Below are 72,089 nucleotides of genomic sequence, written 5' to 3' on the forward strand. Positions count from 1 at the left end.
ATCTCAGTCGCCCATCAGGCTCTTTTGGGTATACGTCTCCATATGCAGGTGGGAGCCTTGGAGGAAAAGGACCTTCATCTTCTAGTAACAATGGTCTCTCCCATTCCTCTATCTTCTTGCACACTTTCTCTAGACTTAGAGTAAGATGGTTCACATGCTCCATGAGGGCTGCCACTACATCTGTGACTGGAGCTTGGGTGGCCTGACTGACCCCTGCAGACCCCACATTCACAGTCTTGGGCTGACAAGCCTGGGGTTCATAGGAGGCTGTTGGCCCTGGAGCAGGGTTCTGGCCTAATATACTGATGGCCAATTCCTTAAAGTCCAGAAATGCACAGTGGGGGTGTTGAGCTGACAACATGCGTAGCTGGCCCTTTAAATGCTCATTACTTACGCCCACAATGAATTGTTCTCTAAGAGTCCGATCCTGGTCCTCAGCTTCTTTAGGATCCACTTGGACTACAGCTCTCAGTGTCTCTTGTAAGGACAGGGCAAAATCGCGGAGCGACTCTCCAGGCTGCTGCTTTCTGCTGAAGAAACGCATTTTAACTTCTGACACCGTTCTGGCCTCAAATGTGGTGCCCAAGATCAAAAATCTGTTCCAGGCTACTTTTCTCAGAGCGAGGCCACGACATGACTTCCCTGCGGGCGGCCCCTTCCAACTGAGCTAGGAGGATCTCCATTTGCTGTTCGGCAGTTATGGGATAAAGCCGGAACAAGGCCAGTATCTGCTCCCTAAAGTCCTTTAACTTGTGGGCTTCTCCTGAATAACGTGGGAACCAGGGGGCCCCAAAATAGTACGGCATAGTTAGCGGCATCAGGCTTGGCGGTGCCGAGGCGGCAGGGGCCCTAGGGTCGGCTGTGGATACTCCAGAAGGCACAACTGGGGCCACCTGTCCGATTTCCTCAGGTGTGGACATGGCGTTGCTAGGTGGGTATGGCCCTTTAAATGTAGCAGAGCGGACCGGAGCGGCAATGATAATAACTTTTTTTTTTTCCACAGAAAAGTCTTTTGTCACTAACGGGGCTCCCTCCGGTGCACTGGCAGGGGTCGGGAATGTTCCGGTAAGGTAAACAGAAGAGCCGGCAACAGTTCAAAGTCTGTACTTACTCCGGTGGTGCTCGCTCCAGGTCTCGCGAAATGCGTGGCTACAGGCGTTGAGCGTCCTGCGTACAGCGTCAGCAGGTGGGCGCGGCCTCTCGTAGCTCTGGGACTCAGGTAGGCGGCACCTTTTCCTCCAGACAGGGAGGCGTTCTTCCTCCTCGCCGGCTGGGTGATGGCTCCGCCTGGTTCTTTTCGCGCCAAAGTCCTCTTTTTCGCGCCAAACGGTTCACCAGGCGCACTTGTACTCCACCTCAGGTTTAAGTGGCAAAATGGCTGTCTATTCACTGACAGCAAGCGGTGGCTCAAATAAGCAGCAAACAGTCCAGAAAACACTATCTTCACACCGCTAATTCTTTTCAGTTCTTTGGCCCAGCAATTTTGAATAAAACAATAGGGCTTGGTCACTTTAAGGCACTTTTTAGCACACAGTTGTATATCCGCAATGGCGCAGGAATGTTCCGTAAATCCTGTTCGTGACGCCAATTTATGCAGCACGCCAGACCTGCAGGGTATTGCGATGTGAGGTCACGGTTATGGGCAATCGAGGGTTGCTCACTGTATTGGAGAACCCTGGGCAGGCATGCGGCAGTGAAGGAGAGGTAGACACAGTTCCTCTGGGGCGCACTCTGTATGTAGGGACCAGGCCTGATGGTGTGTGAGGTGCCCTGGATGTTACCGGTATTTTGAGTGCCTGGGGCAAGTCCCTTTTGGATTCGTGACGCCAGTGCCTGTAACGGTGGCACACCGATTTATAGTTGGAATAAGTGAGGTACACAGGTGGTATAGTGAACCAAACGTTGCTTTACTTAACAATCCAACTTTGTACATACAGATGGTAATACAGTCCTTTAGATCAAGTACTTCACAAGCAGGCTTTATTCCACAAGATGGCAGGTATTGATTATGCAAGATACTCAGAGGGTAAATCCACAACACACTCAGAATCAGGTTGTACCTTTCCTCAGTTTCAATCCCAAGGCCCGGATGCCTAAATGGTGGCTTAAATCCTTGGTATATATATATCTTCCTCTCGTATAAATCCTTGCTTTGCTTCCTACAGCATCTGCCTATCAGTGTTACTTATCTTTGCTTGTAATATCCTTGCTTGAATGATGAAGGACTGTGGGTTTCTCCCAGGAGGTTCTGTCCTGCAACTGGGGTGTCTCTACTGAGCTATCCTAGCCTCAGGAGCTACAGGTGGACGAAGTAACTCCTCTAGTCCCCTGGAATGAACTAACTTCCCCTGCCTGGGCCTACCTATATATAACTAGGGCTCTCTGGCTCCCTCTAACGCCCGGGAGGCTAAACTACACCCTGACAGGCCTGACACCAGTTAACACAGGGAAAATGCATACATATGACATTAAATGCAATTAAGACACATTAACCCCTTTTGTGCAGTGCCCACCTTTACCTAGTGGGACACTACAGCAGCGTTCGGGTGTCCGGCCGCCTGCTGAGCGGAGGCTGAACGCTGCCAGACTGATGCATTCTGAGCAGATCCGCGTCCACTGAGAATGCATTGGGGCAGTACGGATGCGTTCGGGGCCGCTTGTGAGAGCCTTCAAACTGAGCTCTCAAGCGGAGCCCCGAACGCTAGTGTGAAAGTAGCCTAAGTCCTTTCCACTGAGAAGTAACCCTGCTGTTATGCTAGAGGAAAAAAAGACAATGCAGCAGCACCCTACAAATCAGATAAAGTACAACAATGCCATAGTCACAAAAATAATGATTACTAAATTTATGGTGCTAATGCTACGCTTATTTATATAGTGAGATGCTTGGCCAATGCATTTTGTACAAAACCATCTGAGCCCGTCTGCCGAACGTCAAGGCGATCTCTGTTAGACGGGTCCTAACACTAAATACTACCTGTTATGCACCATAATGACCGCCATAAAATTCAGGGAGTGTTGGACCCACATGCATGTTGGATCCACTCTGCCTTTTTCCATTTTTTGGGCCATAATGGCCTCCATTACAAGGGATGCAGGTACCAACATGCATGCTGAGCCCACTCTATACCCTTCCTGGTGCTAGACAGCTTCCAATGAATGTAGTGAGAGCAGGCTACAGCTTTATACTGAAAGTAATTAAACTCAGCCTATGGGGCAGACAGGCTAATGATTATTTTTGTGACTATGGCATTGTTGTACTTTATCTGATTTGCAGAGTGCTGCTGCATTGTCTTTTTTTCCTCTAGGTTTTTGCCATGGCAGCGTGCACCTGCGCACTGGGAGGTGCTGACTAACCCCCTTTTTTTTGCAGACCTGCTGTTATGCTAGCCGTGGCTGTGGACCACCCTCACAAAAGCAAACATGATCACTGTACGGAAGTGTGGGGTTTTATTGTCTTGTTCTCAGGTAAAGTCCCTTCTTGATGCCCGTCACATGCCTACCTATTGTTCCTTACCCTATTAACATCTGGGCACCGCCAACCCACATCATCTTGCCTCACTGCCACCATTTTGTTAGTTTCCTAACCCAACCACAACTGACGTACTGTGACTATATGGTTCGTCATGGGCATTAACTCCACGGTCTAGAAACAATTGACAACGACATAAACTCTAAAGACTAGCCCTTGAAATAACTGTACATGTTAACCATTGTACACACTAGTTGACAGCGCCGATAAAAATACATCCATAAATATTCTCAGGAATTCGCTGGCTACAATAAATAAGGAGTGGTAAGTGAGTGACGCGGCTGTGAACCAAATCCCTGACAAGCTCGTTTCTAAAAGACGAAAAACAAGAAGTCGGAGACTCCCTGTGACATTCAAGTCACTACGTCATCACTAGGTCACATGACCCCAGAAGAGCCACGCAGCCGAACCACTCGTAATCTTCAGGCTTGCACTTCTTGCCTGCTTCGTCGGTGACACGCATACCTATAGCTACTGCGCATGCCCAGTCGGCACTGTGGCGTTAGCCAAACCCTTTACGCATGCGTAGTGCGCCCTGAAGAAGCCGCTCTCCCTCCTGCTGTCAGTCCGGGCTGCCCTTTTTGCTACGTATTTCCGGTGTCTCTTCTCTTTTACAAGCTAGTGTCCAAGGCCCCGGACCGGGAGAAGAGGAGGAGTCGTCGCCACAGCCGCTGCCACCGGGTACGAAAGGGGAGAAGCGGAGAGACGGAAGGAGGTAATGTGGTCTGTGGAGGCAGATGTTGGTGGCGGAACATGATCGGGGAGACAAGTGCTGGGGAGGCCGCATACAGCAGGGCCGGGTCTAATAAGACGTGGCCACACTGGGATCCAGCCATAGTCCTATCAGGCAGATGTATGGAGATGAGGCCACCACATCCTGCTACAGGGCAGGGGACCTTACAATGGCTGTAGACCCATACTGGTGATCAATGTGTGTGTGCTCAGAAGACCATCGCCTGTGACCAGTGGGGAAATTTGGAAGCTATAAGACCTTTGCTAATATTTTCTGGTGTGTTATCTGTTGGCACCGTGGTTGTGTAGGACTATGTAGGGCATTGTAGATCTTAAGCCCGGCCGACGTTCCACCATCAGAATAATTTGCTATGGTACACTTGTCTTGATCGTAGGTAAATATACATTTCCAAGGGAATGTTCCACATTCTGGGGTCTGATCATAGTCCCGTCTTGAGGTCCACAGTTGCCGTAGTCCTAGTGAACCTATCGACGGGACAGAACCATCTGGATGAGGCATTTTCTTGATGTCCTCAAAGTGCCGAAGTGTCATACTTTAGAAGCCACCATATTTCCGGACCACCAGATTGTAGTGGGTGAATAGTGTCTAGTAGTTGTGCCTCTGTAAAATGGCCAAATCTAAAGAGTATTGTCCTAATGACGGGTAGTAGTCCTCAGTGGTGTATAAACGTCTTCTACAAAGTCAGTCTGGATTACGTTAATTGTTGACCCATATCCAGGTGATACTTGACATAGCTCAGCAGAAGATACTGTTGGCATCACTTGGGCGTTATTTCTTTGTAGGCATATGGTAAATGTATTCTGGAAGTAATTTTTCATGTTCAGTCATAGTAATTATGATTGATCTGAATTGGAATATGAAAGCTGCTTTGGCATGTTCAGCAGAAATTATTTCTTGAAGATCTGGAATGCCACACAGGGATTGAAGCAAGGATTCATAGGCTGAGCTCCTACTTGTCACCATTGTACTTGTGGGTGTTGACTTGGGTCAAAACCTCTACCCCACAGCATGGTTCACGTTCTGGCTTCCCCCCTTAGATGATTTTTGGAAGGGTTGTTCAGCGCTGGATTGCTTCTCATCAGGACACAGTAGTGAGCAGAACTATCTAAAAGACAGATTGGATCTTCAAGAGATGATGTTTGGTTAATACTCGTACACACTCGGTGAAGAGGACAAAGCCTGTTGAGATGCTTCTTTTGGGGGTTTTCCTGTAACAAGATGTTTTGGGATCAAACCTTGCGTTTTGAATAAGGTGTGGACATGCCTCTTTTTGAGCCAAAGGCAGAAGTGGATTTAGACGGTATGGGAAATATAAAGGAAGGTCCCTCTAGATCCAACACTCATGGATCAAAAGTGGCTTCTTTTTTCCAACGCAGTGTTTTTTTTTTTTGTTTGTTTTTCTGTTTTGTTTTTTTCCCCAGCTTCAAAATCTGAGCTAGAAAGCCTCAGGTTTCTGCCGTGGTTGTACATTTTAAATGAGGCAGAACTGCCTTGGCTTTAGCCCCATTCAGTGGGACTTGTCCGTGGGTTGTGGTCTTCTTAATGTCCATGCGAAGGAAAACAGATCCTTGGCGCAGTTTGGAAAACTGTGGAAATAATCCAGGCCCCCATGGAAAGCATTGCAGACTCCCCTTGAAATGGGAAATCTGCAGACAAATCCGCCGTGTGAACAAAGCCTAAGGTTGTACAGAGCTGTAAGACAAGTAATGTGCGTGAGATGTAAGATGAGTACTTTGGCTCATATCGGGTCAGAATCACAGGAACAAATCTAAGCCGGCCCTACACTATAATTGTGATGCAAATAATTATGGACTACTAATGTGGTAGCTTGAACACGTCGAGCTGTATGTGCGAGTGCTTGGTGTAACGTTATATCTATTGCTCCTTAAGCTCAAGCACATGATGTCTTATTTATCAAGCCAAGGTTTTAGGGCGGTATTGTGAGACAGTGCTGGACAAACCCCAGGATCCACAAAGCCACTGTGCTTAAAATCTGCTATTAATCCCTAACGTTTTGGAGTATTTTCTGGTGTAGGTTCTTATTCTTGGACCTGCCAATAATCGGGGCACATGTTCATAGGAACGTTCATTAAGCCAATTGGCGGCCCATCTAAACGGCCCACCAACCAGCCAACAAAGGGGGCAAACGGTCTTTAGTAAAGTTGGGATTTTTATTGACATCCACTTTCTTAGTGGTTCTTCTTTTTTTGGACAGTCCCTACTTTTTAGAAGGGCCATTTGATTACGATTAAGTGTCTGCATGCAGGAACCCCCAGTGATCAGCTGTAATTTGTAGGCAAATGTGGCAGCAAATCCAGTTTCTCTACAGCGCCTCTGCTGGGGATATGCAGCATTACAGAATGCTAGTTCAAATCAATGAGTTGGTAATGCAGGAGAGGACAAGTCCTCCAGACTGAGAGACACTCTTTGTAACGCTCTTGCCCAAAGGGTTCCGAAATGGGGATCCCCCTCTGTTATCTCAGAATTCCCTAAAAGGGTATAGGAAAATTGGGTTTTCTAAATTAGGCAACCTCCTTTAAGGGGGTTATCCAGGCTGCACAGCGATCCCATACGGCGGCCACTTCTGGAATGGTGTACCGAACATCGGGTTACAACCCGCAGTGCGTGCTCGAGTCTGAATCTCTTACCACAGTGCTAGCGAGAGTTTCAGACATGCGCTGCAGGTTCTGATGCCAGGCTAGGATGTATGGCACATGATCCCGGAAGTGGTTTTTGCAGGCACAAACCAGATAACCCCTTTAAGAGAATCATAGTTTCCATTTTTCGTGTGTCGCTACTCGGGTTTGCCATCTTTCCGTTGGGTAGACCAAGGATGTGCAGGTTTCATGTCAAGTGGAGGGTGGTGTAATTTGGTCTGGGGACTGCAGGTGTGTTAGGCAGACAGCAATTGACCACAGAAAAACTGGTCAGCAGACTGAGGGCCACCACAGAAACTTTTTCTGGGCGGGCAAGTGGCTGTATTCAGGTAAGGGCCACGCTTTTTTTTAAGCAAATACAAGTGTCTGCTCCTTGCAGTCACTGTAGTGCAGGTTGGCGATAGCAGTGGTGCGGCGGGGAACACGAATATGCCAAGTCCTGCAGACACTCAGCATGTACTGAGACCAAATCCTGCCTAATGCCTTATTCTGCCATCAGTGAATCACGGACAGGGGCTGTCTGTGTTCTCCATGTACAGCACACATACGATTTTATTGTGTTCACACATCCGTGCTCTACCACGGTCCGTGGTTACACCATGAAAACATGTCCTATTTTTTGTTTGTGTTTATGGATCCATCACGCTCATTATAGTCTATGGTTCTGTGAAAAATAGTCACAACACAAATGGCATCCGTGTTTCACGGATGGTTGCTAGATGGTGGTCTGCAAATAAATTTTCAATTCTGTGGAATACGGAGGGCAAAAAAACAGACACCAGATTTTTCACGGATGAACCACAGACCATGTCGCGAATGTCATCACGGACATGTCAATAGGGCGTAAAAGAGAAGTAGTTGGCTCAACAGCATGGGTGCCCAACCGGGCTTCAGCAAGTAATGAAATATGCACGTCTTTAATGTGTAATACATATTAGTGATAAATAATGAGATTTTATTGGTTTCGTTTTTTTTTTCCCATCACAGGATAAGGGCTCATGCACATGAACATATATTCTTTCCGTGTGCGTTCCGTTTTTTTTTTTTTTTGCGGATTATATAAGGAACCATGCATTTCGATGGGTCCGCAAATAAAACGGAGGTTACTCTGTGTGCATTCTGTGTCCGTATTTCTGTTCCGCAAAAAAATAGAACATGTCCGCATTACGGACAAGGATAGTACTGTTTTATCAGGGGCCAGCTGCTCCGTTCCACAAAATACGGAATGCACACGGATGTCGTCCATGTTTTTTGCGGACCGCAGAACGCATACGGTTGTGTGCATGAGCCCTAACTCCTTCAAAGATTAACTATAAATGTACTTGTCCAATCTGCATACACATGACCTTTTAAAAGGGTTATCCAGGAAAATATATTACTGACATCATCAATATCGGATAGATCGGCAGTGGTCCAACACCTCCATCAGCGCCTCTTCCTCAGCCAGTGACATCACTGTACATCGGTCACATGGCAGAGTCGCAGCTCGGCCCCATTCAAGTCGATGAGGCTGAGCTGCAATACCAAGCACTGCCACTATACGATGTACGGCGCTGTGCTTGAAAAGCTGCCGGGAGTCCGTAGTACTCGCCAGAGATCCGGTAAGCGCAGCGGCTCCCTAAAACAGCTGATTGGCGGGGGTACCGGGACTTGGACCCCCGCTGATGTGATAATGATGACCTATCCTGTGGATAAGTCTTTAATTTTGTTTTCTAGGATAAACCCCCTTTAAGGGTACGATCACACAGTCAGGATTCCTGATGCAGTTTTGGAAACCAAAATCCGGGCGTGGATCATTAAGTATAAAGGACAGCTATGACCCCTCCTTTTTTGAATCCACTCCTGGTTTTGGCTTTCATCACTGCATGCAGAAACCTGACCGTGTGGCCGTCCCCTAAGGCACAGTACATCCATTTCCATAGCCCTCATTGTGCAGATGGGTCCTGTGCTGTAATTGTGGCTGGTCTGCAATGTCTCTCACCAGTGTAAATGGACCGGGGCGAAGGAAATGTTAACCTTTCTGCGTGTATCTCAGTGAATTCATACAAGAAATGTAACCGGATACTAATCCTGGTGAATGCGCCACATCAGATTTCAGCTCCGGGTTATCAGCTACTGTATACAGTTCTACAATGTGTCCCATTCATCAGCTGCTAGACATCCGCATACACAGTCTTGTGCAGGTGTCCATCTGTAATGTAAAGAGCGGTTATGATAACGTCCTGGTATTGGACCCTGTTCACACTTGCACTAGTTCCTTCCCATCAGGTTTCCACTGCTCTTTGAGTGAATAGTGTAGCATGCTGGACAAAAAATAGAACTCGATGGACAAATTAAATGTCATTGGGGTTAATGAAAAAGGTCAGGGATCCTATAAAAAATGAAGCAATACGCTAATGTGAATGAGCCTAAATATACACCTATTGCCAAACTGAAGCGTTGTGTAATTGTATGATGGGATGCACATGGTATGGAGATGAAATCCAAGACTGTTAGGGCTCGTACAGACGAGCAAGTGTGGAACGAAAGGCACCCGGACTGAACACTGCTCCATTATAGTCAATGGGCCAATTCACATGTCCAGAAAATGGCGGCCCGCACCATTTTGGTCTAATTTTCATGCAAGACTCGCCCATTTGCGTGAATGGGTCCGTGAGGAAAAAGAGGAATTCCGCCATGTCTAGTCTGTTAAATAAAAAATGTTTGTTTTATGCATCTAGGACACCGATGAGTTTTATATCGTTCGTGTGAATTAAAGGGGTTGTCTCACTTCAGCAAGTGGCATTTATTATGTAGAGGAAGTTAATACAGGGCACTTACTAATGTATTGTTATTATCCATATTGCTTCCTTTGCTGACTTCATTCATTTTTCCATCACATTATACACTGCTCGTTATATGCACATTATACACCCTGCAATCCATCAGCGGTGGTCATGCTTGCACACTATAGGAAAAAGAACTAGCCTATGTGTGCTCCCATGGTCCCGGGCCACCAGAGGCTGCCGCTTTTTCTGACCACTGATGGTTTTGAGGGTGGTCTGTAACCATGGAAACGAGTAGTATATAATGTGATGGAAAAATGAATCCGGACAGCAAAGCAGGCAATATGGACAATCTCTATACATTAGTAAGTGCCATGTATTAACTGCATCCACCTGATAAATGCCACTTGCAGAAGTGAGACAACCCCTTTAATCTGTATGGAGGAGCAGTTAAAAAGGGGTCGTCAGCAGTTTTGACACTTTAAAACAGGCATGCTCAACCTGCGGCCCTCCAGCTGTTACAAAACTACAACTCCCAGCATGCCTGGACAGTCCTTCTGCAACCACAAGGGCTCTGGAGGGGTTCTTGTTATGTCTTGTGTCCCGGGCTCTGCGCTGAACGCTTCCAATTCCCTTACCTCTGCTTTGGCAGCTCCAGCATCCAGTCAGGAGACCACTAGAGCCAATCGGAGGGGTTGAGGAGCGTTTAGCGCAGACAAGAGAGCTCAGGGCACTGACCCTCGGCACTTGCCATGGAACCTGCATATGACAGTGCACATAGCTTCAGCTGCTCTTCTAGTCGCCTCTGTAGAGCTGTCAGCAGTTGAGGGGTCAGAACTGCTGTCAGACTCTGTGATGGTATGCTCACACGTGGCATAAACACTGCAGATTTACACGCAGCAAATCCACAGCAATGGGGATGAGATTTTAAGAAATCTGCAAGACTTGACCCACAGTGCGGTTCTTTGCCCGTCTGCTTCAACTATACTGCCAAAATCTGCATTACAAACACTATTTAGTTTTAAGGTCCCCCCCCCCTGTATTTCAAAAACACAAAGTGCAAAAAAAAAGTATGTTATTTTTATGTGAACACGGTCTAAAGTAATAAACACTAGCGGCGTGACTGATCTTATACGGGACTCTTCACTTCACGTTCCACATGCAGAACACGTATAAGACATTGTAAATTCTTTGCTTTAGGCCTCTTGCACGCGAATGTTGTGTGCCCGTGGCCGTATCGCGGCCCGTGTGCACTCCTCATCACGGATGTGGACCCATTCACGGATATGCGGAACAGAAGCACGGATCAGAACCCCACAGAAGCACTATGGAGTGCTTCCGTGGTGTTTCTGTCCGTGCCTCCGCACCGCAAAAAATAGAACTTGTTCTATTTTTTTTTTTTTTTTGCGGTGCGGACGGATACTGGACCCATTCAAGTTGAATGAGCCTTGATGTGTCCCGGCTGCCACATGGATGTTGCCTATGCATTGGGGGCCGCAAATTGCGGTCCCCAATGCACGGAACGGATGCACAACGTTCGTGTGCAAGAGGCCTTATTTGCCTTGTACCGAGCTCAAGTTCCAGAATGTGGTTTTTTGTCTTAGGCTACTTTCACACTCGCTTTTGGTGCGGATCCGTCATGGATCTGCACAGACGGATCCGTTCAGATAATACAACCGTCTGCATCCGTTCAGAACGGATCCGTTTGTATTATCTTTAACATAGCCAAAACTATTGTCAGTGAAAACGGATCCGTCCCCATTGACTTACATTTTGTGCCAGGACGGATCCATTTGGCTCAGTTTCGTCAGACGGACACCAAAACTCTGCAAGCAGCGTTTTGGTGTCCGCCCCCAAAGCAGAATGGAGATGGAACGGAGCCAAACTGATTCATTCTGAGCGGATAATTTTCCATTCAGAATGCATTAAGGGCAAAACTGATCCGTTTTGGACCGCCTGTGAGATCCCTGAACGGATCTCTCAAACGGAAACCAAAACACCAGTGTGAAAGTAGCCTTATCCGTTTATATGACAAAGGTGAATTCTGACTTTTGCTGGTCTCCCGTTTCAGGAGAACAGGACATAGCGAGAATACATATGAGTGATTAGATGACGTCTGACAGATTTCTGAAAGTAGCTATGTGTATGAATGGACAAAACTACATCTATTCGAAAAGAATAAGGTGGGGGGGGGGACAATTTTAAAAGTCGCAGCCCCTGTGTTTGCTACTTTTTAAGCAGCACTGCGACACCATCTCCACTTTCAGACTAAGGGGCAGGGCCATCGGGCCCCGCACATTTATCTCCATTCACGCCAGTTTACTGGAATGAAGACAAAAAATGTACGACAGCCAGGAGCGGGAAAGTGTGTCCGTCCAGGGCGGACCTACCCTAAAGTCCTTGTAACATCACATAACTTTTTGTAGACGTTTTTTGTGGAATTCTGCCTGGATCCTGCACTGGTTTTGGCCGTCCGACACATCAGCCGTATCATGCTTGCTTAGAGCCGTTCATGCGAGTTCAACCATTTCAGTAATGTTTTCTGGATTTGTTGAGTCATTGTGCAATAAAGGTCCTGTGTGGAGTTAAACTGTGGCAAATGCCAAAAGCACAGGGATTGCTTGCTTATCCCTCAGTGTAGAGTCAGACGCTGCATGAAGTGTTTTTTCTTTTCTTGTATGGTAATAGAAATCCCCTCTGTGGAGAAAGCAGCAGTCTGATGGGAGCGTGTTGCAGAAGCAATGCAAGAGGGGCTCAGAAAGGGTTAAGGCAGTGAGACTCCTCTGACAGATCCCTCACCGCTCCTGTTCCCCTCTCAACACCGGCAGTGGTGGCATATCTAGTGTGATGACCCCAAAGGAATGGGAGCGGTGGACAGTCAGGGAGTTGAGTATTGGTTCTTTTATTTTCTTGACCACCCCCACGAGCCCTTTCACACGAGCCCGTTTTCCACGCGGGTGCAATGCGTGATGCGAACGCATTGCACCCGCACTGAATCCGGACCCATTCATTTCAATGGGGCTGTGTACATGAGCGTTGTTTTTCACGCATCACTTGTGCGTTGTGTGAAAATCGCAGCACGTTCTATATTCTGTGTTTTTCATGCAACGCTGGCCCCGTAGAAGTGAATGGGGCTGCATGAAAATCGCATCCGCAAGCAAGTGCAGATGTGATGCGTTTTTCACGGATGGTTGCTAAGAGCTGTTGTTTGTATACCTTCAGTTTTTTTAATCACGCGCGTGCAAAACACATTATATCGCATTGCACCCGCGCGATAAAAACTGAACAACTGAATGCGATCGCATACAAAACTGAATGAACTTGCTTGCGAAATCACGCATTTTTCACTAAACGCATCCGGACCTAATCCGCTCACACTCAGTGTTAGAGATGATTGCTGGGCTGCACCTATGTTTGCTGGCAGGGTCAGGTGCGGCCGGCAGTTTGTGGTAACCTCAGTGCAGAACTCGTGACTCAAGCCACATGTGTAATAATACCCTAAAATGATAAGCCAAATCCATCATTTCACTTAAAGGGATTGTCCAGCCTTGTAGCTGGCAACCCTGGGTTCTTCCCCTGGACATATAATAAAGCAGCACATTCCTGCCGCTGCTCTACTGCATTTGCGGCCGCTTCTGGTTCCCTTCTGTGAGCACAGTGGCCAATCACAACCCTCACTAGTCACAGCGACTCCGGCAGTACACCACTGATGAGGCCTTTGATTGGGACCAAGCCGTCTCCTGGTCCTGCAGCGGTTGGGACCGCAGACAGGAAGGTGTGTGTGTGTGTGTTCAGGGGGATGGAGGAGTACCCTAGGTGTTGTCGGGTGCAAGGCTGGATTACCCCTTTTGACTATATCGTCAGCTTAGTGATTGGATGAAAAGTCCCCAAACACTAGCAGGTGTCCGTGACTTAAAGAGGACCTTTAATGGGTCCAGACATTATGAAATAACTAGCAGGCTATGTAGGGCACTGTGCAGGGATGTAATATTGCTTACTAGTTTGTCTGGGCGCCGCTCCGTTCGCCCGCTGTGCCCCCCCCCGTTCATGTTTCCCGCCTGGTATGCTAATAGGGAGGAGGAGACTCCAGGGTTTCTCAATGGGCGTCTCCTTCTCCCTGTCTGTAGCGCGATCCAATCACAGCCAGGGAGAGAAAAAACTCCCCTCCCTGGCTATGGCGCTCTCCGCTGTGATTGGATCGCGCTACAGACAGGGAGAAGGAGACGCCCATTGAGAAACCCTGGAGTCTCCTCCTCCCTATTAGCATACCAGGCGGGAAACATGAACGGGGGGGGCACAGCGGGCGAACGGAGCGGCGCCCAGACAAACTAGTAAGCAATATTACATCCCTGCACAGTGCCCTACATAGCCTGCTAGTTATTTCATAATGTCTGGACCCATTAAAGGTCCTCTTTAAAGGGGTTGTCCCACAAAAAATATTCTACATTTTTCAAACCAGCGCCTGAACTTTTTGTAACTGCACAAAATGAAAACATTTTAGTATAGCCGCTGAGCGATTCACTGACATGTATCTATGTAGCGCCCTTTTTCTAAATTCTCTGTCCAGCTCGCTGAGGTTGACACGCATGCTCATTTCCATCCTTCAACTGCCCCCAGCTGCAGCAGAAAGGACACACCTCCTGAGCTGAGATCTCCAGATCCATGTGAGGTACAGGGGTGGTTCTAAGTTTGTTAGATATTGTCATGTACTATATGATTTTTGATGTCCATTTTTTCTTTTTTTTTCTTTTACATTTTTTCTTTTTATGGGATAACCCCTTTAAAATGAAAGAGGGATGGGTAGGTAGGTTCTGCTCAGTGAGGTAATTTCTAAACCGCTCCTTTGTCCACAGCTGCTGCAGCATATAGTTTTAACTTGTGACACCAGGTCTAACTGTCCTCTTTCAAACGTCCGTGATGACATCCGGGTCAAGATGGTCAGTGGTTCTTCTGTTAAGGATCCGTGTTTGGTCCATGTGTCATCCGTGTTCCAAAGACACTGCTAGGCTGGAAATTAATTTCCAAATCGTATTCTACCAACCATCCGTGGAAACCACAGACCAAACATGGATAGCGTCCATGTTGTGTCCTTGGTTTATACGGACTCGTAGACTATGATGTACTTGAGGGATGCGTAATCACAGGCCAAAATAGGGCATGCTTCCAAGGGGCGACCACGAACCCACGATCCATGGAAAACCGCTGATGTGTGAAGACACGCATTAAAGGGTTTCTATCACTTCGTATGCCATAATTAGCTCTCAGACACTAGCGATCCGCTAGTGTCTGCTCTGGCCAACCATCCTAATATAAGAGCTTTTTGGGCAGCCGTTTTGCTAAAAAAATAACTTTTATAAATATGCTAATGAGCCTCTAGGTGCTATGTGGGCGTCATTAGCACCTAGAGGCTCCGTCTACCTTCATACACAGCCACCGCCCAGCGCGTCCCTCCAGCCCGCCCATCTCCTGATGAATGCGATCCTCCGTGTGACGCAACGGACGAATTCTCGCGCATGCGCCGTGCGTGGCTGTATTCGGCGCATGCGCAGAGAATGTCTGACCGCTTCCCTGCTCAGACATCTCCACTGCGCCTGCGCCGATGATGTCATAGTGCTCCAAGGAACAGGCGCAGTGGAGATGTCTGAGCAGGGAAGCGGTCAGACATTCTCTGCGCATGCGCCGAATACAGCCGCGCACGGCGCATGCGCGAGAATTCGTCCGTTGCGTCACACGGAGGATCGCATTCATCAGGAGATGGGCGGGCTGGAGGGACGCGCTGGGCGGTGGCTGTGTATGAAGGTAGACGGAGCCTCTAGGTGCTAATGACGCCCACATAGCACCTAGAGGCTCATTAGCATATTTATAAAAGTTATTTTTTTAGCAAAACGGCTGCCCAAAAAGCTCTTATATTAGGATGGTTGGCCAGAGCAGACACTAGCGGATCGCTAGTGTCTGAGAGCTAATTATGGCATACGAAGTGATAGAAACCCTTTAAAGTCATTAAAGACCATGGATGTCCATGATTCACTCAAGTCAGCGGGTGACCATGGATCCCATCTACATTCACCGACCAGTCCTGTAGTAGGATATGGCATGGAAATTGTCCCAGCCCGATACAGCGCATCATGATTGGTATTGCTGATTTGGCTTATAATTTGAACTTCATCGGAGGGTGTGGGGCGGGAGCCGGTAGGACAAGGTAAAGTGTTTAATGCTGCCGCCATGTGAATGAAGCGGTGGCAATTGTGTGCTCTCTGATGTGCGCAGAGATTCAGCATGAGTCATTTCACAAGTACACGCGGGTGTCACATAACAGTCAGCAGTATCTGCACATGCTAATTTTACGCCGGCCTTGTTTGTGTCTCTGATGCAGCAGGTGACTAGAAACCAGTGCTGTCAGCATCCCAGTACTCGCCATATGGAGGACCATGAGCAAAACATTGACTTTACAGCTGATCCCTTAGGTTCCCCTGAGGGGGAATCGCAACGACAGGTCGTCTTCACTCCTTCAGGATTTAACTTTGCACTTACCATTCATTTTTTATTTTTTTTGCAGCAAACCACATTTCTATAAATTTATGCCGCCATATCGGAACTTATTTCATGTGTGATATCGCTAGATCTCCAGTGATATCCAGAAAAGATTCTAAAACCTCCATCAAAGCTACTTCTAAGGGGCTGTTCACATCACATTGTAGCCTTCCGCTGAGCTTTCCACCAGAAAACGAAATTCAGACTTATCCCTCTGTGGATCCATTCACTTTAGTGAGGCCAATGGAGCCCAAAAGATTAAAGTTTGCTCTCTTTTAAAAGGGCACAATAGTGCGGTTTTATTTATTGTATAAGAAAATGTTCTGCAACTTTATTGCATACTTTTTTTTTTTTCCTTTTTGTACCATTTCCACAATCCGTTCTCATTCTTGCCATTTTCATTCAGAGGCTGAAACTAAGTTGATCTAGTGCTGTCCACAGCGGCAGTTTGCTACAGTGTAGGAGAGTAGACCGCCCTCCTGTGAGCTAACATGGCAGCAATCACTTGGTAGCTCCCACCTACAATTATATTGTATCATACAGCTGCTGTGTGAAGGCACTAAGGACAGGTTTTCAGTAGCAGAGTTTTTTTTTTTCTGATCACTTACAGCAAGCAGTGATCTTGAAAAAGACTTAAGGGTGTATTAGACACCCCAATCACACAGACTGTTGTCGGGAGGGTAGCGTTCCTCCCGGAAATCGCCTGCTTGCTTGTTTTGGAGACCTCTGCTATTACATGCATCTCCTCAGCGACATGGGGAGGAGCAATCGCTATGCCATTGCTTGTCCACATGCTCTACAGTGGTTTGCCGGCAGCAGATCATAATTAGCATATTCTGCTGCCAGCAAATCCTGATCTTTCCGCGTGATCATCATGCAATCGGCGACAATATTAGACTGCCAGATGATCGCCGACGAGCGATACTACAAACAGTACAAAGTGCGTTAGAAAGTTGCAGAACTTTTCTTCATATGGGTACGTCCACACGAGGCATAACAAGGCGTAAAAACACCCCCCCACAGTTTGGGCTGTGGATCTGCAGGAAAATCTGTATGTCGATTTTGATTTTGCTGCAGAATTGCCACAGATTTCACCCTCTACATTGCAAAGGGTGAAATCCAGAGGGTAAACTGCATATCCGCGCTCCAGGTCACTTTCTCCATGCAGGTGGAGGACAGCTGTTTAAAGGGGTTCTTCAGGAGTGATTTAAAATGGCCGCCCGCAAACCTGTCCTAGAATGTGAGGAGGACTGGTTGCCACCACTTGCAGATCTGTCTAGGGTCTGGGCCTCACTGCACCTCTCTACAGTAGATGGTAATGATGTTATCCTGCCTATGATATGCCATCATGGCTCAGCAGCCTGACAGGAAAGCGCGCCAATATGTATTATATGCGGCTGCTCGAGCGCATTGTGTAATGAGGCCACACACCCTCACCCTTCTAGGCAGCTCTGCAAGTCGTAGCAACCAGTTCTGCCCACGTTCTGGGACATATTGCTGGCGGCCATTTTAAATCCCAGAGAATCCCTTTAAATTTGATCCACTTTGCTGCTACTGTAAAATATTTCACATTTTCAGACAACAATTTTGTGATGGAAAATCCATACCATAAATCCCCACGTGGAACTTTACATTTGATGTCTCTGAGGTCTCAAAACAGGCAGGATGCATCACGGGTGTTGCATGGCATGCTTGGGGGCAACTAGAAAGCATCTTGTAACTGCATAGCCTCCAGACTGCTTCATTACGGCTATGTTCACTTGACCGTGGGGGGGGGTAGGGATACACCATTGTTTTTTTTGTTTTTTTAATGTATTAACTCTGCAGTGCCCTCGCTGTATACATAACGCCCCCCCATAGTGTCCCCCAGTATGAATAATGGCCCTTATAGTGCCCCATCTAGTATAATAAATTCCACCCATTATTGCCTCCCCCCGAAAGGCACTTTTACCAGTTTTTAACGGCCGTTTAAAAATGTGCCCATTGATTTCAGTGGGGTCTGTCTAGCCATGGAAACGGCCAAAAATAGGACATGTCCTATTTTTTGACGACAGCTATTCGTTAACTCTTTTAAAAAAAATAAAAATGGCAGTGTGTATAGCGCCATAGACCTCTTAGTTCTGACAATGGCCATCCATGGTGGGAAGACCCCCTTATATACCCTGTCTGGGCTGAGCTTTCTTCCCCTCTGATTCTTTCTTTTTCTGCTTTCCCTCAGGACACAGATTCAGAAATGTCTTTCATACTTGAGTGGTTATATAACGGCTTCAGCAGTGTCCTGCAGTTTTTAGGTAAGTATTTAGGGGTCATCTTTTATGTTCTCTGTGGGCATTGATTGCCCGTTCTGTATCGGCATTTTCTTACACTCTCTCTTGTTCATTTTCTTGCAGGATTATACAAGAAGTGTGGGAAACTAGTATTTTTAGGCTTGGACAATGCTGGTAAAACCACGCTGCTACACATGCTGAAGGATGACCGGCTTGGCCAGCACGTCCCCACACTACATCCAAGTATGCATTCTAGAATTCTTCCGCTGTGCAGATGTCCTTCATAAATTGCTGGTTGTTCCGTATGAAGCATTTGATGCATCATATTAGAGTAAGGCCTCAGGCACATGCCCCTTAGTGTTTACCGCAAAACACAGATCCCAGCCGTCTGCATGCCGACATTTTCTTTTTCATTTCAGTAGAAGTGTCCTATCCTTGTCCGCATAACGGAGAAGGATAGGACAAGCTCTATCTTTTTTTGCGGGGCCGCAGAACGAATGTGTGGATGCAGACGGCACACGGTGTGCTGTCCACATCTTTTGCGGCCCCATTGAAATGAATGAGCCTGCATCCGATCCGCAGAACAGATGCGGTCGTGGGCATGAGGCCCTAATGGGGAGCACACAGACATGGAAAGCAATGATTACAAAAGGGCAGCTACTGTGACCCCTGTGTAGATGCACAGTCATCGCCCTCTGGACAGGTGCAATGTTGGAAGGATTTCAGTTTTATGGTATTGTGAAATTGTCTTGCAGAAATACAGAATATCATGTTTCTAGAAAAGTGAGAGCAGCTTGCTCACTTAAAGGGGTTGTACACCATGGGGGACCTTCCCCCAGCATAGCCCGATCTGTGGAAGGGTTCATACTTGCCATATCCCTGCCACTGGGTTCCAGCTCCTTTGCTGCAACTGCAGCTTTCAGGTCTCCCTACGTCAACATTTAGTTTGACACAGGTCCTCCCTCACCTCCCCTGACATGTCTGGTTTAGTAACTACATGCACTCCCCATGTAATAACAATTCTGGAGCATCTATCCTTATGACTACAGTGTGCCATTCCTCTACTATTCCTACAAAAAGTTTGAAGTCTGCGGTAAAGGTTCTACTGTGAGACTAGTTGTGGGGGGGGCACAGCCTAATATTGGCAGCACTCAGTTGGACATGCTGGCAGTTCATTCAGGAACTACAGGGAATAACAGAGGAATGGCACAGCATAGCATTATATGCAAAGATGCTCCATTATTATTAGTAATAGTTACAGTGACAGGCATGTTGTTGTTGTTGTTGTTGTTGTTTTCTCTCAAATTTCTGCTCTCTTTCCCAGTTGGACAGTCAGAGACTGACAACTTAATCCACTTAACTACTGAGCTCGGAAGGAGCAGAGATATAAATGTATAATAAATTACATGTTATGCTGAAAACTTCTCTGTGTAACTACACATCAATCTGCTCATCTCCTCCTGCTCTATAACTTGCCTGCAGATTGCCTTGCATTTTCATAGTCCTGTGGCGTTTTGCCGTATAAGGCTCCATTCACACGTCCATAATAATGTGTCCGCATCTGTTCCGCAAATTGCGGAATGGCTGCGGACCCATTCATTCTCTATGGGGCAGGAATGGATGCGGACAGCACACAGTGTGCTGTCCGCATCCGCATTTCCGGAGCTCGCCACCTATCTTCCGGTCCGCGGCTCCGGGAAAAAAAAATAGAACATGTCCTATTCTTGTACGCAATTGCAGACAAGAATAGGCATTTCTATGGGGGTGCTGGCCCGGGTGTATTGTGGATCCGCAATGCACTACGGACGTGTGAATGGACCCTAATGCACACTATTCGCTCATTCAGCTGGCCAATATTTTTAGCTTGTAGCACGCTTGATACTCTTGTAGGCTCTAGGTCAGACTACAAGCTGCATTAACTGCCAGCTTGTATTTTGCTGATGCCAGAGACGGGGAATTTGAAAATTTTTATACATTCAATGAAGAAGTTTTGTAAATGGTCTTAATATAAAAATTCCAGTCATTTTGTGCCTACCGCTCCTGTACTGGCATATATCTCTGTGACCACATACTAGAAACCAACTCTTTGTAGTCTGAACCTGCGGTTACGGCATCCTTTTGGCTCATGGACACGACCGTAAGTTTGGTCTGCATCCGATAATTTTTTATTTTTTTTGCAGATCGGATGCAGACCCTTTCATTTCAATGGGGCCGCAAAAGATGCGGACAGCACACCGTGTGTTGTGCACATCCGTTCCATGGCCCCGCAACATTTCTATTGAAGTGAAAATGACTACTTGTGGATGAGTCCTTTATCTGTCTTTCTTGCGAGTTTTGAAAAGTTAGCAAGAAGAAGGTGACAGGTGGATGGCAATTTAAATACAGGATCAGACTACACTGTGTTTGTAGTCTGTTACCATGGAGATGTTTAAATCCGCATAGCAGCTGCAAACACAAAACAATAGGGCGTTTTTGTGTTTGGAGTAATAAAAAAGATTTCTATGTTTTGTGAACGTTCCCTTTAGACGACAATATGGTCGTCGCTGTTGTTTTCTTGGTAGTGAATTACCAAGTAGTGAAGGAAGGAGTTTTACGTCTCCATTCAGCACCCAGAGAAAGCTGCAGTGTCTTCCAGCAGCTGCTCATATTCCACACACAGCTACATTTAGCCCTGTTCTATACTTGGATGTTCGGGGAGATCACATTGATAGTGTACTAGAGACATAGGATATAGAGGGATTAAAGGAGCGGGCAGGATCTTGGATACAGAGAAATGAAAGATCTGCTGATGGCTATGGCTCACGTGCCTGTATGTTTGTCGCACAATTTCTATTGCGTGAGCTATTAGAATAGATCTAGCTAAACTTAAAGGGATTGGTTTCAAAAGGATCGGTCTGCAATATAGAACTGGTAAGTACTTACCTGGCACATCCTGTGCTGCCACTCTGGTTCTTCCCACCAGGCTCTATTTACCTGGATGCAGTGGAGACGCTGACTACACGCTATCACTGCACACAGTCACTGGGCAAAGCTGTCAGTGATTGGCTGCAGTGGTCAGTTGCAAATTAAATGCCCCTGTATCGTAAATGTTTTTTTTGTCTTTTTGTGGCAGCACCTGTATAGAAATATATGGTTTCCTATACATTTGGAAAAAAGGTACACCGGCCTAACAAATGCCAAAAACAGAGTCTGAATGGGGTTCCATGGATGCGTTCAGCATCTGCAGTGTAATATACCCTTAGAACAAAAACATTCCCCTGCTAAAAGCTGTGTAGCGTGTTAAAAAAATTACGTAAAATATTTGCTTTTCTAAATCCTGTACTATCATGTTTTATTCTCCTTTTCATTTCTATAAAGAGGATCTGCTGGTTTTCTGTTACCAGAAAGCAATGCATTGTGGGAGTTCAGATGACCGTTATACAGTTACATGTTTCACAGCAGAATGGTGCCAACTCGTTGTCTGTTTCCTGGGGCTTCCTGCAGGATATTCAGAGCATACCAAAAGAAATACATATCAATAAAAAAGGAAAAATGAGCAACATGTAAAGCACAGTATTTGCAATTCTACTAAAATTTTTGCATAAATTGAGTGGAAAACTACATTTAAATGACATTTTACACAGTTTAAAGAGAACCTGCCGCCACAGTGCAATCTGCAGGCAGCATGTTATACAGTAGGAGGAGCTGAGCAGAATGATATAGTTTTGTGGGAAAAGAGTGAGTAAAACCTGTAACTTATACATTTATATCTCTGCTCGTTCTATACTTGAAGGGGTTATCCCATTTTAGACAATGGGGGCATATCGCTAGGATATGCCCCCATTGTCTGATAGGTGCCGGTCCCACCTCTGGGACCCGCACCGACAAGGAGAACGGAGCAGAGAAAGTTGAGGAGGGCGCACTGCGCGTGTGCATCCGCCCTCCATTTATTTCTATGGAGCCGCCGAAAATAGCAGAGCGCTGGCTCGGCTATTTCCGTCGGCCCCATAGGAATGAATGGGAGCGGTGGCCGCGCATGCGCGGTGCGCTCCCATTCACTTCAATGGGAGAGGCGGGGAGCTGCGCCTGGTGGTGGACAGATCCCGGGGTCCTCCAGCCACAACTCTTCCCGGCTCCGTTCTGCTTGTAGGTGTGGGTGGTGGGACCCGCACCTATCAGACAATGGGGGCATAGCCTAGCAATTTGCCCCCATTGTCTAAGATGGGATAACCCCTTTAAGACCTCCCCCTTGTACAGCTATCAGTGGCTGACACCTCCTATATGCATCAATCACTGATGGCAAATCCCCTGTGTACAGCTAAAGTCAGAAAAAGCTGAGATTTAAATCTATAGATTACACGTTTTACTGGATCTTTTCCCACAATATATCAATCTGCTCAGCTCCACCTGCTCTATAACATGCTGCCAGCAGATTGCACTACATTTTGTAGTGACAGGTTCTCTTTATATAGGTAAATAAATTCTAGAGAAGCTCCACCAGCAAACTACTGGAGACCAGCCTATCAGTTACTAGCTGATCAAAAGGGAATAAATTAATAATAAATCAGGCTGGCTCACAGTATTTTTGCATACACAAAATGTATTATCCCAATAAAAATATCGTTAAAATGTTAAGCATAACCTTATTCCATATCAGCATATATACATATAGATAAATATAATGCGGAGCTTTATGTAAATTCGCGCTCAAACAGCGCTTCCCAATGGTGGATACCTCGCCTTCGGCCCGTACTTATTCACTGCTGCCTCATTCGCAGTGATCCTTTGTACGCGGCGAATGAGGCAGCAGTGAATAAGTACGGGCCGAAGGCGAGGTATCCACCATCTGGAAGCGCTGTTTGAGCGCGAATTTACATAATTTAAAATCGCAACCAGGACATTCCTTCGAACCATTTAGGTTCCAACTACTGGTAAAATCGCACAAAGTTATACGATTATTTAGTAGTCGAATTTTTGCAGATAGGCGATAATTGATAACATTGAAAGCAAAGAGGTCACATTTATTGGAGTACTCCAGTTATATAGATGTATGTGCGAGCTCCGCATTATATTTATCTATATGTATATATGCTGATATGGAATAAGGTTATGCTTAACATTTTAACATTTTTATTGGGATAATACATTTTGTGTATGCAAAAATACAGCCTGATTTATTATTGATTTATTCTCTCTTTTTTTATATAGGGGTTGTTATATGAAGACAACACCCATCACCATACAGACAGGAGAGGTGGGGTATCCTCCTGTGACTCAGAATGGAGAGCATCTCCTGCTCTGGTGGCATTACATGGGTGGCCATTTTTAAGACTATGCTTTTAAAGGGAACCTTGCATAGACCCATAGCTTTGGTAACATTATTAAAATGCTGTTTTTAGTTTGTTGAACTGTCTCTGTGCAGATTAGGCCTTTGGTGCAATGAGGGCATCACCGTTGCTTTTGTTGGCCTTTCTGCTTTGCCACTGCCCGGTTCTGGCAATCAAAACAGTGAGGGAGGTGCTGACCACAGAAAGGAGCTGAACAGCAAGAGCAAGGATGATGCCCTTGTTGCACCAAAGGCCTAATTTGTATATTAAGAAAAAGTATCATGACTCGGGAATGGAGTCTCAGATCACCAAAAGAAAAACTGCATTTAGTCATGGGCAGCACAGTGGTTCAGTGGTTAGGACTGGTGCCTTGCAGCACTGGGGTCCTAGGTTTGAATCCGACCAAGGACAACATCTGCATGGAGTCTGTATGTTCTCCCCGTGTTTGCGTGGGTTTCCTCCGGGTACTTTGGTTTCCTCCCACACTCCAAAGACATACTGATAGGGAATTTAGGGGACAGTTGGATGATAATGTCTGTAAAGTGCTGTGGAATATAGTACCGCTATATAAGTGCATAAAATAAATCCATTTTGTCAGGTGAACTAAAACTGTGTCTATGAAAACCGTTTGATAGAAAGGTCGCCGGTGACGACTTTCCTTGAAGTGTCCATTAACATGCTGTTAAACCTTGTGAACCATTTAATGGCTGTTCGGATATAAATTGAAATGCATCTGTCAGCAGATTTGTACCTATGAAACTGGCTGACCTGTTCCATGTGCACTTGGCAGCTGAAGGCATCTGTGTTGGTCCCATGTTCATATGTGCCCGCACTGCTGAGAATGTTATGCAAATCGGCCTTTTAAGAGCAATGAGGGCGTTACCATTACACCTAGAGGCTCTACTCGTTCTGCCGCACCCACAGATGCCTTCAGCTGCCAAGCGCACATGCAACAGGTCAGACAGTTTCATAGGTACAAATCTGCTGACAGATGCCCTTTAAAATTCTGCTGCGCTCCTTGCTGCTATCAGAGAGCAGTGCATTGTGGGAGCTCAGATGAAAGTTACAGAATTAAGCTGTTTGGTCAGATGAACCAAACCATAATGGAGCTGCTATGAATAGCGAAACGGAATAAGGGTACTTTCACACTAGCGTTTTTCTTTTCTGGCACGGAGTTCCGTCCTAGGGGCTCAATACCGGAAAAGAACTGATCAGTTATATCCTAATGCATTCTGAATGGAGAGCAATCCGTTCAGGATGCTTCCGGATGTCTTCAGTTCTGTCACTGAACGGCGTTTTGGACGGAGGAAATGCCGCAGCATGTTGCGGTATTATCTCCGTCCAAAATTCCGGATCAGATGCCCGGATCCGGTACTAATTTAGATTGAAATGTGTTAGTGCCCGATCCGGCACAAAAAATACCGCAATGCCGGATCTGTCCTTCCGGTATGCGCAGACCGGTAAAAAATGTGAAAAAAATATATAACTGATCCGTTTCTCCGGATGACATCTGGAGAGACGGATCCGTTCTTGCAATACATTTGTAAGACTGATCCGGATCCGCCTACAAATGCTGTCCGTTTGCATGCAGATTGCCGGATCCGGCAGGCTGTTCAGGCGACGGAACTGCTTGCCGGATCGCTCTGCCGCAAGTGTGAAAGTAGCCTAACTTGAAAGCATCATAAGAACAATAAAGCAAATGATTTACTAAGGGGGTCAATCTGTGACTTCTCCCCACTCGCGCCAGGTCTAAAAAGTGAGCGTAGCGGGGAACGGGACGGGTGCAGAAAATAGTCTAAATGTAAGACAGCTAGGAAGCTGTCTTACATTTAGAAGCGGTGCTGGATGCACCAAAGTTATGTAGATACCAGCGCCGATCCTCCAGGGGTTATTATGACTGGCGTGTCTAATTTTCAATATGCTTTTCAACCGTAAACTTTTTTTTTTTTACATTTTTTTTAGAGGTGGAACTTTTCTTTTAGGGCCCATTCACACGACCATGTCCACTTTGCAGTCCTCAATTTGTGCATCTTCAAAACACCGATACCGGTCGTGTGTGTCCCACACTGTCCACTCTGTTAGAAATGCCTATTCTTGTCCACAAAACTGTCAAGAATAGGACATGTTGTTTTTTTTGTTTGCGGGGCCGCGGAACAGACCTACAGATGCAGGCAGCACACTGTGTGCTGTCCACATCTTTTGCGGCCCCATTGACATGAAAGGGTCTGCATCCGATCTGCAAAAAAAAGAAAATAAAAAATATATATATATCGGATGCAGACCAAACTTACGGTCATGTCCATGAGCCAAAAGGATGCCGTAACTGCAGGATCAGACTACAAAGAGTTGGTTTCTAGTTTGTTGTCACAGAGATATATGCCAGTACAGGAGCGGTAGGCACAAAATGACTGGAATTTTTCTATTAAGACCATTTACAAAACTTCTTCATTGAGTGTATAAAAATTTTCAAATTCCCCGTTTCTGGCATCAGCAAAATACAAGCTGGCAGTTAATGCAGCTTGCAGTCTCACCTAGAGCCTACAAGAGTATCAAGCTCGCTACAAGCTAAAAATATTGGCCAGCTGAATGAGCGAATAGTGTGCATTAGGGTCCATTGAATTGAAATGAATTGATCCACATTTTTTGCAGATTGGTTGCGGATCAAAAGAAGTCATGTGAATGGACCCTTAAAGGGTTTCTGTCACCCTGCTAAACTCATTTTTTTTTTTTTGGGCTAGTTAGATTGCTCATAGTGAGATATAGCAGAATATTATGGTATTACTTACTTTCATGCGGCCGATTCTTTATAAAACGAACTTTTATGATATGTTAATGAGGGCTCTACCAGCAAGTAGGGCGTCTACTTGCTGGTAGCTGCTGCTGAAATCCGCCCCCTCGCCGTGTTGATTGACAGGGCCAGCCGTGATCTCCTCCTCCGGCCGGCCCTGTCAGTAATTCAAAAATTGCGCGCCTCGCGTCATTCGGCGCAGGCGCTCTGAGATGAGGAGGCTCGTATCCTCAGCACTCCCTCAGTGCGCCTGCGCCGATGACGTCTTCTCTTTCGGTGATGTCATCGGCGCAGGCGCACTGAGGAGACGAGCCTCCTCATCTCAGAGCGCCTGCGCCGAATGACGCGAGGCGCGCGATTTTTGAATTACTGACAGGGCCGGCCGGAGGAGGAGATCACGGCTGGCCCTGTCAATCAACACGGCGAGGGGGCGGATTTCTGCAGCAGCTACCAGCAAGTAGACGCCCTACTTGCTGGTAGAGCCCTCATTAACATATCATAAAAGTTCGTTTTATAAAGAATCGGCCGCATGAAAGTAAGTAATACCATTATATTCTGCTATATCTCACTATGAGCAATCTAACTAGCCCAAAAAAAAAAAATGAGTTTAGCAGGGTGACAGAAACCCTTTAAAGCCTCTTTACCTATGAAGCATTGCAACGATCTCCTCCACTGTATGGGGACTACAGAATCATTGTTTCTGGGCAGCAGATCCTGTTCACACAGCACAATCTGCTGCCCAGAAATGATTGAGGTTTCTGCATGAAAGATGAACTCACTCGATAAACAAGCGTATTGTTCCTTCGTCGGGTGATCTGCGGCACCTTTACACCAGCGGATTATCGGAAACGACTTGGGAACAATAATCTGCCTGACAATTGGGCGGTGTAAATGCACCTGAAGTAATGAAAATGCTGTTGAAAGGGGAATTCCGCTTTACCTGTTCCTTTGTGTAATCTCATGCTGCGTATTTTACAGTATAGCCCTTTTATCTTTACCTACAGCTTCAGAAGAATTGACGATTGCTGGAATGACTTTCACAACTTTTGACCTTGGTGGACATGAACAAGGTGGGCATTCTTTTTGGCGCACGCATTTGTTCATTATCAGACACAGGAGAGAGATTAAAGGGGTTGGGCCACCATTAAAATGCTATTTTAATATAATTCTGCATAAAAAGTGAGATGTTTGCTTTTACTTTTATTATAGTGGCAAGCCTTGGTGTTTAATCAGTATAGTAGTGTGCACTTCCACTTTCTGAGGTGGTCGCACACATGCTGTTCCCTCCTTCAACTGCCACCAGCTATATCTACTGTTAGAAGCTTTGATAGTTACAGGGAGAGAGCTGCAGCAGAAAAGACACACCCGCTGAGCTGTGGTGGGGAGAGAGCTGCAGCAGAAAAGACACACCCGCTGAGCTGTGGTGGGGAGAGAGCTGCAGCAGAAAAGACACACCCGCTGAGCTGTGGTGGGGAGAGAGCTGCAGCAGAAAGGACACACCCGCTGAGCTGTGGTGGGGAGAGAGCTGCAGCAGAAAGGACATCCCCCCCCCACCCCATCTCTCCCGAGCGCCGAGCCTGAAATAAATTTAGCAGAACAATTGGAGATCTATGGATACATGTGAGGTACAGGGCTGGTTCTAGCTTCGTTAGAAAGAGATTATCATGTACTATATGATGTCTGATTTTCAATCCTGGCATGACCCCTTTAAACCATGCTACATTCAGGAGCCTCTAGTTCATCCCCTGAACCTGTAATGTAGCTCTATGGAGTAAGCAGGAATTTGGCTTTGAAGAGAACCTTTCAGCATCAGTAGAGGCATTGAGTCCATTTAGTGATTTAACTTTATGGCCCTGTAAGACGTTGGGGTAGATTTGAGGAAGTCTTGCAGCGGAATACAGTAGCAGCAGAGTGGATGAGAATTGAACTGCAGATTTCACTTTCATTACAGATGGGCGAAATCCATTACGAATCCATAGCAAAATCTGTATACGTAGATATTTTAGCTGTGGATTTACTACAGATTAGCAGCAAGATCTGCTGGCAGAATTTTAAGTGGAGTTCTCCATGGCTGTTTTAATAACTGCGTTCAGTCTCAGCCTTATCTCGATGCAGGTGCCATTGCACAATAAGAATATAAAATTGCAATGCACTTTTCATCTTAATTGTTTATTCCTCAGCTCGGCGTGTTTGGAAGAACTACTTACCAGCAATCAATGGAATTGTGTTTCTTGTGGACTGTGCAGACACTTCCCGCCTTATGGAGTCCAAAGTGGAGCTCAATGTAAGATATTGCAATTCACACAAATAATTACATACCAAAGAAGTCATCAATACCAAAAAGTGCACCAATAATGAGAAGTAATACTATATGAACCCTTTCTATAAAAACTATTACTGACCTAGAGCAACTTTTCTGAAGTTAAAGTACTCTATAGTACTTTTAAGGCATCTGAAGGCCGGCCATAATGGTTGCCAAGCATGCAAATGAACTGAATGGGGATAGAGAAGAAAGCTGCTGCAGGAGACCCTTGATGGTGGCTTATCTCCCTGAGAACAAAAGGATCAGGCAGCTGAGATCCATCAGGGAAGTCGGGAGATCCACATACACATAAGGTCGTCCGGTTCCACCAAAATGGACAGGTTTAGCCAGCATTTATCTAACATGTGTTAACAGATTAAAGACTCTGTACACCTTTTGGGGGGCATGTTTATATTATTGCATCTTACTCATTGTGAGCTAAAAAAAAAAAATTAAATTGGTCTTTTATTCTAAAATTTTTAACCCTTTTTTTTGTACAGCCTTGAGATTCTCTAGTAGCAGCCTCTGTATTTTGATTGTGTTCCATCAGGCAGCTCAGCTGACGGCTCATTTCTGACAGTTCTTATTTTATTGTTATTTACTGGATTAATGTTTTATGATCTTTTAGTAATTTTAGAGATAAAGGGGGTCATTTATTAAGATTGGTGTTTTAGACGCCGGCCTCTACATAACTTTGGCGCATCCAGCGCCAGTCTAAATGTAAGCCAGCTTCATTGCTGTCTTACATTTTGACCATTTTCTATGCCTAAAAGGCATAGAAAATTGTGAATTAGACAGGCCAGTTTCCTTTTTCGCCCACTTTTTAAACTTGGCGTAAGCGAGGAAGAGTCACAGATTGCAGCGCAGATATCCATTGCACCACAATCTGTGCCTGAAATAAGTCTAGGCGTATTTCAGGATAATGAATGACCCCCGACATATTTAGATGACCAGCACAAAGTGAAAGTAAGGCCTCTTTCACACGGGCGTTGCGGAAAAATGTGCGGGTGCGTTGCGGGAACACCCGCGATTTTTCCGCGCGAGTGCAAAACATTGTAATGCGTTTTGCACTCGCGTGAGAAAAATCTCGCGTGTTTGGTACCCGAACTTCTTCACAGAAGTTCGGGCTTGGGATCGGTGTTCTGTAAATAGTATTATTTTCCCTTATAACATGGTTATAAGGGAAAATAATAGCATTCTGAATACAGAATGCATAGTAAAACAGCGCTGGAGGGGTTAAAAAAAAAATAAAAAAATCATTTAACTCACCTTAATCCACTTGATCGCGGCCCGGCATCTACTTCTGTCTCTTTTACTGTATAGGACCTGTGGTGAGCATTAACTATAGTTCAAGGACCTGGGATGACGTCACTCCGGTCATCACATGGTACGTCACATGATCTTTTACCATGGTGAATCACCATGGTAAAAGATCATGTGACGTACCATGTGATGACCGGAGTGACGTCATCCCAGGTCCTTGAACTATAGTTAATGCTCACCACAGGTCTTATACAGTAAAAGAGACAGACTGAGATGCCGGGCTACGCGATCAAGTGGATTAAGGTGCGTTAAATGATTTTTATTTTTAACCCCTCCAGCCCCATTGTACCAAGCATTCTGTATTCAGAATGCTATTATTTTCCCTTATAACCATGTTATAAGGGAAAATAATAATGATCGGGTCTCCATCCCGATCATCTCCTAGCAACCGTGCGTGAAAATCGCACCGCATCCGCACTTGCTTGCGGATGCTTGTGATTTTCACGCAACCCCATTCATTTCTATGGGGCCTGCGTTAAGTGAAAAAAGCACAAAGAAGAGCATGCTGCGATTTTCACGCAACGCAAAAGTGATGCGTGAAAATCACCGCTCGTGTGCACAGCCCCATAGAAATGAATGGGTCGGTATTCAGTGCGGGTGCAATGCGTTCACCTCCCGCATCGCATCCGCGCGGAATACTCGCTCGTGTGAAAGGGGCCTAAGATTCACACAAACAGTTAACCCTTTGTGACAGAACGGATGGATATTTTTAAGAAAGACCCACTGAAAAAAATTTGTTTAGCCTCAAATGAGTAAAATGCAATAATAAAAAAAAAAATCCTGCAGAAGGTGTACATAGCCTTTAAGTCTGGTCCTCCCACTAAACAACCCTTTCATGTTGCCACTCCCACAAACCCTTGCTTTCTCAGGTGAAACCACTTGGTGTATAAGAGGCTCACCAGTGAATGAATTGGAATTGGAGACACGGTGTTACAGATCTTCTGTGACTGAATTCTCTGAACTGCACCAAAGGATAATGACTTATGATGCTGTATGTTCCTGTCTGACTGCAGGTCTACTGTCTTGTACTCGCATAAAGCCATGATTACAGTTCAGTAGCCCTGTGGTCAGGCAAGAGCTCACAGCATCATAAGTCATGATGATGCTGTGAGTTCAGGTCAGAGGAAAACAGTTTAGTCCAGGAAATGCGGCCATCACACATAGCGAGATTCCTGGACCCAACACGCTCGTGTAAAACTGGCCTTAGGCTAGTGAAAGAGAACCACACCCCCTTAATTTGGAGTATCTCCATTCTTACATAAACACCATAATGACATCATCTGACATCTTTTAGGCTAGCCTTACACTAGCGCTAAACAGTTCCAACAGGCTATTCTGGTAAAGGAACAGCCTGCTGGAGTTTATCATATCCGGCAAAGCCAGAACCCATAATGGGACCCGGCAGGGATCTGGCCTGTTTCCGGCATTAGTGCCAGGATTTGGCCAGACAAAAAAAAAAACGCTGCTTGCTGTGATTTTTGTGCGGCTGAATCTCGGCATAAATGCCGTAAACAGGCCAGATCCCCGCCGGTTCCAATTAGATTCAGTGGGGCCTGGCAGTGCTGCATCAGTTTCTGTCTCTGCTGGATTTGATGACCTTTGGCAGGCCGTTCCCCTACCAGAACAGCCTGCTGGAACTGTTTAGCGGTAGTGTGGAACTTGCCTAAGGTGAATTATGGTAAATTTACAAGGGATAACCTTGGTCACGACTCCATTACAGTAGATGGGTGATCAGGTGCCTGGCATAGGCAGCCTCACATCCATAGCATTGTAGTAGATACTAGGATGAGACAAACATTGGGCATAGGCATTGTCATCTTACTGGATTGACGCCACGTTCATTATCTGTAGGCGTGTATTAGCGATATTGAAAGAGTTTGTGTTTTGTCATTGCAGGCTCTCATGACCGATGAAACAATATCAAATGTGCCAATCCTTATCCTCGGTAATAAAATTGACAGAGCCGACGCGATCAGTGAAGAGCGACTGAGAGAAATATTCGGACTTTATGGACAAACCACAGGAAAAGTAATGACCTACTCATTGTGTTTTGCGGCCAGGACATCCCTGTTTGACTTTGTTGATTCCCCCTTATTAGCAGTTGATTATGGAGGGTCTCACTGCTCGCTATCTGTAATGTAAATGTATGTTCACTACTCCAAACATAGTAGGGATTTGTGGAACTCAATGGACGTCCATTGTTTTCACCAAATGCCTACATACTGTACAGGCCTCTTAGCCTTCGCTAATGATAGGATATCCCGAGTGGGTTAACCCCTCAGTTACCTGTGCAGACAACCCCTGTAAGGTTATTGCCGTATTCTACTTCATGCTTGTAACTGATCTATCCTTCCATCTGCAGGGTAACGTGCCACTGAAGGATCTAAACGCCCGTCCCATGGAAGTGTTTATGTGCAGTGTGCTCAAGAGGCAAGGCTATGGCGAGGGCTTCCGCTGGCTCTCACAGTATATTGACTGAAACTTTTTCCACCCTCTTCTCCAATTGTTCCCTTTGAAACCACAAGAAAACCAACAAAACCAGATTATAGAGAGTTCAACTCCTCCGGACTTGATCCAGACGGACTTTCTCAGTGTGGGGTAGACTCACGAAGGCAGTGATTAACACATGCAACAACCAGGAGTCTTGTGGGGCGCCCCTCCTCTGATCATGAGTCAAATCAAAAGAAAACCATTCTATTTTTAAGGAACGTGTCAGCCGAAGCAGTGTCCCTCCCCGTTTTATTTGTTTTTTGGCTTTTTTTTTTTAAAGTAGTTTATTTGGTCCGGAGTTAACTTTTTTTTTTTTTTTTTTGTTTTGTTTTTTTAATCTATTTAATGCTATTTACATTTATCACTAAATACTGATCCACGTATCATAACCTTAGACGTCCACAATAAACATAGTTTTTGGGCTGGCCTGCTCTCTAACAATGAATTTGCTGTAGAAATTTGGCTAATATGTATTTGGAGCATGGATTAGACGCCATGAGGTATTTACATTTTGTGGTTTTGCTTTTCTTTCTTCTTTTTTTTTTCTTCTTTTTTTCCTCCTTTCACTTGTGTGAAGTGAAAAGTGCCCTTTGAAGCAAAGGTATTGCCGAGGCTTCATGTCTTCACTGCCCTTTTAGATTGATGTTTGTGGCAATTATGCTCACTGCAACCTGAGCATTGTGTCTGGTGTCATTTATTAGTCTAATATCAACTCTCACTACAACGTGTTCAAAGGGCCTTCTGGAAGTCAACAGGTTTTGATACACCTTTTTTTTTTTTTTTTGTTTTTTTTATCCCTCCCCAGACCTGAGAGTACTAACAGCCGGAAGGAGATATGTAAAAAATGTCTATACACAGTATACATCATATTTTCTCAAGTTATTATTTTAGTTGCGTTTTAAATACCAATGGGTTGTCCAGTTCCCACTTTGCAACATATATAGAATTTGCAATAAAGTAAAAACACTCAGATATTACTTGTGAATTGGTTCCATTTTCCATATGTAACAATGCGTCCCCAGCACTTAATGGACGTTAATCATAATCTACAATTAATTTTGAGGTTTCTGCTTATGTATAATACCTTTTAGGCTTGAATCATGAATTGCTGCATTTTATGGATGCAGTTGCTGCCCAGTGTAGAAGTTTGACTGTATTTTTTTTTGCCAGCAGATATAGATATAGACCAAGGACCCACTAATCAGGAGATTGGAGTTTTTTCAGGAACTGTGCACTCTGCATTTTAATGTTATGGTTGGTGCTGACACATTTTTTTTTTTGTTTTATTTGCAATTTTCTTGCTTCCTCCCCCCCCCCCCCCCCCCTATGTCTATGCGGAAACACGTAAAAGAAAAAATGCCACAGTCTAGTAAATGCCAATCGGGCTGCAGATCTCCACTGAGCTCTACACACATCAATACTGATTGCATAATTAATAAGTGCAGAGTATAGCAGGCCATAGAGATAGGAGTCTATTAAATACTGTTGAGAACCAGGTAACTTAAAGGGGGTGTCCAGCGCTTAATATTGATAACCTGTTCTCAGGATAGGTTACCAATATCAGATCTGCGGGGCTCCGACACCCCTGACGATCAGCTGTTTGAAGAGTAGACGGCACTCCGTGCAAGCGCTGCTTCCTCTTAATTACACTTCGTCTCAGAAGTGCAGTGTAATACAAGTGCCCTCTCCATGCAGGTGAATGGTGCAAGTGCTTGTGATTACACTATGCTGTTGCTCCACTGAGACGAGATTTAGGCTACGTCTACACAACGACATTTGTCGCGCGACAATTTTTATAATGGCAGTCTATGGTGTCGCACTGCAACATACTGCGACGCAACAGTCGCAGAAAATCCATTCGAGATGGATTTTTCTGCGACTGTTGCGTCGCAGTCGCAGCATGTTGCAGTGCGACACCATAGACTGCCATTATAAAAATTGTCGCGCGACATTAGTGCAACAAAATGACGCGCGACAAATGTCGTCGTGTAGATGTAGCCTTAGTGTAATGACGAGGAAGGGGCACTTCCTTAAAAAAAAAACTAAAATTCCTGCAGTTTTTGCCCTGGCCGCTTAGCCTAATAGCTGCCACTTCTTGGTTTATACAGATCACTTTACTGCAGTTATATCTTATTCTAATGATGTCACCTCTTTGGATAGGTTCACAATAGGTAATTGTCAGACCTTATCTATTCTTTTCTTGTACAATGTCATCTGCACAGAGCAGCCTAGAAAACCTCCCATAGAAATCAATGAATTCCCCCTCCTTACCATTGTGGCTATGGACCATGGGCCTGCCGTAAAACTTTATTTTTTTTTTAATGCTTTGTAAGTGCTCTTGAGAACAGCTCAGACAGGATGGCCTCCCCCATAGTCATGTTCAGGAAATATAAAAAAAAAAAAATCTGTAATCAGAAAATAACATCAGATTAGAAAAAAGGATATGTGTTGCTATTTGATTTTAACTGGCAGATAAAAAATTTGTTGACACATTTCCTTTTAATATTACTGTTCTTTGTTTCTGTCAAGTATCCTCCATATTATTATTATTATTTTTTTTTAAGTAAAGGGCCAATTAATGACACTGTTGAGAAACCTAAACTGTTTGTACAGGGACATCTAGCATATATGTGCCGAAAAAAGGGTTAAAGGCTGTGGAAAGCATGATTTTTTACATATGTTAGTGGATACATTGATGTCGGTGTATCCAGGATACTGCTGTCAATGCTAGCTCTCATGTATCAGCACATCCTCATTCCTGGAGTGATGTCTCCTTCTGGAGGTCATATGGGATTTCTTCTCACTTGTGATGAGAGCCATTGATGCTAACAGAAAAGAGGGGGGAGCAAAGAGACATCAGAAATGGGAGTGTGTTGATAGTTTTATGTCAGATTCTGCAGGAAGGTCAACAAGGTAAAGGACTCTGCAAAAGCAAGATGGTAGAAAAGTTTTAATGAATACTATTTATAAAATTGCTTAATTTTGCAGGTATAAATAATATGACCAATAAAAATAAAATCAGTGCAAAGGTTTCCATAGCCAAGTGCCAGTTCCCATAAACAGTTTTTGTAGGACAGTATACTGTACCTGGCACCAGAAGGATCATTGTGACCCGCTTTCTGCTTGTTACCTTTTCTTGGCTGATCAATATTGTTGGGTGTAATTTCAGCAGTCAACAGACAGTGCTCACAATGTGCACTGATCAGCCATAATATTAGACCAATCTGCCTTTTTGGTTCCTCTTGTGCTGACAAAAAAAAAAGCTCTGACCATTTGTGGCATTGCGGAACCAAGATGTTAGCAGCAGATCCTCTACAGATCAGACTTGTGCTTCCAACATATCCCATCGATGTTCAATTCGACTGAACTGAGGAATTTGGAGGCCAAATTAACAGCTGGAGCACGTAAAAATTGTTCTGGAATGGTTTGAGGACCACGATTGTGGCAGGGTCCATTCTGCTGAAAGCAGCCACTAGCATTAGGGATTCCCTCTGTCATGACGGGTGCCATAAACAATGTTTTGATAGGGTGGTATATGTCAAGTAACATTGCATTGCCCAGAATATGCCACTGATTCTGCCAGCTAGTCTTCACATATTGCATCCTGGTGACAGCTCTTCTCCAGGTAAGAGACACACATGCACCCCACATCATGTAAAACAAAACATGACTCATGAGACCAGGCTGCCTTTTATTGCTCCATGGTCCAGTTCTGATGTCCACATTTCTATTGAAGGTAGTTTTGTTGGTGGACACTGGTTAGCATTGGCACTGACCAGCCTGTGACTACACTGTATGGTCTCATATCTTTCAGTCATAGCCAGCGTTAAGTAATTTGTGCTACAGTAGCTCTTCTGTTCGGTCGGACCAGACTTGGCCCTGTTGCCAGTTTACATATACATGTACTTTGTTGGACCACTTTTGGTAGGTACTAACCACTGCATACTGGGAACAGCCACATAACCTGCCATTTTGGAGATGCTCTGATCCAGTCGTTTAGGCATCAGAATTTAGTCCTAGTCAGTCATTTAGAAGCAGGAAAATGGGCAATCAGAAGGATTCAACTTCAATACCTCGAACATAAGATGCAAAACAAAGAACATGCCAAAACTAATCTCAAAATAAGAATTAGACGAACAAGGCGCAAATACCTCCTAAACAGGTGCAAAATCAGTTGGTAAATGAGACTTAAAGGGGTTATCCCATCATAATGATCACTGTTAAATCTGTTAATGATTTGACAGTGATCATTTTTGTAAATATACTTTATTAACAAATTCCCACCGATTAGGAGAAAATTCATCCCCACTCACCTTTATTGTTGTGACTCGGTCTCCCCTGGTTACGACCACCGCTCTTCCGCAACATCCCGATGGTCGCGCTTGCCCAGAAGACTTCTTCTTTTCTCCCGGCCGGGCCACTCGCTGTCCTGAACGCGCACGCGCGACGGTGACTTCTTCCCGGCCAGAATAGTACAGAGCTGCGAACGCGCACGCCTGCTCTGTACTATACTGGCCAGAAATAAGTCACATTGCGCATGCGCGGCAGCGTGCGCGTTCAGTCCAGCGCCCGGCCGGGAGAAGACTTCAATCAAGATGAAGCCCGCCCCCAGCCAGAATCCAGGAAGTGAACGCGCGGTGGCAGCAGGTAAGTATGAAAACGCAAAGTGGGATAACCCCTTTAAACCAGATGCAGCCGCTACAGTAAATGCCCTATAGGATGTGTCTAATTTATGATGGGGTGTACCCTCCTGCAGTCTGTGTGCCTAGACTGTAATCCTCGGCAGATCTGAGCTGAACAGAAAACTGGCGTAAATGAAGATAAAGTTGCCGTGTCCACTTCCCTACCTTGTCTCGCCCCCTTTTAGAGAAAGAGGCGTAAAATCCAAGAAATGCTACAATTTTGTTGCAAACCTACCCTATAAGCAATAATTGGTAGAATGTCCATCGTGTACACTGTCATATTTTTTCATGTGTACATGTTTCTTGGCTTTTTTTGCACACAGCGGACATAGTTTATCAAAACTAACATGAAAACTGCCTTATTTGCCCATGGCAACCAATCAGCACACACTTAATTTCTTAGGCCTCTTTCACACGGGCGTTGCGGGAAAATGTGCGGGTGCGTTACGGGAACACCCGCGATTTTTCCGCGCGAGTGCAAAACATTGTAATGCGTTTTGCACTCTCGTGACAAAAATCGCGCATGTTTGGTACCCAAACCCGAACTTCTTCACAGAAGTTCGGGCTTGGGATCGGTGTTCTGTAGATTGTATTATTTTCCCTTATAACATGGTTATAAGGGAAAATAATAGCATTCTGAATGCAGAATGCATAGTAAAATAGCGCTGGAGGGGTTAAAAAAAAAATAATAATAATTTAACTCCCCTAAATCCATTTGCTGGCGCTGCCGGCTTCTCGTCTGTCTCCTTCTTTGCTGAACAGGACCTGTGGTGAGCATTCATTGCAGGAACAGGACCTGTGGTGACGTCACTCCGGTCATCACATGATCCATCACATAACCCATCACCATGGTAAAAGATCATGTGATGACCGGAGTGACGTCACCACAGGTCCTGGAATGAATGCTCACCACAGGTCCTGTTCAGCAAAGAAGGAGACAGACGAGATGCCGGGCTGCGCGAGCAAGTGGATTAAGGTGAGTTAATTAATTTATTTATTTTTAACCCCTCCAGCGCTATTTTACTATGCATTCTGAATAGAATGCTATTATTTTCCCTTATAACCATGTTATAAGGGAAAATAATAATGATCGGGTCTCCATCCCGATCGTCTCCTAGCAACTGTGCGTGAAAATCGCACCGTATCCGCACTTGCTTGCGATTTTCACGCAACCCCATTCACTTCTATGGGGCCTGCGTTGCGTGAAATAGAATATAGAGCATGCTGCGATTTTCACGCAACGCACAAGTGATGCGTGAAAATCACCGCTCATGTGAATAGCCCCATAGAAATGAATGGGTCGGTATTCAGTGCGGGTGCAATGCGTTCAACTCACGCATCGCATCCGCGCGGAATACTCGCCCGTGTGAAAGGGGCTTTAGGGTACGTTCACACTTGCGTTTTTCTTTTCCGGCACTGAGTTCCGTCCTAGGGGTTCTATACCGGAAAAGAACTGATCAGGCATATCCCCATGCATTCTGAATGGAGAGCAATCTGTTCAGGATGTCTTCAGTTCAGTCTTTTTGACTGTTCAGGATGGAGATATAACCCCAGCATGCTACTGTTTTATCTCCGGCCCAAAAAAACGGAAGACTTGCCTGAATGCCGGATCCGGCATTTTTTTTCCATAGGAATGTATTAGTGCCGGATCCGGCATTCAAAATACCAGAATGCCAGATCCGTCCTTCCGGTCTGCGCATGCGCAGACCAGTAAAAATGTGAAAAAAAATATCGAAACTGATCCGTTATTGCAATGCATTTGTAAGATAGATCAGGATCCTGATCAGTCTTAAAATGCAATCAGTTTGCATACGTGCCTCCCGGATTCCTCTGCCGCAAGTGTGAAAGTAGCCTTAGGCCTCCTGCACACGACCATTTATTTTTTTCCGTTTTTTGCTTTCCGTATACGGAACCATTAATTTCAATGGTTCTGCAAAAAAGAAACGGAATGTACTCCGTATGCATTCCGTTTCTTTATTTCCGTTTATCTGTTCCGTTGAAAGATAGAACATGTCCTATTATTGCCCGCAAATCACGTTCTGTGGCTCAATTCAAGTCAATGGGTCCGCACAAAAAAACGGAACACATATACGGAAATGCATCCGTATGTCTTCCGTATCCATTCCGTTTTTGCGGAACCATCTATTTAAAATGTTATGCCCAGCCCAATTTTTTCTATGTAATTACTGTTTACTGTATATGCCAAAAACGGAACAGAAACGGAAACACAATGGAAATTAAAAACGGAACAACGGATCCGTGAAAAACGGACCGCAAAACTGTGAAAAAGCCATGCGGTCGTGTGCAGGAGGCCTTAGTGTTCTAGAAAAATGAAAGGAGAGCTCTGATTGGTTGCTATGGGCAACTAAGACAGTTTTCCTGTTAGTTTTGATAAATGAGGTCCAGTGTGTCTTACTAGTAGAATTTTCTATTTTTCTCCTATAGTGAAAGTGCTAAAACGCCAAAAGCCACAGTATACTGCATTCTTTCAAAAAAACAAGGAAGACAAAAAAGTCAAGTCAGTGACAACCTCCCCCCCACCCCAAAAATATGGAGGAATTTATCATTTGCACTGTTCTTTTGTTTCAGTTTTTAAGTCTGTCTTTAGTTTGTGCAGCTGCGCCTAATATACAGGTGAAACGCGAAAAATTAGAATATCGTGCAAAAGTCCATTTATTTCAGTAACACAAATTAAAAGGAATTGCATTAATGCCGCTTAAAATTAGAATTTTGTGAAAAGGTTCAATATTCTAGGCTCAAAGTGTCACACTCTAGTCAGCAAATTAATCCATACCCCCTGAGCAAAGGGTACCTGAGATTGTGACTTTGGTGTTTCATAAGCTGTAAACCATAATCATCCAAATTATACCAAATAGAGGCTTGAAATATCTCACTTTGCATGTAATGAGTCTATCTCATATGTTAGTTTCACCTTTTAAGGCCTCATGCACACGGACGTTTTTTTTTGCGGTCCGCAAAAACGGTTTCCGTTGTTCCGTGATCCGTGTCTGTTTTTTCATCCGGGGGTCTTCCTTGATTTTTGGAGGATCCACGGACATGAAAAGTGAAAAAAAAAACTAAGTCAAGTTTGCATTGAAAATGATAGGAAAAACGGATCACGGACACGGATGACTATCTTGTGTGCATCCGTGATTTTTCACGGACCCATTGACTTGAATGGGTCCGTGAACCGTTGTCCGTGAAAAAAATAGGACAGGTCATATTTTTTTCACGGACTGGAAAAACGGATCACGGACGCAGAAGCCAAACGGTGCATTTTCCGATTTTTCCACGGACCCATTGAAAGTCAATGGGTCCGCGAAAAAAAACGGAACAACGGCCGCGGATGCACACAACGGTCGTGTGCATGAGGCCTAAGTTGCATTACTGAAATAAATGAACTTTGCACAATATTCATATTTTTCGAGTTTCACCTGTATGGAATTGGGTGCAGAGGCGATATTTTTATGAATGGCGCAGAAGAAACATGAGACCTAAAAGATATCTAAGGCTACTTTCAAACTGGCGTTTTGGCTTTCTGTTTGTGGGATCCGTTCAGGGATGCCCTAATGCATTCTGAATGGAAAAGGATCCGCTCAGAATGCATCAGTTTGCCTCCGTTCAGTCTCCATTCCGCTCTGGAGGCGACACCAAAACGCTGCTTGCAGAGCTTTGGTGTCCATTTGACAAAACTGAGCCAAACGGATCCGTCCTGGAACAAAATGTAAGTCAATGGGGACGGATCCGTTTTCACTGACACAATCTGGCACAATAGAAAACGGATCCGTCCTCCTCTGACTGTCAATGGTGTTCAAGACGGATCCGTCTTCGCAATGTTAAAGATAATACAAACGGATCCGTTCTGAACGGATGCAGACGGTTGTATTATCTGAACGGATCCGTCTGTGCAGATCCATGACGGATCCGCACCAAACGCGAGTGTGAAATTTGCCTAATCTACAAACTTGTTCTTAGGGCTCGTGCCCGCTAACGTATTTTTGGCGTTTCGGATGAGGACCCATTCATTTCAATGGGGCCGCAAAATATGCGGATAGCACACCGCATGCTGTCCGCATCCGTATGCCTGTTCCGCGGCCCCGCAAAAAAATAGAACCTGTCCTATTCTTGTCCGCAAAGTAGATATTAAAAAAAAAAAAAAAACTTTCTACATGGAAATTTACCTGCGGTGCAGACCTATTAATCCACAGGATGTCCATTGTGTCGATTTTTGCAATGCAGAAGGTGAGATCTGGGGCAAATCCATATCAAAATCCGCAAATAACTGTAGATTTTAATGTGGAAATGCAGTGAAAAGTGCAATAAAACCCATGCAGGAATTTGGCATTGACTGCACTGGCACATGGCACTTTTCACATATTTCTGGTGGTGTTTTTAGAGGAAAAAAAAAAAAGACAAAATTGCCACTAAAAACCTATGAGTAAAAGCACCGTTAGATTGTTTTCTCTTTCCTTCTGCAGACATTTAACAGATTTATTTTTGACAGTTTGCTCTTATGCAATTTTAGGCAAGTAACTACACGTCTGCAGATTATCCAGGCGTAGCTCGAGCACCCAGAGGACACCACCTGCCTGTCTATATAAAGGAGCAATCATTAAACCCTGCTGGCTAATATGAGTATAATTACAAGTCTTCATGCATAGCCATATAGAACTATATACTTATGTATAGCATATATTTCTATAATTCATGACAGAATGTGTTTTAGGATTTTCGTAGCAGTGCCATAACTATGGATTCCGGCTGAGGTAGTAAGGGTTAAATATTGCAGGCAGGGAACAAGGGTGAGAAGCTGGAGCTAAGAAGACCTAGCACAGAATGCCAGAAAACAAGGTCAGCACTTTAGCTGCTGTCAAACTACAATTCCCAGCATGCACTGTTACTTGGCTGTTGTAACTCCCATAGAAGTGAAAGAAGGATTGTGGGAGTTGTAGTTTTAGAACAGCTGGCGTGCAGGAGGTTGCTGTTGATACACAGAAAGAGTTAATACCAGAGGGCGGACTTGCTGAATGACTCAGAGTGGTGTCACATAAAGCAACCAATGAATGGCGCAGGAACACACTGGAGGCAATTGGATGAGCGGCCTAGCCATTGACAGCCTGGCCCTGCACACACTGCTTCCTGTGAACTTTGTATCTGCACACAGTCCATGCTGTCTGTATACTTTTTTTTTCCCTGAATGTTGCCTGATTCCAGGGATCTATCAGAAATGCAGAGGAGCATGGATAAGAACAGCAGATGGACATCATAGATCTGGATGCGTGAAGGCTTCATTTCCCTGACATCAAATTACTGCACCTCTAGAGCTGCAAATCCGCTTTAGATATGAACATGACCAAGCCTCAGCTGTTCCAGGCACAGTCTGCAGGTTGTGTTATAACCATCTCTCAGACACAACCAGTCCCTGGCCTTCAACATAAGAACCAAACCATTTCCAATACTCCAGAAAGCGACAAGAAGCCCTTTTACCACCCTGCTCCTAATGCTGAATGTGACGGACAGTGGAGCTGCAGCGGTGTCATCTTAGATAGAAGTTCAGGAATTGTTATTTGTCAAGGAGCTGTATTTTTTCCTTTCCTGAAAAAAGGTGAAAATCATTTTGCTAGTCCTGATTGTACTGTGCTTTTTGCTAATGACTTGTCATCAGACTTATTGATTCAGGTGGAGAGCACCTATCAACCACAAACAAACACAAGTGGTAGTCATGTCCATAACCATGCTCTGGAACAGAGATCTGCACTTGGACTTGTTCCCATGTCAAAGACAAAAAGTGGACATGTACAGGTCCAAGCAGAACTTCTTATGCTTCTGCCTTGTCCAGAGTTTCAAAAAGCATTTTCAAACCTGTTCATAAAAGAAGAGGGCTGGGTGTTTTCCAGTGAGGAAGAGAAGAATGAATATGGCGAGTTTCAGAAGGATCTAGCCTACCTTCATTGGTTTGCTATTTTGAAGCTCCAAAACCCATTGCCCAATTCTCATAAAATGGGTATCATGGATTCCTCCAAGCTGGTAAAAGGCAGTACAGTATACACCTGTGGCTCTCCATTTGGCTCATTTTACACTGACATCTTTCTGAATACCATGACCAAAGGTATCCTAAGCAATACCTCTGGAGACAGAAGTGTTGTACTGCTGACTGATGCCCGCTGTTTGCCGGGCTCTGAGGGTGGTGGAATATTTTTGTTAGAAGAAGGTGTTTTGCATTTGATTGCCATCATAGTGGCACCTCTCTGCTGGAAGACGAATGAGTGGGTGGGATTGACTGTGGCTTGTTCTGTTAGCCATATACTTGACAACATCCGTAAAGTTCTTGGAAGGACAGTAATTGCTTTAAAAAATGAACTGAGATCTTTGCAGCTAGTGGACCACTGTATGCCTAAGGTTATGGGTCCAGGATCAGTAGAGCATCTGATGGCATCAGTAGTTCTGGTGGACTCAGGCCAAGCTTGGGGGTCTGGTGTTTTATTGAGCCCAAAGTTAGTATTAACATGCCGACATGTGCTTAGAAATTCACTCAAAGTGTCTGTTAAGATCTACCATCCTAAAAATCCAAGTGAGCACCACACCTATGAAAGGTAAGTTGTTTTATTATTTACTGCACTTTTGTGGCTTAAAGGGCTTCTGTCACCCCCCCCCCCCCCCCCCCCCAATTTTCAGTTTTTGACTTATTATATCTGTTAATGTAAGCAGATTCCATATATGCCCCTCTTACCTCGGGCTGTGCAGTAATTACAGTAAAAAACGTACTTTTATGATATGTAAATTTCTTCACTACCAGCAAGTTGGGCGGACTTGCTGGTAGCCGCCGCATCCTCTGTTTGAAAAAACGCCCCCTCCTCCACTCGATTGACAGGGCCAGCGAGCGCTCTCCTCCTCTCGCTGGCCCTGCCTGCAGCCTCAAATCCCGCGCCTGCGCGGGAAGACTTCTCTTCCGGGTGTAGGGCTGACATCATCGGTGCAGGCGCACTGAGGAAGGAGCGGCCAAGCGAGCGTCCTTCTCTCAGATCAGAGCGCCTGCGCTGAATGAGGACCGGTGCGGCGCAGGCGCGGGATTTGAGGCTGCAGGCAGGGACAGCGAGAGGAGGAGAGCGCTCGCTGGCCCTGTCAATCAAGTGGAGGAGGGGGCGTTTTTTCAAACAGAGGATGCGGCGGCTACCAGCAAATCCGCCCAACTTGCTGGTAGTGAAGAAATTTACATATAATAAAAGTACGTTTTTTACTGTAATTACTGCACAGCCCGAGGTAAGAGGGGCATATATGGAATCTGCTTACATTAGCAAATATAATAAGTCAAAAACTGAAAGTTGGGGGGTGACAGAAGCCCTTTAAATAGGATGCAGATCTTGTTGTACACACTTTGTGCGGTAAAATTTGCAACTTTTCCAAAGTGGCGAGACAAGGGGGCGTGGTGTGGGGCAGAATTGGGCAGGCCGATAGGACCAGCTTATCATTTTCCACGCCTGTTCTGGCATGGAAAATGGCTTAACTCTACGCCAGTCCTCTTGTTGGTGTAGATTTGAGTCTGTTGCACGGCCTGTCAAATGAAGCGCCAAACTTATGTAGAGGCCTGCACAGAGGGACTTGATACTGGTGTGGAAACCGCTGGTCTTAATAAATTTTCCCCAAATTTTGTAATTTTTTATGTGTCAAAATACAGTATATAAAAAAATCTTCAAATTTTCCAGTTCAATGCTCGTGAGCAACTTTTATCTGATGTGTATGGCAGGCTCAATACTACACACTTTGATAAGTCTCAATGGGGGAGATTTATCAAATTGGTATAAAGTAGAACTGGCTTAGTTGCCCATAGCAACCAATCAGATTTTACTTTTCATACTCCAAAGGGGCTGTGAAAAATGAAAGGTGGAATCTGATTGGTTGCTCTGGGCAACTAAGCCAGTTCTACAGTACTTTAGGCTGGGTTCACACTTGAGCGTTTTACAGCGCGTTCAAACGCGCTGTAAAACGCTCAACACATGAAAACCAATGCTTCCCTATGGCCCTGGTTCTCACTTGAGCGTTTTACAGCGCGTTTGAACGCGCTGAAAAACGCCCTACGCTCAAACAAGTTCTTGAGCTTCTTTGGGGCGTTTTGACGCGCGTTTGTGGCCATAGGACACTGCAGTCAATCACACAAACGCGCGTCAAACGCGCGTTTACTATTGCAAAAAATGTGCATAAAAACGCGTGACAAAAACGCGCGTAAAATGCGCTCAAGTGTGAACCCAGCCTTAGAGTTCTTCTCTTGGTCTGTGGGATAGGGGCGTGTACTCCTTTAAAAGGCTTGTCTCACTTCAGCAAATGGCATTTATCATGTAGAGAAAGTTAATACAAGGCACTTACTAATGTATTGTGATTGTCCATATTGCCTCCTTTGCTGGTTTCATTCATTTTTCTATCTCATTATACAGCAGCAGCGGTGGCCGTGCTTGCACACTATAGGAACCTATATGTGGCCCCATGTTGTAGGTGGCTCTAAATTGACAGAAGGCGATGAAACACAATTATGCAGGGAAAACAGAAGTAGGCGGGGCCAGCAATACTGTAGTGCAGCACAAAATACCGCCCCAGCAGAACCAAATACAACAGTGCAGCACAAAATACTGCCGCCCTTGGCAAAGTATGGAACTGTATCATCATCCTGAGGATAGTGATACACGAGTTCAGGAGGGCACTTGTGGCCCTTGGCATTGTGCATGGCAAGTATCTGATTATCCTATCATTAATTAACGGTGAAAGTAGGGGTGGGCGATATAGGCGATATGCGATATAAATTTGTGCCACGATATGGATTTTGAGCATATCGCCTATATCGCATGATCGCGCTCTCTGCGCGCACCATCTTCTCCTGAGCCGGCACAGTGGAGAAGGAGAGAGTCCCTCCCTCCCCACTGTGCGCGGCTGCCGCTGACCACCAATGACAAAAGAGGAGGAGGGGAGGGACTGACAGTAAATCATTGAGTTTTCTCGATCTCAGTGAGCACGTGAAAACTCAAATCCGATGGTATATTCTAACCCCCAGGCGTTCCCATGGTGACAGGGACGCTTGCCTGGGGGTTAGAATATACAGGGCCACGCCGCTCACAGGAGAACATTTAAAAACTAATCAGTAACTTTAACTTTATTAATTGGTGATCTCTTTACTGTATACCTTACTTTGTCTTAGCTCCGGTAACAGCAGGCAGTGCGGGCGGGCGGGCGGCGCTCACTCATTGACGTCACGCGCCTGCTCCTCCCACTAGGCGGCGCAGTCGCGTGACGTCAGTGAGTGAGCGCCGCCCCCCGCACTGCCTGCTGTTATCGGAGCCAAGACCTAGGTATACAGTAAAGAGATCACCAATGAATAAAGTTAAAGTTACTGATTAGTTTTTAAATGTATTCCTGTGAGCGTCGGGGGGGGGGGGGGGGGGATCTGTGGATGGCACCGTTTAGGGGAGGGGGGGGGATCTGTGGATGGCACCGTTTAGGGGAGGGGGGGGGATCTGTGGATGGCACCGTTTAGGGGAGGGGGGGGATCTGTGGATGGCACCGTTTAGGGGAGGGGGGGGGATCTGTGGATGGCACCGTTTAGGGGAGGGGGGGGGGGGATCTGTGGATGGCACCGTTTAGGGGAGGGGGGGGATCTGTGGATGGCACCGTTTAGGGGAGGGGGGGGGGATCTGTGGAGGGCACTGTTGAGGGGAGGGGGGGGGATCTGTGGATGGCACCGTTTAGGGGAGGGGGGGGATCTGTGGATGGCACCGTTTAGGGGAGGGGGGGGGATCTGTGGATGGCACCGTTTAGGGGAGGGGGAGGGGATCTGTGGAGGGCACCGTTTAGGGGAGGGGGGGGGGATCTGTGGATGGCACCGTTTGGGGGGGGATGTCTGTGGATGGCACCGTTTAGGGGGGGGATGTCTGTGGATGGCACCGTTTAGGGGGGGGATGTCTGTGGATGGCACCGTTTAGGGGGGGGGGGGAATCTGTGGATAGCACAGTTTAGGGGAGGGGGGGGAATCTGTGGATGGCACCATTTAGGGGAGGGGGATCAGCTCCCTGCTGCTGTGTGCACAAAGCACAGGGCAGCAGGGAGAGTGTAAAGTCCTATTCACCCTAATAGAGCTCTATTAGGGTGAATATGACAAGGGTTCTACGTTCTAGCCCTTAAGGAGACTAATAGTTATTAAATAAAAAGTAAAAAAAAGTTTAAACACGCCCCCCCAAATATAGAAAACAATATATCGCGACATATATCGCACATGCTTAAAATTATATCGCAATATAGCTTTTAGGCCATATCGCCCACCCCTAGGTGAAAGTATCAGATCATTATGCACCCAGCCAGCAGCCAGGGTGTTTTTGTCATGGAGTGCGACTTTAACCAACCATAGTCAATCATCATCCAATGATAAGGGCATGTTTTTGGGCCCAGTGGCCCATGTGCCCATGCTATTTCTTCACCCTGGTTTCCATTTATTTACTGTGTTTGTTTTCATTATCAGGTATTCTAGAATGTGATCATGTTGATTCATTTTTCCATTTTCAGGTACCAGACCATCAAAGGTCGAGTTTTGTTCGCCACAGAAGCATTTTCTCCATATGACATTGCAGTGGTGGAACTAGAAGAAACTATTCATGATATTACTGAACCAGTCTTGGCATCTGGATACTGTACAGGTTTGATACGATTTCTTTAAACTGCATTAAACCAACAGATGGGGCATTTACATTTAAAGGAACATTACAGTATATTCAAATACAATATCTAAACTTTTGTACATGTGGTTACTTTACATACATGTAACATGGTTGCCGCTTTTAAAGAGGTTCTCCTCAGTATAAACCAGTATTGTTTGATATGAGAACCCCATCGATACGGCAAACAGGTGAATGTTGTGTCCTCTTTGTTGCTCAGGCAGGCATAGTGGCTCGTACAAATGGGCGGTTGTCCTGAAACTCACCATATTCAACTGAATGGGATGAGCTGCACTCAAACAAGTCACTATGCCTGTGTAAACAATGGAGGGGGAACGATGTGGGATAAAAGAGTTGGACTCCTAACTATCAAACATCCATGCGTTAGGGTACTTTCACACTTGCGGCAGAGTTATCCGGCAAGCTGTTCCGTCTGCATGCAAACTGACAGCATTTGTAGACTGATCCGGATGCGGATCAGTCTCACAAATGCATTGCAGGAACGGATCCGTCTCTCCGTTTCAATTTTTTTTAACATTTATATCGGTCTGCGCATGCGCAGATTGGAAGGACGGATCCGGCATTCCAGTATTTTTAATACATTTCAATGTAAATTAATGCAACTGATCCAGAATTTTGGACGGAGAGAATACCGCAGCATGCTGCGGTATTTCCTCCGTCCAAAACGCCATTCAGTGACTGAAGTGAAGACATCCTGATGCATCCTGAACGGATTTCTCTCCATTCAGAATGCATGGGGATAAAACTGATCAGTTCTTTTTCGGTATTGAGCCCCTATGACGGAACTCAGTGCCGGAAAAGAAAAACGCTAGTGTGAAAGTACCCTTAAACAGGTTGTCCACCTTTTGTGGGCCTTTCGGTTAGATTCTCCCAATGTTGCTGGACCAGCGAAGGGAAGCATACTCCATAGGATTTCGGATCCTTCGATCTCCCACTCCAACGCACTGGTCCTGCTCATTAACATCCCATTTGAGACGAAATAATGCAGTGGGGAGCAGGTAAGTATATACCGGTACACCCAGCAAGTTGTCAGTCATGGGGGCCCAGTGATGCATGTGTGAAGAGAAGGCTGGCCTGGAACGGTTTGAGGAACATGACAAAAAGGTCAGTGTTGACTTGGCTTCCAAGGACCCCAGATCTCAATCCAGTCTAATCCTTATAGGCCCCACCTTAAAACATCTTGATGAAAGAAACCATACAGGCCTTATGTAATTCATGCCTCAATGGATCAGAGCTGTCTCAGAGGTCAAAGTGAGCCTACACAATCATCATTTTATGGTGTATCTACATACAGATATATTTTTCAACTTTCCATCTGAATAAAAAAATGTATACATATTTATCTAATGTGATTCCAATATGTGTAATTTTTTAGCAGAATGTTGGTAGACGTCTGGACTAGGGTTGTCCCGATACCACTTTTTTAGGACCGAGTACAAGTACCGATACTTTTTTTCAAGTAGTCACCGATACCGAATACCGATACTTTTTTTAAATGTCATGTGACCGTTTTGGGGGATCTGTGGATCTGTGGATGACGCACTGTCATGTGGGGGATCTGTGGATGGCACTGTTATGGGGGACCTGTGGATGGCACTGTTATGGGGGACCTGTGGATGGCACTGTTATGGGGGATCTGTGGATGGCGCTGTTATGGGGGATCTGTGGATGGCGCTGTTATGGGGGATCTGTGGATGGCGCTGTTATGGGGGATCTGTGGATGGCACTGTTATGGGGGATCTGTGGATGGCACTGTTATGGGGGATCTGTGGATGGCACTGTTATGGGGGATCTGTGGATGGCACTGTTATGGGGGATCTGTGGATGGCACTGTTATGGGGGATCTGTGGATGGCACTGTTATGGGGGATCTGTGGATGGCACTGTTATGGGGGATCTGTGGATGGCACTGTTATGGGGGATCTGTGGATGGCACTGTTATGGGGGATCTGTGGATGGCACTGTTATGGGGGATCTGTGGATGGCACTGTTATGGGGGATCTGTGGATGGCACTGTTATGGGGGATCTGTGGATGGCACTGTTATGGGGGATCTGTGGATGGCACTGTTATGGGGGATCTGTGGATGGCACTGTTATGGGGGATCTGTGGATGGCACTGTTATGGGGGATCTGTGGATGGCACTGTTATGGGGGATCTGTGGATGGCACTGTTATGGGGGATCTGTGGATGGCACTGTTATGGGGGATCTGTGGATGGCACTGTTATGGGGGATCTGTGGATGGCACTGTTATGGGGGATCTGTGGATGGCACTGTTATGGGGGATCTGTGGATGGCACTGTTATGGGGGATCTGTGGATGGCACTGTTATGGGGGATCTGTGGATGGCACTGTTATGGGGGATCTGTGGATGGCACTGTTATGGGGGATCTGTGGATGGCACTGTTATGGGGGATCTGTGGATGGCACTGTTATGGGGGATCTGTGGATGGCACTGTTATGGGGGATCTGTGGATGGCACTGTTATGGGGGATCTGTGGATGGCACTGTTATGGGGGTTCTGTGGATGGCACTGTTATGGGGGATCTGTGGATGGCACTGTTATGGGGGATCTGTGGATGGCACTGTTATGGGGGATCTGTGGATGGCACTGTTATGGGGGATCTGTGGATGGCACTGTTATGGGGGATCTGTGGATGGCACTGTTATGGGGGATCTGTGGATGGCACTGTTATGGGGGATCTGTGGATGGCACTGTTATGGGGGATCTGTGGATGGCACTGTTATGGGGGATCTGTGGATGGCACTGTTATGGGGGATCTGTGGATGGCACTGTTATGGGGGATCTGTGGATGGCACTGTTATGGGGGATCTGTGGATGGCACTGTTATGGGGGATCTGTGGATGGCACTGTTATGGGGGATCTGTGGATGGCACTGTTATGGGGGATCTGTGGATGGCACTGTTATGGGGATCTGTGGATGGTACTGCTATGGGGTGGGATATCTGTGGATGGCACTGTTATGGGGGATCTGTGGATGGCACTGTTATGGGGGATCAGTGGATGGCACTCTTATGGGGGATCTGTGGATGGCACTCTTATGGGGGATCTGTGGATGGCACTGTTATGGGGGATCTGTGGATGGCACTGTTATGGGGGATCTGTGGATGGCACTGTTATGGGGGATCTGTGGATGGCACTGTTATGGGGGATCTGTGGATGGCACTGTTATGGGGGATCTGTGGATGGCACTGTTATGGGGATCTGTGGATGGTACTGCTATGGGGTGGGATATCTGTGGATGGCACTGTTATGGGGGATCTGTGGATGGCACTGTTATGGGGGATCAGTGGATGGCACTCTTATGGGGGATCTGTGGATGGCACTCTTATGGGGGATCTGTGGATGGCACTGTTATGGGGGATCTGTGGATGGCACTGTTATGGGGGATCTGTGGATGGCACTGTTATGGGGGATCTGTGGATGGCACTGTTATGGGGGATCTGTGGATGGCACTGTTATGGGGGATCTGTGGATGGCACTGTTATGGGGGATCTGTGGATGGCACTGTTATGGGGGATCTGTGGATGGCACTGTTATGGGGGATCTGTGGATGGCACTGTTATGGGGGATCTGTGGATGGCACTGTTATGGGGGATCTGTGGATGGCACTGTTATGGGGGATCTGTGGATGGCACTGTTATGGGGGATCTGTGGATGGCACTGTTATGGGGGATCTGTGGATGGCACTGTTATGGGGGATCTGTGGATGGCACTGTTATGGGGGATCTGTGGATGGCACTGTTATGGGGATCTGTGGATGGTACTGCTATGGGGTGGGATATCTGTGGATGGCATTGTTATGGGGATCTGTGGATGGCACTGTTATGGGGGATCTGTGGATGGCACTGTTATGGGGGATCTGTGGATGGCATTGTTATGGGGATCTGTGGATGGCACTGTTATGGGGGATCTGTGGATGGCACTGTTATGGGGGATCTGTGGATGGCACTGTTATGGGGATCTGTGGATGGTACTGCTATGGGGTGGGATATCTGTGGATGGCATTGTTATGGGGATCTGTGGATGGCACTGTTATGGGGGATCTGTGGATGGCACTGTTATGGGGGATTTGTGGATGGCACTGTTATGGCGATCTGTGGATGGTACTGCTATGGGGTGGGATATCTGTGGATGGCACTGTTATGGGGATCTGTGGATGGCACTGTTATGGGGATCTGTGGATGGCACTGTTATGGGGGATCTGTGGATGGCACTGTTATGGGGGATCTGTGGATGGCACTGTTATGGGGGATCTGTGGATGGCACTGTTATGGGGATTTGTGGATGGCACTGTTATGGGGATCTGTGGATGGTACTGCTATGGGGTGGGATATCTGTGGATGGCATTGTTATGGGGTGGGGGGATCTGAGGATGGCATTGTTATTTGGTGGGGGATCTGTGGATGGTGCTGTTATAGGGGATCTGTGGATGGAACTGTTATGGGGAGGATCTGTGGATGACACTGCTATATGTCATCCACAGATCCCCCTCATAACAGTGTCCCCCAATACACCGGGCCCCGCCGCTCACCGAAGTATTTATAAACGTGAATCCTTATCCTGTTATTAAGTTGAACTAACGCTGCCCTCTCCCATGTTCCCCTGTATCCCCACAGCACTTACTTAAGCTTCCATAGCAGGCAGAGCGGACGGCACCAGTAACGTCACTCACTGACGTCGCGCGTCTGCTCCGCCTGCTTCATTCATAAAGTGGGCGGAGCAGGCGCTCTACGTCAGTGAGTGACGTTACTGCTGCCGTCTGCTCTGCCTGCTATGGAAGCTTAAGTAAGTGCTGTGGGGATACAGGGGGATACAGGGGAACATGGGAGAGGGCAGCGTTAGTTCAACTTAATAACAGGATAAGGATTCACGTTTATAAATACTTTGGTGAGCGGCGGGGCCCGGTGTAAGAGTACAGTGACTGCACCGGGCCCCGCCCATAGTTACGGACTCCAGCCCCTCCTCTCTCCCGATGCTGCATCTTTGCCGGGCCGCAAAAATATTCATTGCGGGAAAAAAGTATTCTATTTATGTATCGGGGCGGGGTATCGGCGGCTGAGTACCGCCGAGAAAACTCTGAATCGGTCCCGATACCGATACTAGTATCGGTATCGGGACAACCCTAGTCTGGACCATACAAAAAATGCATGCATGTCTATTGTATATATTAGTTAAGATAAAATCTGATTACATTTTTGCACAAATCTACCAGGTGAAGATGTCTATGTTGTCGGATTCGGGGCTTTTGGTGAAAGATGTGGCCCATCTGTGACATCTGGCATGCTGTCAGCTGTGATTTCTGTGGGTAATGTCCCAGTGATGTTACAGACATCATGTGCTGTCCATGGAGGTTCTAGTGGAGGACCATTGTTTGCTGCTGAGTCTGGACAGCTTCTAGGTAATAATTGTGCCACCTTCTAAGGTTCTTAATGAATAGGTAGGCAGGTAATTCTCAGAAAAAGATTGAGGCGGGAAATTGTACCTCATTTTGTTCCAGACAGGTCTCTAGACTCTTCACTGCATTTTGGCCCTCCCACTTCCAGAAGTCACAGCAGCTCGCCCTAGAATAATTAATGTAGTGTCCCCCACAGGGGAGTAACTATAGGGAAAGCGGCTGCTTTGGGACCTAAACTTAGAACGGGCACACCCAGGAGGAGGACTAAAAGATTTTATTGTAAGATTTTATTCCCCCTCATACAGGAAGTACAGAATTATTAGGCAAGTTGTATTTTTGAGAATTAATTTTATTATTGAACAACAACCATGTTCTCAATGAACCCAAAAAAGTCATCAATATCAAAGCTGAATATTTTTGGAAGTAGTTTTTAGTTTGTTTTTAGTTTTAGCTATTTTAGGGGGATATCTGTGTGTGCAGGTGACTATTACTGTGCATGATTATTAGGCAACTTAACAAAAAACAAATATATACCCATTTCAATTATTTATTTTTACCAGTGAAACCAATATAACATCTCAACATTCACAAATATACATTTCTGACATTCAAAAACAAAACAAAAACAAATCAGTGACCAATATATCCACCTTTCTTTGCAAGGACACTCAAAAGCCTGCCATCCATGGATTCTGTCAGTGTTTTGATCTGTTCACCATCAACATTGAGTGCAGCAGCAACCACAGCCTCCCAGACACTGTTCAGAGAGGTGTACTGTTTTCCCTCCTTGTAAATCTCACATTTGATGATGGACCACAGGTTCTCAATGGGGTTCAGATCAGGTGAACAAGGAGGCCATGTCATTAGATTTTCTTCTTTTATACCCTTTCTTGCCAGCCACGCTGTGGAGTACTTGGACGCGTGTGATGGAGCATTGTCCTGCATGAAAATCATGTTTTTCTTGAAGGATGCAGACTTCTTCCTGTACCACTGCTTGAAGAAGGTGTCTTCCAGAAACTGGCAGTAGGACTGGGAGTTGAGCTTGACTCCATCCTCAACCCGAAAAGGCCCCACAAGCTCATCTTTGATGATACCAGCCCAAACCAGTACTCCACCTCCACCTTGCTGGCGTCTGAGTCGGACTGGAGCTCTCTGCCCTTTACCAATCCAGCCACGGGCCCATCCATCTGGCCCATCAAGACTCACTCTTATTTCATCAGTCCATAAAACCTTAGAAAAATCAGTCTTGAGATATTTCTTGGCCCAGTCTTGACGTTTCAGCTTGTGTGTCTTGTTCAGTGGTGGTCATCTTTCAGCCTTTCTTACCTTGGCCATGTCTCTGAGTATTGCACACCTTGTGCTTTTGGGCACTCCAGTGATGTTGCAGCTCTGAAATATGGCCAAACTGGTGGCAAGTGGCATCTTGGCAGCTGCACGCTTGACTTTTCTCAGTTCATGGGCAGTTATTTTGCGCCTTGGTTTTTCCACACGCTTCTTGCGACCCTGTTGACTATTTTGAATGAAACGCTTGATTGTTCGATGATCACGCTTCAGAAGCTTTGCAATTTTAAGAGTGCTGCATCCCTCTGCAAGATATCTCACTATTTTTGACTTTTCTGAGCCTGTCAAGTCCTTCTTTTGACCCATTTTGCCAAAGGAAAGGAAGTTGCCTAATAATTATGCACACCTGATATAGGGTGTTGATGTCATTAGACCACACCCCTTCTCATTACAGAGATGCACATCACCTAATATGCTTAATTGGTAGTAGGCTTTCGAGCCTATACAGCTTGGAGTAAGACAACATGCATAAAGAGGATGATGTGGTCAAAATACTTATTTGCCTAATAATTCTGCACGTAGTGTATATAGTGATACTGTAAGAAACGTCCAGAGCGGCTTCTGGGCCTCATCTGAGACAGCGATCCTAACTAGTCACAGCAGATGCACAGGAGGAGGGGGTTGCAAAGAATTTGCTGGAGGGGGGGCCCCGTTTAAAAATTTGCTGTGGGGCCCAGTAATTTCTGGTTCCCCAAAATGAAGTATAACAATATGCAACTGTTTTACCAGTATTAAAAGAATTGTCCCCTTCTGAGTATTCACAGCAGTGTCTCACTCGGGCGGTCATACTAGAGCCTTACCAGTTTTACTCCAGGAGTCACGGCAGTGCCTTTCTCCCCCTTTAAAGTTGCAGCAGGTTCTCCTTTTTCTTGTAGTCACATCAGGGCTCCCAAGGCCTTCTTTTTCCCAATAGTCACAGTAGAGCCCATCCTTTCTCAGTGTAGTCACAACAGCTCTCAATCCACCAGTACACAATGTAGTACACTGTCTTCCCCCACTACTTAAAGTACTTTCCACAGTTTTCTCAGCACTGTACCCCTAACGTTAACATTAGTTAGATTATCCCCCTTTCCCCCAGGGACTCCTCTTTTCTCCAGTACTCACAGCAGTTGTCCCTTCTCCCACGAGTAACTATAGGGCTTACCCTTCACTAATTAGTCACAGCAGGGTTTCTCCATATTTATATCAGGATCTTGCTCCATATACTCAGCATGCTTTGACAAAACACCCTCTACAGGCAAGTAGCTTCATCAGGGCAACCAATTCTGGGGTGATGTCCCTGCATCAATCTGTGCTACAATGTGATAACAGGATGTTCTGTAAGAATATAAATATTTCTTTTTTTGTCCCTTTTTCTAGGTATTGTTGCAAGTAACACAAGGGACAACAGTACAGGCGCAACATATCCTCATTTAAATTTTTGCATCCCGATTACTATTGTCCAGGCTGCCATTCAAAGGTATAGGCAATATGGGGATTTAAGAAGTTTTGGAGAGCTTAACAAGGCTGCACATGCAATACAAGATGTCTGGCGTCTGCAAAGATCACCTAAGAAAGTGTTTCAGAGCAAACTCTAAGCAGAATACAAGTCCCTCAATACTACAGTAAATTAATACCTTCTACAAATTAGTTTTTTTGCATTTTGGTGTATCTTACAGTTGTTTAAAATTGTGGCATCAGTTTTTCCATCTACTTTGCGAGGTTTGACAAGAAAGTGACCAAGCCTTCACCCCTCCACCCCCCCCCCCCCTATTTTTGGCCCTGTTATGTATTTTTTTCCATATTAAAGTCATGTATGGATCTCAAATAACCTGCCTTGTTTTTGATGGATAATACTAAAAAATTGAAAAAACATTTTTGGATTGGATATTTAAAGGAACCTCCACACTTCTTAAATTCCAAGAATAACAGCACTTAAAGGGGTTGGCCACTTTCTGGTTATTGTTGATGTGTTTGTGAGATGATTTTAAGGCATTTACTAATATAGTCCTTGTTAAAATTCTGTACCTTTTTCTATATTTTATAAGGCATGCCCCCTTGTTTGCCAAGTCTTTTGTGCTGTCCACATAGAGGTCCCGTCCATAAGATGGCTGCTGATGTAGGGTCATGTGACCAGGCAAATCGCCTCCATGTGATGACTCCTCCATTCAAACACATTGCACCTGCTGTCTGTACTTGTTCTGTTGGGAGTTTAGTGCAGGTGCAGTGTATTTGAATGGAGGAGACATTAATTGGGCGGGTTTGCCTAATCACATGACCCTTCATCAGCGGCCATCTTGTGGACAGCACAAAAGACTTTGGAAACAAGGGAGTATAACATGAAATATTACCTTATGAACTATAGAAAATGGTGCAGAATTTCAACAAAGACCATATTAGTAAGTGTCATATAATCATCTTACAAACACATTGGTCAACAGTAACCAGAAAGTGACCAACCCCTTTAAGGAGACGTTCTTCACCTCCTTTTCTTTTTATTAACAGTTTTAGCGTGCTTCACAAAACAATACAACATATGCAGCAAATCTGAGTCCTTAGGCATGTACAGAATTCATATAACGGACTGGATGTAGACACACTGTCTCTTGAACAGATATGACTTGGGGCTACTCCTAAGGACCTAATCTAAGTAACACCACAGGTTTTCCCCAGTCGTCTCCATGACAGCACAAACTGAGATTGCCTTCCTCTGATAGGACAGGAAAAAACACACAGGTTAAAACCCCACCCCCACCCCTCATCGCCAGTGTTTTTTCCTGTCCTGTCAAGGAAGGAATGCTAGAGAGGTGCTGGGAGCCCTTCTGGGTTCCCTAGTTTTTTATTTCGATTTTTTTACCCTTTTTCTTCTCACCCTGCTACGGCGGGGTGTCACCTGTTAGACCGGAGGTCGGTTCCGGGGTCCGGCTCTCCCTCATCCAGGCACGGTCTATGCCCGGATCACCCTCCCTCATGGTGATCCCGGCGAAGTTCCCTCTGCGGCGGCCCAGGCGGGCTTAAAGGTAGGGCGGCTGGAGCGACGCTGCGACGCGCTTCCCTCCAGTCGCCAGGTGATGACGTCAGACGCCGGGAGGCGTGGCCAGCGTCGTGACGTCACGGAGGCCGCGGCCGGCGCCAAATTCAAAAAGGTAAAGCCGATTCAGCCGCTCTGAGGTCTCCACGGTCACCCTACCTGCTGACAGCAACGCAAGTGGACGGGAGCTGAGAAGATGAGCGCCCCTACCACCACTGGCTCGGGTCCTGAGCCCCCTACCATTCTGGGCGGTGTGAGTAGCCTGCTGGCACCCTTTCATATTGCTTATTTTTCCCTGCAGTGGTTGACCCTTTCCTCCCTTGGTGTTGCAGGGAGAAAAGGAATCTTCCTCCTCCGTTAAATCCAGACCCAGGAAGTGCGGCGTCTGTTCTAAGCGCCTTGCTTCCTCAGGGTCTAAGTTACTATGTAAGGACTGCACCTCTACCGTGGTGAAGGCAGAGTCCTCTAGCTTCATGGAGGAGATCAAGACTCTGGTCAGAACGGAGGTCCAATCAGCGTTGGCCGCTAGGGACCCCCCTGCCTCCCCTATACCCCAGCCCGGTCAGGGCCGCAGACCACCCTCTTCCAGAGGCCTGGACTACTCCGGGAGTGATCTGGACTCGGCCGACTCTGTTTTGTCAGATGCGGGGACTTCGGCTAGATCTCAGGAATTGGAGGAAAGTAGTGAGTACAGGAGATTCCTCTTTAACCCAGATGATATAGAAGAATTGATCCGAACCATCAGGGCTACTATTAAGATGGAGGTCCCTAAGAGGTCCAAGTCAGTCCAGGAGGAGATTTTCGGGGGTTTAGGGGAGAGGCACAAATCGGTGTTCCCGGTCCCGGACAATATCCAGAAGATGATACGGGCAGAATGGGAGAAGCCAGAGAAGGGTTCCTTTATCCCACGGGGCCTCAAAAGGCGATACCCCTTCGACGAAGCGGACTGTGCCGACTGGGAGGCCATTCCCAGGGTGGATGCTCCCGTTGCTAAGGTAGCGAAACGAACGGTCCTTCCGTTTGAGGACGCAGCGCAGCTCAAGGACCCTCTAGATAGGAAAGCCGAGAGTCTGCTCAAGAGAACCTGGGAAGCTACAGCAGCTCTCCTAAAACCGGGGGTAGCAGCGACATGTGTGGCTCGTACACTCGCAGTGTGGCTTGAACAACTAGAGCACCATATAGCGAATAAGTCCCCTCGGGAGGAGATCCTGGATAGTATTCCTCTTCTGAAGAAGGCTACTTTCTTCCTTGCCGATGCCGCTGCAGAATCGGTTAGGCTTTCTGCCCGCACGGCGGTTCTGTCCAATACCACCAGACGGGTACTATGGCTTAAAGCCTGGTCGGGCAACACCGTATCGAAAAACAGGCTGATATCTCTACCCTTTCACGGTCAGTACGTGTTCGGGTCCGACCTGGACAAAATCCTTGAGAATGCCACGCACCGTAAGAAGGGCTTTACAGAGGACAAATCCAAGTCCAGGAGACAGTTTTTTCGGAGGCCCCAGCAGGATCCCAGGGCCGATAGGAGGATGATGGCTACAATAGACCTCTCCAACGCATACTTCCATATCCCAATACAGGTCCGTTCCAGAAGATATCTGAGGTTCGCGGTGGAGCAAGGCGGGACAGTTTGCCACTATCAGTTCAAGTGCCTCCCGTTCGGCATATCATCGGCACCCCGCATATTCACCAAGGTGATGGCGGAGGTCGTAGCCTCCCTAAGCAAGGAGGGGATAATAATCGTCCCTTACCTAGACGACCGGCTAATAGTAGCAGAAACCTCAGATCTCCTTCACAGACACATCCAAGTGGTTCTCTCGCGCCTCCAGAACTTGGGCTGGTTGATCAACCGGGAGAAGTCCGACATGTTCCCAGACCATCGGAAGGTATTCCTGGGTATTCTCTTGGATTCAGTTCTTCAAAAATCTTTTCTCCCTCTGCTAAAGGTACAGAAGCTGAGGTCAAGGGTCCTCCACTTCACCAAGCAGTCCCGTTGCTCAATAAGGCAGGGCATGGAAATGCTGGGCCATCTCACCTCCTGCATCCCCGCGGTAGCCTGGGCCCAATTCCATACGAGACCTTTACAGAAGCTGGTTCTAAAGCAATGGAACGGGTATCGATCATCCCTGGACCAGGGGTTGTCAGTGTCCCGGGAGGTAAAGGCTTCACTGGGCTGGTGGCTCAAGACCAAGAACCTGGAATCGGGAGTTCCATGGAGGCAGGAAAGTGTGTTTTCCCTCACGACGGACGCCAGCTCTTGGGGCTGGGGGGCCCTCACGGCTTCGGAGACTTTTCAAGGGATTTGGTCCGAGGACCAGAGAAAGATGTCCTCCAACTACAGAGAACTCCGTGCGGTGTGGGAAGGCCTCAGGTCCATCCAAATACAGGCCAAAAATCGCCACGTCCTGGTCCATTCGGACAATTCCACAGCGGTGGCATTTATCCAGCACCAAGGAGGAACAAGACACGGTCATCTCCAGAGGCTCTCAGACCGAATCTTCCTTTGGGCAGAAAAGAATCTACAATCCCTTGCGGCAGTACATCTAAAGGGATCCCTGAATCTCCAGGCGGATTACCTCAGTCGGCAAAGTCTGGATCCAGGCGAGTGGTCTTTGTCCCAGACCGCTTTCCAACAGATTCGGGACCGTTGGGGGAATCCCATCCTAGACCTGTTCGCATCAGCAAAGAATCGCAAGGTTCAGAATTTCTTCTCCCTCAATCGAAGAGACCCATGTGTGGCAATAGACGCTTTTACCCAGAGCTGGACGACGGGCCTAGTCTACGCCTTTCCCCCGATACCAGTAATCCCAAGAGTGCTCCAAATGTTTCAGCCCGAAAGGTGCAGACTGATTCTGGTGGTCCCATTCTGGCCCAGGAGAAGCTGGCTCGGGCTCCTCAGGTCCCTCAGCCCGGAAGATCCCATTCGTTTCCGGCCAGAGGAGGGTCTTCTAACCCAGGGTCCCATACCGCACCCCAATACCAACCTCCTCAAGCTGTCCGCTTGGATTCTGAGCAATCCCTCTTGCTAGGGCTAGGGCTCTCTGAAAGAGTAGTTAAGACCCTCTTACTCAGTAGGAAGTCCAACACCTCCAAAGCGTACCTCAAGGTTTGGAGGAAGTTCGCCACCTGGGGCGGAGTCAGGTTCAACCAGTCCACCCCTAATATCCCGCTTATCCTGGAATTCCTCCAGGATGGGCTGGATTTGGGTCTTGCTCCTAACACTTTGCGAGTTCAGGTGTCTGCCTTGGGGGCCCTCTATAATACCAGCCTTTATGAGGTCCCCTGGGTAGCAAGATTCCTGAAAGCGGCAGATCGACTAAAACCCTGAGTCAGGAATATGGTCGCACCATGGAACCTCAACACCGTCCTTTTAGGGCTGTCAGATGTTCCGTTTGAGCCTCTGCTCTCCCTATCTATTAAGTGGCTTACTCTGAAAACCATCTTCCTAGTGGCCATGTCCTCCGCAATGAGGGTTTGCGAGCTCCAGGCCCTGTCCATACAGGAACCCTTCCTCAAGGTGCTAGACGACAAGCTTGTTTTCAAATTAGACCCCTGTTTTCTCCCCAAGGTGGTCTCCTCCTTTCATAGGTCACAAGATATAGTTATCCCGGTTTTTTTTTCCTAACCCTAAAGACGAGCAGGAATCTAGATTCCACAATTTAGATGTTAGGCGTTCAGTTCTTCATTATTTACACGCCACAGAGGAGTGGCGTATCGACAAGAATTTATTTATCCAGTTTTCAGGTCCAAATAAGGGTAAGAAGTCAGCTAAGAGCTCTATATCCCGCTGGATTAGATGCACCATTTCCGAGGCCTATAAATCCTCCGGTAGAGAGGCTCCTCTATCCCTTAGAGCCCACTCTGTTAGATCGGTCTCCACTTCTTGGGCTGAAAGGTCCTCTGCTTCGTTAGAACAGATCTGCAGGGCAGCTACCTGGAAGAGGGCCCACACCTTCACCAAGCATTATAGGGTGGATGTGTTTGCTGACGAGGACTTGGCCTTTGGACGTAAAGTCCTAGGTGCTGTAGTCCCCCCCCCCCAAGTTACTTTGTTAGTTCTCAGTTTGTGCTGTCATGGAGACGACTGGGGAAATGAGTATTACACTCACCGGTAATCCGGTTTCCTGGAAGTCTCCATGACAGCACAACTTTGTCCCGCCCTTGTTTTTTCTTTGTCAATAGACTATTTGGCTAGTTTTACGTTCTACCCCTTGTCCTAGTCCTGTTATAATACACTGGCGATGAGGGGTGGGGGTGGGGTTTTAACCTCTCTGTGTGTTTTTTCCTGTCCTATCAGAGGAAGGCAATCTCAATTTGTGCTGTCATGGAGACTTCCAGGAAACCGGATTTCCGGTGAGTGTAATACTCATTTCACACTTTAACCCCTGTACAGGGATCTAGACTACATTGCAGGGGAACCACCAGGCTGCTGCCTCTTGGAGAAGTCTCAATTCCAAAAGTCAGACAGAAGTAGATACATGAAACAGTCAAACAAGCTAATGGCACACCTTTGCAAGAAACTAGCAAACTAGGACCTATTCCTCAGGCACCTTCCCACAAAGGAAGGTGTCTACAATGCCATAGGCTGGGGAATATTAGGATCACACTCTGACCTTTAAAAAGTGCACACACACACACTACAGGCAGATAAAGATATATTTCCAGCAGGAAGCAGGCCTCAGCCTGCATGAGAGGATACATAATTTATTTGGCGGCAGGGAGAGAGGGATGCTGGTAGAATAGGACCGCTAGACATATGGAGTAGAAGAGCAAGGTGATGACTTTGCCCACCAGAGGAAGAGGAGTGGTAGTGGGCATAGACCACCACCGTAACCATAAAGTTTGTAAAACCACATAATGTGCATTTAAAATGTATTCCACATGCATCGTCCAGTGTATTGTCCAAAACGAAAGCCATGATCACTAAAGTCTGGGTAGCATACAGAGTCCCTAATGACATTTTAGGGAGCTACGCCCTCTTTCTCGATTGTTCTCAGTTACTTACAGCTAGTTTGTCTCTTTTACAAGTTTCATTCAGGTTCTTTAGACTCAGCATCTTAAAACACTGAATAAAAAATAATAATAATAATTTGTGACTTCTTTACAACTTCGTGTTAACTATTTTATAGCTTGCTTTGTGTGTCGCCTTGGCATATAATTTATATTGTGATCTATGATTTGCAAAGTCATGTGAACTCTGACCTGCAGCCAAAAATCCATTGACAATCATAAGATGGTATGTTGCAATACGACATCACAATCTTCATGTTGCACAACACTTTAAAAAGTTGCTTGGCATTATCAGTTTCCTTACTTCAAGTTATTTCCAGATGCTCCAAAAACCTGCCAATGCAGTTCACTTACATGGCTTTTCTCTCAAAAAAGCAGTTTTGAATCTGTTTCCCCAAGCTTCTGTTTTCTTTTTTTCTTTTTTTCTTTTAATCTTTATGTTCTCCCTTTTTAAATGTATTTTTTTATTTATAATTCTATGGCCAACATCAGGGGCGTTGGCCCAAGCCCCAATAAATATGGCCCTACTCTCGAAGTCAGACATCCTCAAACTGCGGCCCTCCAGCTGTTGCAAAACTACAACTACCAGCATGCCAGAACAGCCTACAGGTATCAGCCTACAGCAGGGCATTGTGGGAGTTGTAGTTTTACAACAGCTGGAGGGCCGCAGTTTGAGGATGCCTGCTCTAAGTCGACCAACCGTCCGCATCCCACCCCCCGGAAACACTAGAACTGAAGACATTCAACTGTACTTGCTATACAGCAGCACATACCTGTCACATCCAGGGCCTCCCAGGTGACGCCTTCTCTGATGTAGATCTTCTGTCATCATCTTCTCCATTTAGTTCAGACAACTTCTCTCAGTCTCTGCAGAGTGTGACACACAGACATCTTAGCGTCCTCACTTTTCTGTACCCCCAAATACTATCCTGAAGAAAAATGAGTGCCACACAGATAATCTTCCCCATAGTAATAGTGCTCCTCATAGTCCCACCGATAGTAATTTCCTTCCTTCTGGAATGCTCTCATTAGTAATACTGCCCCCTACAGTGCCCCTGAAAGTGACAGTGCTCCCCAAGAGTGCCCCCATTAGTAGAAGAGCCCTCCAGTATTAATAACCCTCATAGAGCCCACAGTAGAAATAAGGCCCCCTATTGTTCCCCCAGTAGTAATAAAGCTCTTTACAGACCCCTCAGTAGTAATAAGGCACCCATAGTGCTCTTAGTAGAAATAAGGCAGATCTATAAGACCCTCCTATAGAGTCCCCAGTAGTAATAACACCTAATGTCCCCTGGATTTAAAATGCCCCCAAAGTGCCCATTGTATTTATATTACCCCTACTGTTATAATGCCTCTACAGTACCCCCAGTATTTTTAATGCCCCCTACTAATGATCGCCCTGAAGTGCCACAAGTATTTAAACTGTGCCCCCTATAGTAATATTCCTCACTTGAATGGCCTCAGAATTTATAATTCCTCAGCCCCTCCACCATACAGTCCAATGTAAATAACATTATTTCCCTCCCTTCTCCATAGAGTCCCATGTAAATACCATTACACCATCTCTCCAGCCCCCTCCAATACACAGTCCCATGTAAATAACATCCCTCTCTATCTACAGCCCCTTCAAAATACAGTCCCATGTAAATACCATCTCTCCTGCCCCTCCAATATACAGTCCCACGTAAATAACATCACCCCCTTCCCAGCTGACTTCAACATACAGTCCCATGTAAATAACATCACCTCCTCAATATTCTGTCCTATGTAAATAACATCACTCTCTCCCCCAGACACCTTCAACATACAGTACCATATAAATAAAATCACCCCCTCCCCAGCCACCTCCAAAATGCAGTCCCACGTAAATAACATTATGCCTCAACATTGTCCCATGTAAATAATATCACTCCCTCCCACAGCCGCCTTCAGCATTTAGTCCCATGTAAATAACATCACCCAGCCACCTTCAACATGCATTCCCATGTAAATAACATCAACTTTCAGTCCCATGTAAATAACATCACTCCGCCCCACTGTCCCATGTAAATAACTTCTCTCCCTTTGGCCCTAACATACAACTCCCAGCATTGCTCTGCCTCTCCCTTCACTTAGGGTACTTTCACACTAGCGTTTTTCTTTTCCGGCACTGAGTTCCGTCATAGGGGCTCTATACCGGAAAAGAACTGATCAGTTTTATCCCCATGCATTCTGAATGGAGAGCAATCCATTCAGGATGCATCAGGATGTCTTCAGTTCAGTCTTTTTGACTGATTAGGACAGAGAAAAAAAATAAAAAAATGCAGCATGCTACGGTTTTATCTCCGGCCCAAAAAACTGAACGCTTGCCTGAATGCATTTTTTTTCCTTAGGAATGTACTTGTGCCGGATCCGTCCTTTGCAGACCGAAAAAAATGTGAAAAAAATAAATGCCTGATCCGTTTTTCCGGATGACACCGGAAAGATGGATCCGGCATTTCAATGCATTTGTAAGGCGTCTTTCACACTTGCGTTGTCCGGATCCGGCGTGTACTCCACTTGCCGGAATTACACTCCGGATCTGGAAAAACGCAAGTGTACTGAAAGCATTTGAAGACGGAACCGTCTTCCAAATGCGTTCAGTGTTACTATGGCAGCCAGGACGCTATTAAAGTCCTGGTTGCCATAGTAGGAGCGGGGAGCGGGGTAGCGGTATACTTACAGTCCGTGCGGCTCCCCGGGCGCTCCAGAATGACGTCAGAGCGCCCCATGCGCATGGATGACGTGATCCATGCGATCACATGATCCATGCGCTTGGGGCGCCCTGACGTCACTCTGGAGCGCCCGGGGAGCCGCACGGAAGGTAAGTACACTGCTCCCCCGCTCCCCGCTACACTTTACCATGGCTGCCAGGACTTTAGCGTCCCGGCAGCCATGGTAACCATTCAGAAAAAGCTAAATGTCGGGTCCGGCAATGCGCCGAAACGACGTTTAGCTTAAGGCCGGATCCGGATCAATGCCTTTCAATGGGCATTAATTCCGGATCCGGCCTTGCGGCAAGTGTTCCGGATTTTTGGCCGGAGCAAAAAGAGCAGCATGCTGCGGTATTTTCTCCGGCCAAAAAACGTTCCGTTCTGGAACTGAAGACATCCTGATGCATCCTGAACGGATTTCTCTCCATTCAGAATGCATTAGGATAATCCTGATCAGGATTCTTCCGGCATAGAGCCCCGACGACGGAACTCTATGCCGGAAGACAAGAACGCAAGTGTGAAAGAGCCCTAAGACAGATCAGGATCCTGATCAGTCTTACAAATGCCATCAGTTGGCATACGTTTTGACGGATCCGGCAGGCAGTTCCGGCGACGGAACTGGCACATGATATAGGGGGGGCTCTGGCTACTGGCACATGATTGGGAGGCATCTATGAGGGCACATTTTACTGGCACATTATTGGGGGACATCTATGGGGGCACTTATTACTGGTACATTGGTGGCACTTCTTACTGGCACATTATTGGTGGGCACTATAGGGGCATCTACTGAGGCCACAAACAACGGCTATTTTATATGGGGGCTCTGTATAGGGACATTTTATACTGGGACACATTATGGTGGGTACTATGGGGAAGGTGGAAGAGGAGTACTATGGGGTCATCTACGGGGGCACTGAGAAGGGGTATTTTATACTTACAAATTATGGGGGACACTGAGGGCATCTACTGGGGCACTATATATGGGGCATTTTATACTGGTACATTATGGGGGGCACTAGGAGGAAGGGGGGAGAGGAGCACTATGGGGGCATTTACTGGGGGCACTATATAGGGGTATTTTATACTGTCACATTATGGAGGCATTATGGGGACATTAGCTCAACTGGGGGCATTATAAGGGGGTATTTTTTGCACTGTCACATTATAAGGAGAATTATTTCTACTGGGGGGGGACATCCAAAGTGTTGAGGTGGTGTCCGAGATCCCCAAGGGTCAAGCCAAGTAATTGTACGTTTTCATATGAAATATGTTTGTTATACACATATAGCATACACCGTGCCCCACAATATACAGTTTCTTTTGTAAAAGTCATCAAGTGTCATGGGGGGGGGGGGGGGCCTTATTGTTTTTCGCCCCAGGCTTGTTTCTTTAGCTATGGCGTAAGTTATGGTAGTTATTCTCCACCATTCTTAATAGGGGGCTTTATTGCAACATATGTGATGTCATGATATGGGCAGATCATCTGATAAGGGGGGCCCTGCTTAAGAGGAGGAGTTAAAAGGGCCTGAATGAAGCACTTAAAGGGGTTCTGCAGTTTTTTCGGGTTTTTATACTGATGATTTATCCCCTGAATAGATTAGATTAGAATAGATTAACAAATGATCGGCAGGGGATCCCCACTGATCAGCTGTTTGAGAAGGCAGCAGCGCTGGAAGTAGTGTCGCGGCCTTCTCGCTGTTTCCCACAGGACCAGTGACGTCACTGCTATAGTATCACTGGCCTGTTTAGTTCAATGGGGCTTAGCCACGCCTAAGTCAGTGATACTAGTCGTGACATGACTAGGCCTAAGGTAAACCGTAAGAAGACCGCAGCGCTACTGCCTGGATGGCACTGCTGGACATCTTCCGATTTTTACCCTTTTTTTTACCAGCGCTGTACATGTACGGTGCTGGAGCAATGGGAGTGCAGCAGGCGCCATGGCTGGCGGGTCTCAGCTGCTAATGACTGCGACCGGCAATAATACTGATCGTGGGCATTAAAGCCTTTAGATGCCGTGAAGTGTGATCATGGCATCTAAAAGCTAACATAAGAAATGAGCAATCCTAGCACCATTATGGATCTATATGAAACATAATGGTACAGAATAAATAAAAAAAAATAGAGAGTCTTGTAGCCTCAAACACAAGCTACAAAACCATAAAAATATATATATAAAACTTTAAATCACCCTCCTTTTCATAGAATAAAAAAGAAAATACATGAATAACAAAAAATATAAACATCAAGGGCATTACCGCGTCCGAAAATGCCCATACTATTAAAATATTAGACAAAAAAAAAAACTATACATATGTGGTATTGTTGTAATCGTACTGATCCAGTGAATGAAGGGCACAAGTCAGTTTTTCAAAACCCGTAAAACGGTGGAGGAATTGTTTTTTTTTCCAATTCCACCCCATTTGGAATTCTTTTTTCCACTTCCCACTACATTGTATGCCATATTAAATGGTGGAATTAGAAAGTATAATTTGTCCCACAAAAAATAAGACCTCATACAACTATGTAAAAAGTAAAAAGATATGGCTCAAGAAAGATAGGGAAGAAAAATGAAAAAAACTCCAGTATCCAATGGGTTAAAGGGAAGTAAGCATAATGTGTCTTTCATCAGCTGCACTACATTTCCTTGGCTGACCACTGTGCCTACCATCCTCAATATTGCCCCTTTCTTTGTGCTTCTTCAAAAGAGTTTGATCAGTACATCTTGAAACTCCAGTTTGCTTTGAAATCTTAGCCTGGGTGAATTTTTGCTGATACAATATAACTACCTAGTGACTTGATAACTACCTTTTGTGTAAAGAAGAAGAAGTAGTTCAGGAAGTGATGATATGGCCACCACAAAGCCCTAATCTCAACATCATCGAGTCTGTGTGGGATTACATGAACAGATAAAAGGATATGAGCAAGCCTACATCCACAGAAGAGCTGTGGTAGTTCTCCAAGTAGTTTGGAATAACTTCCCTGCTGAGCTCGTAAAAATACACATGTGCAAGTGTACCTAGAAGAATTCTAATAAAGTATCATAGTAACCTAGGCCTGTGGAGATCACTGTTAAGGGGCCGGTGTGCTGTGGAAGTTACATTTTAAGGGAGTGGGGCGCTGTGGATATCACTGTTAAGGGGGCGGAGTAGTGTGGAGGTCACTGCTAAGGGAGTGGGCTGCTGTGGAAGTCACTGTTTAGAGAGTGAGCAGCTGTGGAGGTTACTGTTAAGGGGGCAGGGTACTGTGGAGGTCACTGTTAACTCTTTATCAACGAAGGATGAGAATGCTCATCCTAACTAGTTGGTACTGTTGAGTGTCGGACCTCTGCCGATCTGATATTAATGGCCTATTCTGAGGATGGGTCATCAATATTAAACACCCAGAAAACCCCTTTAAATTTGGAACAGAAAGTAGGTGAAGCACCAACATATTAGATTTTTTTAAAAAGCCTAACAAATAAAAAAATTGCTGGCTCACAGTAACATATATCTATTGTGGGGATTCGCTCTGGTAGACAGGACAAGCGGACGAAGTATAGAGATGTCGCAAACATAAAATTTTCAGTTCGCGAATGGCGAACGCGAATTTACGCAAATGTTCGCGAACGGGCGAACCGCCATAGACTTCAATAGGCAGGCGAATTTTAAAACCCACAGGGACTCTCTCTGGCCACAATAGTGATGGAAAAGTTGTTTCAAGGGGACTAACACCTGGACTGTGGCATGCCAGAGGGGGATCCATGGCAAAACTCCCATGGAAAATTACGTAGTTGACGCAGAGTCGGGTTTTAATCCATAAAGGGCATAAATCACCTAACATTCCTAAATTGTTTGGAATAACGTGCTTTAAAACATCCAGTGTGTGTATACGATCAGGTATGATCGATCAGGTAGTGTAAGGGTTACGCCCGCTTCACAGTGACAGACCAAACTCTGACAGACCAAACTCCCCGTTTAACGCACCGCAAACAACCCCAAACAGTCCATTTGCACAACCGCAAACTCCCCATTTGCACAAGGTTGGATACCAAGCTAGCCATGTCCCCTTCCTTGTCCTCACTGACGTCATTGAAGGTCTCTTCCTCCACCCAGCCACGTACAACACCAAGGTTCCCCGAAAGGTGACAACAAGCCCCCTGGGACGCCTGCTGTGGTTGGTCTTCCACCTCCTCAAAGCCACCTTCCTCCTCTGACTCCTCTTCTTCAGACTCCTCTCTCTGCGTTCCCGCAGGTCCAGCAATCGACGACGACAAGGCTGCTTCTGGTGGTGATGGTGACCACAACTCTTCCTCTTCATGCTCATCTACAGCCTGATCCAGCACTCTTCGCAGGGCACGCTCCAGAAAAAACGCATATGGGATGAGGTCGATGATGTTGCTTTGGGTTTGACGGACCAGGTTTGTCACCTCCGCAAAAGGACACATGAGCCTACAGCCATTGTGCATGAGCGTTCAGTAACGCGGCAAAAAAATACCCAGCTCCGCAGAGGCTGTCCTCTTTTTTTTTTTTTTTATTAAAAAAAAATCTGTTCTTACCAGTTTAATCTCTGTTTTGTCCCCTATCAGGGGCCGGTGTATGGAATAGATTTTAGGAACCGGGAGATGGAAAAAGATGCTTGGTCGGTCCTCTTACTTCCAATTTGGGGCACTGCGCTTGCGCCGTGCAATGTACTGTGCTACCCTATATGAGTGGTGTGTTAAGTAGTACTATCCTTATCAGTTTAATCCCTGTTACGTCCCCTATCAGGGGACGTGTATCGAATAGAGTTTAGACAACCGCAAAGAGTTGTCAATAGTTGACACACTCATGACATAAATTTTATTCCTCTATGCGTCAATCTTGGTGTAGTGATGACTGTGCTCGTGCGCACGTTTGGGAGATTGCAGGCGATGGCGGTTTTTCAAAGCCTATGGTCGTGCTGAGGTAGTTCAGTGACAGTTAAGTGACCCAGAAAACAATGATTCTGCAGTGTGGGCCCATTGTTGGCCTAGTAGGCTTTAATGATCACCTTAGATGAAAGAACAAAGAAAATTTATGTTTTTTCTATGCAAAATTATCCAGCCGATCGCTTTTGGTCTGTTCACAATGAAGCAACGACCTTATCATCTGGGGTGTGCTAACATTGCATTGCTAACACACTCAGAGGTGATCGCTTCATTGTGATATGCAAGCCTCTTCACCACAACAAGATAACGATCACGAAGGGGAATTGACACATGTATGTGCCTTTTTTTTAGTTTTGTTTTTGCAGCCAAAGTGCAGCACCAGAGGGCAGAAAAATTAGGCATGTACACATGCCTGAAAAAATAGGAATTGTTGCAGCCGCTGCTGCAGCAGCGGCCGGAAAGATTGATGTTTTCCAGGCAGAAAGTGCACTAAAACATTGCGGCTTGAACCCTAGTTGGTGGCGGAGAAGTCAATCAAGTCATCCGGCATGCAGAGATTAAATACAGCAGCGTGTGGACCATTTTTAGCCCAAGGCATCTCATCAGGCCTTTTTTAGTCAAATGCATCCCCCACTGTCAGTCCCTTCGGGATCCATACCTCATTCATCTTAATAAAGGTGAGGTAATCTAGACTTTTTTGACCTAGGCGACTTCTCTTCTCAGTGACAATACCTCCTGCTGCGCTGAAGGTCCTTTCTGACAGGACACTTGAAGCGGGGCAGGCCAGAAGTTCTATTGCAAATTGGGATAGCTCAGGCCACAGGTCAAGCCTGCACACCCAGTAGTCAAGGGGTTCATTGCTCCTCAGAGTGTCGATATATCTGCAGTTAAGGCGAGGTAGTCTGCTACCTGTCGGTCGAGTCGTTCTCTGAGGGTGGACCCCGAAGGGCTGTGGCGATGAGTAGGACTTAAAAAGCACTGCATGTCCTCCATCAACAACACGTCTGTAAAGCGTCCTGTCCTTGCCGGCGTGGTCGCGGTAGGAGGAGGATTACTTTCACCTCTTCCGCTGTTAGATTCCCGTTGTGCTGTGACATCACCCTTATACGCTGTGTAAAGCATACTTTTTAACTTGTTTTGGAACTGCTGCATCCTTTCCAACTTCCGGTAATTCGGTAACATTTCAGCCACTTTCTGCTTATACCGGGGTTCTAGTAGCATGGCCACCCAATACAGGTCGTTCTCCTTCAGCCTTTTTATACTAGGGTCCCTCAACAGGCATGACAGCATGAAAGACCCCATTTGCACAAGGTTGGATGCCGAGCTACTCATGTCCCGTTCCTCGTCCTCACTGATCTCATTGAAGGTCTGTTCTCCCCCCCCCCCCAGCCACGTACAACACCACGGGTACCAGATAGGTGACAACGAGCACCCTGGGATGCCTGCTGTGGTTGGTCTTCCTCCTCCTCAAAGCCACATTCCTCCTCTGACTCCTCTTCCTCAGACTCCTCTTCCAGCGTTTGCCGCAGGTCGAGCAAGCGATGCTGATAAGGCTGTTTCTGGTGGTGATGGTGACCACAACT

At 46.1% G+C, this 72,089-nt stretch overlaps 2 protein-coding genes across 2 annotated transcripts; both read left to right on the top strand.

Annotated features, from left to right (window-relative positions):
• Positions 1–4,087: 4,087 nt before the first annotated feature.
• SAR1A (secretion associated Ras related GTPase 1A) lies at positions 4,088–33,686 on the top strand. Its single transcript, XM_040436554.1, has 7 exons — positions 4,088–4,244; positions 18,455–18,527; positions 18,627–18,746; positions 27,602–27,667; positions 28,778–28,881; positions 32,119–32,250; positions 32,585–33,686. Exons 2-7 carry the CDS (start codon positions 18,470–18,472, stop codon positions 32,699–32,701), a joined length of 597 nt encoding a protein of 198 aa, XP_040292488.1. The 5' UTR covers positions 4,088–4,244; positions 18,455–18,469; the 3' UTR covers positions 32,702–33,686.
• Positions 33,687–42,520: 8,834 nt separating this feature from the next.
• TYSND1 (trypsin like peroxisomal matrix peptidase 1) lies at positions 42,521–56,660 on the top strand. The gene is made up of 4 exons (XM_040436627.1): positions 42,521–43,987; positions 47,937–48,067; positions 53,343–53,528; positions 56,226–56,660. The coding sequence occupies exons 1-4, from the start codon at positions 42,738–42,740 to the stop codon at positions 56,441–56,443; spliced, it is 1,785 nt and encodes a 594-aa protein (XP_040292561.1). The 5' UTR covers positions 42,521–42,737; the 3' UTR covers positions 56,444–56,660.
• The last annotated feature ends 15,429 nt before the right edge of the window (positions 56,661–72,089 follow it).

The sequence above is a fragment of the Bufo bufo genome, chromosome 6 (assembly GCF_905171765.1).
Source record: "Bufo bufo chromosome 6, aBufBuf1.1, whole genome shotgun sequence".
NCBI classification, from domain to species: domain Eukaryota; kingdom Metazoa; phylum Chordata; class Amphibia; order Anura; family Bufonidae; genus Bufo; species Bufo bufo.

Coding starts and splice junctions, on each gene's coding strand:
- SAR1A (XM_040436554.1), top strand. CDS start 18,470: ATGTCTTTCATACTTGAGTGGTTATATAACGGCTTCAGCAGTGTCCTG. Junction 18,747..27,601: donor CGTCCCCACACTACATCCAA/GTATGCATTCTA, acceptor CTTTACCTACAG/CTTCAGAAGAATTGACGATT. Junction 32,251..32,584: donor ATGGACAAACCACAGGAAAA/GTAATGACCTAC, acceptor TTCCATCTGCAG/GGTAACGTGCCACTGAAGGA.
- TYSND1 (XM_040436627.1), top strand. CDS start 42,738: ATGAACATGACCAAGCCTCAGCTGTTCCAGGCACAGTCTGCAGGTTGT. Junction 43,988..47,936: donor GAGCACCACACCTATGAAAG/GTAAGTTGTTTT, acceptor TTCCATTTTCAG/GTACCAGACCATCAAAGGTC. Junction 48,068..53,342: donor GGCATCTGGATACTGTACAG/GTTTGATACGAT, acceptor CAAATCTACCAG/GTGAAGATGTCTATGTTGTC.